This window comes from Vicia villosa, linkage group LG1, assembly GCF_029867415.1.
Source record: "Vicia villosa cultivar HV-30 ecotype Madison, WI linkage group LG1, Vvil1.0, whole genome shotgun sequence".
Taxonomy (NCBI): domain Eukaryota; kingdom Viridiplantae; phylum Streptophyta; class Magnoliopsida; order Fabales; family Fabaceae; genus Vicia; species Vicia villosa.
In genome coordinates, this window is record NC_081180.1 from 100,279,814 (window position 1) to 100,351,902 (window position 72,089).

The following is a 72,089-nucleotide window of genomic DNA, read 5'->3' on the forward strand; positions in this document are numbered from 1 at the left end:
ATTTTGATCAGTAACTCCGTATTCCCGTTAATATTCCAAATTTGTTCTCGTTAATATTTAATATTTTGATCAGTAACTTCATGTTCCCGTTAATATTCCTTATTTTAATCAGTAAGTCCGTGTTCCCGTTAATATTAATTATTTTGATCAATAACTTCGTGTTCCTGTTAATATTTCAAATTTATTCCCGTTAATATTCAAAAAAATTATCAGTAAAAGGTATCAGTAAAAGATTAAATTTGGGTTAAAATTGAAAAAGTTATAAAAAATACTAATATTAAAAAATTGAATATTGAAAATAAAAAGTAATTAAGAAAATAAAGTTTATATGTTGTTTTATTAGTATGCAATAAAAATTGGAAAGATCAATTATTTGACTTAAATTATTAATGTTTTACCAATAGTAGAACAAAATGTGACCTGCATAACGAAGAGACAACACAATATCGATTGTCCAATGCAATAAACTTATTCACATTTACTTTTAACTTACTAACAATGGTTCTCGTTAATATTGAATATTTTAATTAATAACTCCATGTTCCCGTTAATATTCAATAGTTTGATCAATATCTTCATGTTCTGGTTAATATACAATATTTTGATCAGTAACTTCATGTTCCTGTTAATGTTGAATATTTTGATCAATAAACATCATTTTCCCGTTAATAATCAATATTTCGATAAGTAACTTCATGTTTCCGTTAATATTCAATATTTTGATCACTAATTCATATTATCGTTAATATTCAATATTTTATTCAGTAACTTCATGTTCCCGTTAATATTCAATATTTTCATGTTCCCGCTAATATTCATTATTTTGATCAGTAACTTTGTATTTCCGTTAATATTCCAAATTTGTTATTGTTAATATTCAATATTTTGATCAGTAACTTCATGTTCACGTTAATATTTATTATTTTGATCAGTAACTCCGTGTTCCCGTTAATATTCATTCCTACTAATTCTCCCTTAACAACTCTTAATATGTCCATATACTTAATGCCATCTTGCCACTTAGTAGCCGTTAGATCTTATTACTTATTCTCATGCTTAGAGAAATATGGACGTTACATGAATCAACAGTATAATTATTCCTATATATAAATATTTTTGTTTTGGAATTATTTATAATTTTTTTAAATCAATAGTAAACTTATTCGCGTTATTATTCAATATTTAATTAAATGTGTTAATATCATTACCATATGTGCGTTACATATCATTACTCGTGTGTTCGCACATGTGATAATTTTTGTTTTGGAATTGTTTATAAAAATATTTAAATCAATAGTAAACTTGTTCTAGTTATTAATTAATATTTAAACCAATAGCTTAATATCAGTATTATATGCGCGTACTATATCAATACCCGTGTGTTCGCATGGGTACTGGTATGGTATGTTAAGTTCTCGTGAATTATTTACAAATTTAAAAAAATAAGGCATTGTGATGAAATAAAGAAAAATTAAATAATATATTAATTATTCATAATCAAAATAGTTTATTATTTTTAAAAGAGATAATATTTGAATCAATAAAAAATTTGTTCCTGTTTACAAAAAGGAAGAAAGTAAGATTCTCGTATTTGGATCACTCTTATTTTTTGACACAGATATTTATTCATTTATTATTATAGTTGTATACATAAAATTCAATGATTAGCCTATATTTTTTTGTATTTAGCTTAAATTTTAATATTTCAATTATTTTATATTATATATAGATAAATATGTATTAATCATTGATGAGGTTGTTCCCGTTAAAATTTTAAATTTTATAAATGACAAAAAAATTGTATGATTAATAAAAAATATCATACAATTTTGATACTATTTATTCATACATTACTTATCTTTCATTCAATTAGTATTTATATTGAAGTTCATTTCATTCATTTAGATTATATGCTTAGTTTGTACCAAAAAAATATGCGATTTTACTATCAACTTATAGATTGAAAACTCTATACACTATTTTATTTTATGTATAGTAATAAACTATCTTGTTCCCGTTCATAAATATATAATTATTTGTTATGCGATTCTCATATTTAATATTTCATTGTCCTTTCATTGTGAAAATATCTTTCTTCTTAATTTAAACCAAGTCATAATCTCATATCAAATTAAAATAAAATTATAGGCTATATTAAAACTGGAAATTAATATATTTGATTAAGATTTGTTGAATTATTTAAAGTTATTTAAAAATTTTTTTATTCTATATTTATATTTTTAAATAAAAGGATATATTGTTGAAGTAATTGATTCAACTAATGATATGAATATTTTTCTGTTTTGGTTTTTTCACTGTATCAGTAAAACATTTTCTCCCATAATATCGTAATTTTTTTTAATAATTTATAAGTCACATAAAATATTATCATATTTAAATTTATGACTGACACACACACACGCGCACACACACACACATATATATATATATATATATATATATATATATATATATATATATATATATATATATATATATATATATATATATATAAATTTTAATTAATATACATTATGACGGTATATTTTAATTTATTTGCATTAGTTATACAAAATATAGATGTTATTGCAATTAATGGTATATTTTTACTATCATTGATTTAGTTATTTGTACGACTAATATATAGTGTAGAAATTAACCTAAAAAGCATTATTTGTTAATATAATTGTAACGTAACACTAATTTTTGAAATTTAATTAAAAACTTCAAATAGGAAATGTTGAATTGTTTATATCTATTTGAATTATTTTATTTAATACTTAATAACATATAGACAATAAGAGTTATGTGATGCATGTTAAAAATAAAAAGTTATTTAACTTTATAATAAATAAATTATTACTTTTAGTATTTTTTTACAAATAAAACTATTATTTTAAAATAAATATTATTTTAAATGCATCACTTAATTTTTTTTACATAATTTAAAAAACAAGTATCAATAAATTTATTATATTTATGTTATTTATTGATATTTTAAAATATAATTAGTTCATTAAAGTTTTTATATTTTAAGAATAAATTAATAGTATTAAAAATCTAAAGTTGAGGATTTATTTATACTATTATGTCATTAAATAACATAAATTATATTTAAATTAATTTTTTAATCAATATTCATAAAGTATAGGATTTTAGTGTACTCTTCAGTCATAAAATAGCATAAATTATATTAAAAGCTCTAATTAATATTAAATTTACCAAACAATATATGTACTTCTAAAAATAAAAGAGCCAAAACGTTTTCTGCGCTTTTACTTGAGTTACAGTTATAAAAACTCTAATTAATATTAATAAATCATTTATTTAATTTTTGAAATTTAATTGAAAACTTCAAATAGAAAAATTTGAATCGTTTATATCTATTTGACTTATTCTATTTAATACTTAATAACATATAGACAATAAGAGTTATGTGATGCATGTTAAAAATAAAAAAGTTACTTAACTTTATAATAAATAAATTATTACTTTTAGTATGTTTTACTAATAAAACTATTATTTTAAATACGTCACTTAATTTTTTTTACATAAATTAAAAAAGTAAGTATCGATAAATTTATTATATTTATATTATTTATTGATATTTTAAAATATAATTAGTTTGTTAAAATTTTTATATTTTAAGAATAAATTAATAGTATTAAAAATCTAAAGTCGATGATTTATTTATACTATTTTGTCATTAAATAACATAAATTATATTTAAATTAAGTTTTTAATCAATATTCATAAAGTATAGGATTTGAGTGTACTCTTCAGTCCTAAAGTAGCATAAATTATATTAAAAACTCTAATTAATATTAAATTTACCAATCAATATATGTACTTCTATAGATAAAAGAACCAAAAGGCCACAAAAAGGAAAATGTTTTATGTGCTTTTACTTGAGTTACATTTATAAAAAATCTAATTAATATTAAATTTACCAAACAATATATGCACTTCTAAAGATAAAAGAGCCAAAAGGCCACAAAAAGGAAAATGATTTCTGTTTCTTCCAATGCTTCTACTTGAGTTACAATTACCATAAAGAAGAGTTACTCCTAAACATAAAATTTAGTAAAAACTTATCTAGTTGTTCTGCGATCAATGTATGGAACTTTAACTAATATACTAATAAGCCAAAACAACAACACTGATAAAGCTATAGTGATAAAAATAATTCAATTCCATTCAAACCATTCCATTCAACACAAAAAATAATAAAATTCAATCCAAACCATTTAATTCACAATAATAGAAACTTGAAAAGATGATTAAATCCTATAAGACTACCAACCTTGCACCATCTATTAAATCCTATAAGACTACCAACCTTGCACCATCTATTGGAGGACTTCCACATAAGAGTAATCGCGGCCCCATTATTGATAGAAAATAAACCCTAAAAGACTTGCACCATCTATTGGAGGACTTCCACATAAGAGTAATCGCGGCCCCATTATTGATAGAAAATAAATCCTAAAATAAAGATTTTATATTTGAGAAGGTTTCATAATATTAAGAAATCAGTAATACACAACGCAACATTGTAAAAGAAAAAAAAAACAAACAATAACATTAAAAAAAAAGAGATAAATCGAATGTATATAAAGAACAAACTTTCTTCATTTTCGGGAAACATGATGTGTCGGTGTCGTGTTTTTGGTGTCCTTAGTATGTAATTTTAAATTTGAAAATGCTCCTAACCTGAAATAGCTCTGAAGCAACATTAACATTCCCTTCTTTGAGTTAAGCCATTGCCAAATCATGATAACCATTCCTTTTCCTAAAACAACCAAATTCACAAAAACATCAAAAATTGATTCAAATCCTAAAACTTGAAATGAAAAATTTAAAAAAACAGAAATAAAACAAATACTTGTTCCTCTCTTTCTCAGTTGTTGATTTGCAAGGAACATTACCACCATCAAAAACAACAATCGATGTTACTTTATAGTACCGAAGCAGATTCACTTTATGCATAAAGTATTCAATGTAACACAATTCTTTTCACTATCAGAATCAAAACAAAGTTCCATAAGGCATAAATAAGCTAAAACCAAAACAAAAACAAATAAAAAAATCAATACAATGAATGAGTGAATTTTAAAACTGGATAAAAAACAGATTTTTACTCACCTCCTTTATGAAGCCATGAATATGCATTAATACCCACCTGCAGATTTCGCAATGTGAATGAGAATAAGCAATGAGAATGAAAAATTGAACACAGCCCAGATAAAATTTTGAGGAAAAATCAAAACTTTGTCAAAAAATATTAAATCTAACAAACCATTAACCATGAAGCAGTAAAACATTTCATTCAGACCGCTCATCGTCGGATCGCCGATAAAACACAACAACCATTTCGAATTCGACGTCCACCACACTCACCGCTAGAAATCCGATGTCGTTGCCACAGATCTACCACCGCAATAAAAACAATCCAATAAAAAACAAACATCAGAACACCAAATCAATTAAAAGAGAAAACTTTCAAATTTCATAGTATCAGTTATACCATTCAACAACTATATAACATCAAATACTTTCAGTAGTTTAGCAAATTTAAAAAATCAATTCAAATTAAAAGAAAATTTAAAACAGAACAGTAAATCTGCTGCGGAATTATATGAATGGTTGTTACCTTTGTTTCTAGATTTCACTGGTGAAACGGCGACGAAGCATCATCAACCTTCAAACACAAAAAAAAGAAGCTATTAGAATTAGAAAAAATGATTCAGGAACAGGTTCAGATTAAAATTCACTCTTTTAATTGTTGGTTTGTGGTTCTTGAATCAAGGGTTCTGTGATGTGATCGATTGATTTTGTTTCGGTACCCATGGTTATGGGTTTGGGGTGAATTGAGATTCTCAATGGGAAGTTAGGGATTTGGATATGGGTGAGAGATAAAATGAATTTGTGAAAAGATTTTATTTATTGTGTAACGTAATGAAATTTTTGTTTTTGGAATTGGAATAGAAACCGTTCAGTAGAAGAAAGAGAACGTGAGAAACAGTTTTTGAAATTGGAATTGGAATAAATACCGTTTTTGAAATTGGAATTGGAATAGATACGTGAAACAGAAGGTTGAGAGCATAGAAGATTGAGGCTGCTGATGTGGAATATTGTGGAGACAGCAGCTGATGTGGACAATCCCATTGATCAAAAAAGGGAGACTTTTCTTATATGATAGATATTTTCAGTCTTATAGTATTTTAAATAATTCAAATACAAAAAAAAAAGAGTGGATACATATTTTAAAATTTGTATTTTCTATTATCAAATGATTTTCTTATTACTAAAAGACTAAAATAATTATTTATTTAAGACAGCATTTAATAGTTTTTATTTTTAATTATTTGATAATTTGAATTGCATAAATTCCATTCAATATGTTTTATTATTTATTTTGTATTGAATATTTTTCAGATAATTAAATCCACCAATTTACCTGTATTTGCTTCAAGCTTTGATATCTAATTATGAAAAGTATAATTAATTTTGATATTTTAAGTGAAAATAATAAATTTTTAATAAATTTTACTTTTTTTTTATTGCAGATATTTTATGAAATGGGAAAAATGAAACTATTGATTTAAATATTGAAATATATATAACTTTACTTTGAAAAACCGCTTATAATTTACTTTAAATAAAAATATTTCTGTACTTCAAATATTTATTTTGTTCTCATCAGTGTATTTTTTATAAACAATAATTATTATTTGTGAAAATAATGCGTGTGTCTGATCAGAACCCGTGCGTATGCACGCGTTTGTTACTAATTTCATTTTGGAACTCTATCTATTGATGTTTTTAATTTTGTTTCGGAATTTCAAAGCAAGGCTAATCTACGAAAAGACATATCTTCCTCTTTTATTGCCTTGATCCCCTAAGTGGATAACCCTCAGGTGTTGGGGGATTATAGATCTATAAGTTTGGAGGGTAGTTTATACTTTATACAAAGTTATGGCAAATATATTGGCTAACAGGTTGAAGAGGGCAGTGGGGAAACTTGTTTCTAGTTCTCAAACTGCCTTTGTACCAGAAAAATTCAAGATGGAGTTGTTGTTCTTAATGAAAATGTTGACATGGCCAAAAGAGATAAGATGGACTGTTTGTTGTTGAAAGTGGATTTCGAAAATGGTGTATTTCAAATATTTCTTAACTTAAATTCACGCCGCAACAACCGCAATGCGCATCGCAACAACCGCAATGCGCATCGCAACAACCGCAACCACAACCGCATCTGCGACCGCAATTTAAAACCATGGTTACTAGTGTAAAAAAAATCATCACTCTGATGGAGAGATTTAAGATCTCTGTACTATTCAGATGATCATGGTAGCGATTGGTTTCTAAAAGGTACTCCCTCCGTTCCTTTATAATTGTCACTTTTTAAGTTTTTCCACATACCAAGACAACTAATGATTATTGTTACTTTTTAAGTAATGATTATTATTTTTCCAATAATACCCTAAACTTTTTAATACTTTATTTAACTTTTTTTCTCTCTATCATAATGATTAGGGGTAATTTTGACAAAACAACAAAAATACTTTCTTGAACTTTGAAATGTGACACTTAAAAAGAAACAAATTTTTTTTACAAAAGTAACAATTATAAAGGAACGGAGAGAGTATATCCTGTAGGTTGGGGATTGGGAATATCATTTTATTTTGGAAGAGTAATTCGATTGGTGGGACTTTTTGAAGGTGTTGTTTCCTCTTTTTTTTTTTCTCGAAATATCATCAAACCCAAATACGACAGTTGCCCAAATGGGGTGTTTCATTGGTAGCAGGTGGGATTGGCAATTCAGTGCAAATTATTTGTCAATGGTTGCAACTGTTCTGTCTCAAGTTGCAGAATTGGAGCTGTTATTGGCAGAGATTGTTCAATGTGTGGAAAGTGAATATAAGTTCATTTGGTTCATAGGTGCTGATGGAAAATACATGGTGTGCGATGGTTCATGGTTATACTGCAATATTGAGACAGTCTGAAACTATTAGTTTGAGCACATCATTGACGGATGCAAATGCCAGCATATGGAAGACGTCAGTTCCGTCGAAAATTCAGGTGTTTAGTTGGAGATGTTTCATTGGTAGAATTGCAACAAAAAATGAACTGAAGCTGTGGCTCACTTGTTGTTCTCGTGGCCGTGTTCGAATTCAGTTTGGCCGCGTTCGAAGGTAGTGAACTGAAGCTTGAATTTATGTGGTGAAATGATAAACTCAAGCATTCAATTGCTTAAGCTGTTCACATCAATTATTGAATAATTTAACACATCACAATAAGTTGATTTAACAATTATATCCTGTTTGCAATGTTAGATTCTAAGCTAATAGTATATGATTTCATACAAGAAGATTGAATCATTTATCATAAATATAAACTTAACTAAACATAGAGTGAAAGAATTGAATGTAGTCGCATGTTAGAATCATTGAGAGAACATGTTCATGTAAAATTATATTTTAAAGTTTAATGGTGAAACTATGATGGAAATAGAGAGCATGTTAAAGTTTAATGTATTGTCATTTTGGAGGAACCTTTTTCACTTCCTATTTAATGTATTGCCATTTTGTTGTTGGTGTGAAACTACAATTCACACATCATAGAAACACAATGAAAAGCTTGCATTGATAGAAGAAAGAGATAACCTTTTGTATTTCACAACTAGTTAACATCAATACTGGTGTCAAGTATATATAGCATACAGAGTTAGTTATATTCTAACTAGCCTCTATAATTAAACTATAACTACCTAACTGATTATGAATGTAACAGTAACTAGGATACAAAGAGATCTCATTCTATATGTTGCTCATCATGCTTAACATCCCCTCTCAAGCTGGAATAGATATTCAACATTCCAAGCTTGCTTTGAAGATTGTTAAAAGGTCCTACATGCAGAGATTTTGTCAACATGTCTGCCACTTGATCTTTTGAAGCAATAGGAAGTAGATGAAGAATGTCTGCCTGCACTTTATCTCTTACCACATGACAATCAATCTCGATATGTTTCGTTCTTTCATGAAACACGGGATTGGCTGCTATATGAAGAGCATATTTGTTATCACAGTAGATTACAAATGGAGCAGAATGCTTAATTTGAAAATCTAGCAGTAGGTACAATATCCATTGACCTTCGCATGTAGCTTGAGCCAATGCCCGATATTCTGCCTCAGATGACGACCTGGATACAACAACTTGTTTCTTGCTCTTCCAGCTTACCAAAGAATCTCCAAGGAAGAAGCAAAAGCCAGTTGTTGATCTTCTCGTATCGGGACATGCTCCCCAGTCAGAATCTGAGAATCCTTTAAGCGTGAGAGCTGATGATGAGCTAAAGAACAAACCATTACCAAGATTTCCTTTAAGATATCTCAACAGATGGATACCAGCTAACATATGTTCATCAGTAGGATTGCTCAAGAACTGACTCAGCTTGCTAACTGTGTATGAGATTTCAGGTCTGGAGTGTGTGAGATAGAGTAATCAACCAACCAACCTCCTGTATTCAGTGGGATCAGAGAGACATTTACCAGATCCTTGATGCAATTGGACATGAGGCTCCATAGGAGTATTGTAAGGTTTTGCTCTAGTTAGACCTGCATCTTGCAATAAATCCAATGTATATTTTCTTTGGCAAAGAGTAATTCCTTCTTTTGACCTGCTTACTTCAAAGCCAAGAAAATATTTTAGACTGCCAAGATCCTTGATGCTGAACTTGTTATGTAAGAGGGTCTTAATACTAGTTATGTCATCAATATCAGTCCCCCCTAAGACCAGATCATCCACATAAACAAGGATTCCTGTGAATCGAAGTCCATTGGATTTGGTAAACAAGGAATAGTCTGACTTGGATTGAATGTATCAAGATTGGAGAAGAGTTGTAGTAAGCTTAGTGTTCCACTGTCTGCTTGCCTGCTTCAAGCCATAGAGGTATCTTTGGAGTTTGCAAACAAGATTAGGATGAGGTAATGTCAAGCCATGTGGAGGTTGCATATACGCTTCTTCATTGAGTTCACCATGCAAGAAGGTTGTGTTAACATCAAATTGAAACACGGGCCATTGACAAGCAACAACAATAGCTAAGAACACACGTATAGTGGTCATTTTAACAACAGGACTGAAAGTGTCCATGTAATCCAAGCCTCCAGTCTGGGTGAAACCCTTGGCTACTAACCGAGCTTTGTACCTCTCTACAGAGCCATCAACATGTTGTTTAAGTTTAAAAACCCATCGACATCCAATAGCTCTTTTATGTTGAGGTAATGGAACTAATGTCCAAGTATTGGTATGTGTGAGGGCCTGTAACTCAGAATGGATAGAATCACTCCAGTGTTTATTAGTAATAGCTTCCTCATATGTGTGAGGCTCAGGAATAGAAGATAAGTAAAGAATGAATTGGTTATGTGTAGGAAAAAGATTATGATAGGAAGGAAAATGGGATAATGGATACTTACTTTGAGAAGAAAATTGAGTGGCAGCTGAATTGTGGAGTGGGACTGTATTCTCAATCAGGTTACAATGGTAATCTTAGAGGTAAGTGAGAGGCTTGCTGTTTTTGACAGACTTTCTTAATGCAGTAGCAGGATTAGGGTTAGAAATAGGTATGTTAGGATTAGATAATGTGTCAGAAACATGTAAAGGTTTAGGAATAGGTGTATCAAGAGAAATAGTATCAGAGCTGCCAGGAATAGGGGAAGAATTATGCTGATGTGTAGTAGTGTTATCAATGTAAGGAAAATAAAAAAAATCATGAGAAGGATGATGGAATTGGGTTAAAGTTGGGGATGATGAAGGTAGAGATTGTTTATAAGGAAAGATGGATTCAAAAAATATAACATCTCTGGACAGAAAAAGTTCCTTTGAATGTAAATCAAATAGTATATGACCTTTGACTCCAAGTTTAAATCCTAAATATAGGCATTTTCTGGATCTAGAGTCAAGCTTCTTTCTATGTGCTTGCAATGTTGCAGCAAAACATAGAGAACCAAATACTCTAAGAGAATCTATGTTGGGAAGGCAGTTATAGAGAATTTGAAAAGGTGATTTTTGGTGTAGAAAAGGTGTGAGAAGTCTGTTAATGATATGAATAGCATGACTTACTGGATAAGACCAAAAAAATTTGGGAAGGTGGGCTTGAAATAGCAAGGCTCTAGTGATGGCAAGAATGTGTTGGTGCTTCCTCTCAAATATTCCATTTTGTTGAGGAGTACCAACACATGAAGTGTGATGAATAATGCCATTGTTTTTATAGTAATCATTGCCATTGTCAGATCTAATACACTTAATGGCTTTATTATGTTGTGTTAGAACCATAGACACAAAGGCTTTTATCAGATTTGCAGTTTCAGACTTTTGCTTCATAAGGAAAATCCAAGTAAAACGACTCTTATCATCTATAACAGTTAGAAAGTACTTATGACCATTCATTGAAGGGATAGAAAGAGGACCCCAAATGTCCATGTGAACTAGATCAAAAGGTTCACTGGACTAATGAGCACTATCAGGAAAAGGTAGCCTCTTTTGTTTAGCATAAAAACATATGTCACACGGTTTATCAGAGGAATCAACAGTTATAAAGGGAAAAAATTTCTTTATTTCAATTAACTTGGCATTGGAAGGGTGCCCAAGTCTCAAATGCCAAATGTTACAATCAGTTTCCTGTCTAGGAAGTACATAATTAATAGCTAAAGTGGTATTATGTAATGATGATGGCATAGAATTAATGGGAGAAGGTGAGATGAGGGGAATGGCAACAGGTGGTTGATTGAGAATATACAATCTTCCTCATAACTCAGTTGCACCAATCATCTTCCTTGAGCAAGTGGTCTGTATGAAACATGTAGAGTTATCAAATGTCAATTGGCAATCCAAATTAGAAGTAAGTTTAGGTACATAAATGAGGTTAAAGGTGAAATGTGGCATATACAAAACATTGGTCAGCACAAAACTATTTCATCAAAAAGAATGGTGCCATCAAGATGTGTTGACACCAATGCGCCATTTAGTAATTTCACAGTTATTTCAGGAATTCTCTTTAGACATGAGAACAATCTTCTAGAAAAGCAAACATGATAAGTAGCCCCCGTGTCAAGTATGAAAGTCTCAATTGTGTTTTGTTTGGGAAAAGTGCAGATAATACCTGAGTTGGTCTTGGCTTGAGAGACAAGATGATTAACACTGTGAGAATTAGAAGATTGTTGCAGTAAGGCTATAAGGGCTTTGTGTTGAGCAGGTGTGAAACTAATGCTTCCGGATGCAGTCTCATTAGGCTGTTCAGTAGCAGGTTCATGTTGAGTTTCATCCTCATCCTCATGGCCAGCTGATACATTGTTAATGTGGCTTTGTTGCTGCCAGTAAGGAGGATAACCATGCTTTTTAAAGCATGTATCAATTGTGTGATTGGTCATACCACAGTGAGTGCACACTCTCATACCTCTACCAAGACCATTGTTGGACCTTCCCCCTCTTGAACCTCGACCTCGAGTAAAACTATTCCCTTTTCCTTGAGACTGATTAGCAGGAAAAACTAAAATCTTGGACTCATCAACTGGGACAATTAACTGTCTTTCTTGCTGGACCAGTAAAGAATATACTTGGCAGATATTGGGAAGAGGATCCATCAACATGATTTGGGATCTAACTGCAGAATATGTATCATTCAACCCTTTAAGGAATCGAATTACCTGATCAGAATCACGATAGCTACATATCTTATCAATAGCTAGGCAAGTGGTGGCACATTCACAAACAGGTAGTGGGCGAAAATTGTCCAATTCTTGCCACAGCATTTTCAATTTAGTGTAATAAGATGAGATTGAAGAATCACCTTGCCGAAGGGTGCAAATTTCTTCCTGAATCTCTGAGATTCTGAATACATCACCATGATAGAAGCGATCTTTGAGTTCTTTCCATATACATGAAGTTGTTTCCATCCATAAAACGCTTTGTGATATTTCAGATTCAACTGAATTGTTCAACCACGACATTATCGTTGTGTTGCATCGATCCCAAGCAATGGAATCACGATCTTCATCAGGTGGTCGAGGTAACGCACCATTGATAAAGTGTAGTTTGTTCTTGGATCTCAACGCCATCGTCATAGATCTTGACCAAGAATGGTAATTACCAGCGTTCAAGAGAGGAGAAACAAGAACAAGGGCGGGGTTTTCATTGGGATGCATGAAATAAGGATTAAGAGTATCATTTTGATACCCTTTGTTGGTATTGGAGGTCGTGTTGGATGAAGAAGAAGAAGCAGGGGAGCTATCGGTGGACATGGTGGGAACGAAAAAAGGAAGCAAAGATCGCAAGAATAGGAAGAAGAAGAAGAACTCTGAGAATGCAGCGGAAAGGAATGAGACGCTAGCCACATGCCAATGATACCATGTGAAACTACAATTCACACACCATAGAAACACAATGAAAAGCTTGCATTGATACAAGAAAGAGGATAACCTTTTGTACTTCACAACTAGTTAACATCAATACTGGTGTCAAGTATATATAGCATACAGAGTTAGTTATATTCTAACTAACCTCTATAACTAAACTGTAACTACCTAACTGATTATGAATGTAACAATAACTAAGATACAAAGAGATCTCATTCTATATGTTGCTCATCATGCTTAACAGTTGGTGTCAATGAAGAGATTTCGTGGCTGCAAAATAAACTCTTTTCCTAAACTTGCTTAATTGTGTTTGACTACATTACCGGTGAAGGATAACACATGTTTCCAAGAGAAGAAATGTGGAGGATTTTTCGAGAGAGGAGAGACACTATATATATGTTAGGGAGATGAAAAATGATAGAGGTTTCTCATAAGATGTGAGTCAAATATGCATCTTATATTTCATGTTTGTGTAACAGGACACAACAACAAGCTAGTCAACTAAGTTTCTCAACCACGTACCATTCAATTTAATTATTAAATCAAATAATCTTATATGATCTCATTTTTCATTACTACATTGGATCCTCTCTACCCTCTAATGCAATCCCCTCACCCTTTTCCTTCTAAGTAACTCCCTCTCTCATAGGCTATAGTGTGTCCATTCTAAACTCCGTTACTAAACTCAATGTTGTTTGATGCCATTCACCATGTCCCCTCCATCAATTTCTCCGACACAAACATGGTCTTTCATTCTCATCTACTACCTCATGGATTAGAAAATGAGGTTTTCCATCACCCTTACCATGTAATTTTTGCTTGAGATCTAAACCCAGTGATAAAGAAAGCATTATTGAGTTTGGATTATTTAGTTTCAACTATATTTTGATTTTAGACAATTTTCTAATTAGGTTTTTATGTGGATATTTTTCTCAAAAAAAAAAAAAAATTGGTTCTTCATTTTGAAAATAATTTGATATATTTATATATTGCTTAGAGATAAACTAAAAAAATGAACTAAAAAAATGAAAACTTGAATATAAAAAAAATTGGTTCTTGATTCTGAAAATAATTGGGTTTATTTAGAGATAAACTCCAAAAAAATAAAAACTTGAATGAGAAATGATTAAGAAAATTTCTTTAGCCACCTCCCTATGGGGGTCACCCCCAGCGAAAAACCCAAATTACCCCTGCTTCGGAAATGAACTTCCGAAGCTTTGATTTTTTTTAAAAAATTTCCACAATTCGGAAGTGCATCTCCGAAAACACCTCATGGGGGGTGTGTTCGGAGATGATCTTCCGAAAACACCTCATGGGGGTGTGTTCGGAGATGAACTTCCGAAAACACCTTTGTTCAGATTTTGAGGGGTTTCGGAAATGCACTTCCGAATTATGCAGAAACAGAGATTTCTTTTTATGTTTTTCTTAACAGTTTCGTATTTTTAATTAAAAGAAACCGGGAAATAAAATAAACGACATATAAAAGTGAAAATACTAATATGATAAAAAAAGTAATATATACAACCGATCTGAATCCAAATAATAATAATAATGTGCTAAAGATACAATCCGAAAACAAAAAATAAATAAACCCGACCACTACTGGGTGTGCCTAACCCTCTCTCCCTGGTTCTTCCTCTGCCGCCTGTATGCCGCCGCACGGCCCGCATCAGTGACGATCATCTCCATCACGGCCACAGCCTCTGGACCGCCCTGCTGAACGACACCTCGATCCAACGCGTCCCGCCCAAGCATCTCTATCCGCTGGCGGATCGGCATGAGATCAATGGCGTGGTCATCCTAGGCCTGCTGGTTCTCCAAGATCTGCTCGTGTGCTGGCCTAGGAGCGCCGGGAACATCGGGTCTAAGTAGAGGATGTGACACCCGATAGAACCATGTGACATATCCCTCCTCACTGTGCCAGTCCTTTGTGACCCGAGTGAGACGGTACTCCTGCGGTACCACATGATGCTGCCAGTCCTCCCATATGGCAGTGAGCTGCACTCGGGTCACTGTGTCGGGAGCAGCCTCAAAGGGTGACCTGGGTATCCGCTGCACGAATCCGAACTGACGCATGCACCGCTCAGGGAGATACCGGACCATGATGGTAGTCCCGCATGCCAGCCAGCCTGAATATAGAGCAATGCCGTCAAAGGGGACAATTTGAACGTAGTCGCTGAACGGCCTCCAGGCGACGTCGTCGTGCATCGTGCGGTCCAGGTATCCACGGTATGGTCCCATCGCATCGTTCCCCCTCTGGAGAACGTATCTGGCGGCCCTGGGCATGGCGTCCACGTACGCAGGATCGATGTGAAAGCCGTGGATGCGGGAGAAGTAGGAGATGATCCAGCTCTGAAACAGAAACACGATAATGTATTAAAAATAAATACGAAACATAAATAAATAAATAAATAAATACGATAATGTATTAAAATAAAACGTACCGTAAGTAGTGTGCAGGATCCGACCAACTGCCTCGTCCTCCAGTTGGAGGACTCATTCAGCTTCTGGTAGAGGTATGCCAGAGTAGCTGCCCCCCAGTTCCACTGGTGAACGGTATCCAGGTCCATGAAGTATCGGAGGTAGGTCACGTCGACGTACCTTGCACTCTTATCCACAAAGCATGCAGCGCCTACCACATGCATGTACCAACACCGGAGAGCGCAACCGCGGTGATAGTGTGTGAATAGCTCGTCACCCGCCTCCCTAGCCTTGGCCGCCGCGTCCAGGTGGTGCTCAAAATAGCAGCTCAGTGTGGTGAACCGAACATGAGGCCCAGATGTCGTGACGTACTCAAAGTGAGCAACCTCGTGCTCCATGCCCAAATAGAGCGTCATCCACTCAATGGCCTCGACCCTCTGGATCCGGGAGTGGTGCAACAGCGGCCCCCTAATCGGCAGGTGGAGAAGACACTGCACGTCATGCAAGGTGATCGTCATCTCCCCAACCGGCAAGTGGAAAGAGGACGTCTCCTCGTGCCAGCGCTCCACAAATGCCCCCTGCATGCCGGTGCTGATGGTGGTGTACCCCGTCATGCAGAGCCCGCTAAGCCCTGAACCTCGCACATGGTCGTTAAACTACTCAGCTGCTGGTTTAAACAGACTGAAAATCTTCCGGGCGTGGTTCACCATTTTCAACGGCTCTCTCTCCTGTTACAAAAAAAACAAATAAGCGACATATATTAAATAAGCGACAAATAAACGGTTAAATTATAAAAAATGGTGACAAATAAACGATTAAATTATAAAAAATACCTCTTCCTCCCAGATACGCCGAGCGACGTGATCGTGGTAGTGAATCAGCACGGAAGTGTCAAAGGACCCTCCCGGATAGCTGTCCTCCTGCTCATCCTCCTCCCCGGCTGGAGGGTCAACATCCGGTATCCCCTCCGGCTCGTGGTAGGGCATTGCCGCCACCTCCTCCTCATCCTCCTCCTCCTCCTCTCTCTGGCGGGAAGAAGATACCCGAGCCAGCCGACTCCTAGATCCTGAAGCAGATGTACCCTCTCCCTCGCCCACAGGAACTCGCACACGTCGTCCCCGGCCCTGTCCCCGTCCCTGTGTCGACGCCAGCTGCGCCGCCGCCCGCTCGCGTCTAGCCGACGCAGTCTGGGTCTCCCTACCTTGTCTGATGCGTGCTAGTTGGTTGCCTGACATGTTCCTGTAAACAATTGAAATCGATTAATATGCGAGACAAAAGAAAAAAACTAAAAAAATTGAACTTCTGATACAATTCGGAAGTTCATTTCCGAAACTGGGATGGAGGTGTTTTCGGAAATGAACTTCCGAAACACCCCTGCGAGGAAGTTTTCTGCAACTTCCATGGCAGACCCCTAAACCAAACATCAAACCTATGTCTACACATTCTAAACATCCTAAATATCAATATAAACCTAACCTAATACATTTTTTGCTATTTGTAAACAGCCTAATATACATTTTAATCATAGATCTTAAAATCAAAATGCTTACCGATTGAATAGATTGGAGGACTTTTGAATGTAATAGAGCAAGTAGATGAAGCCTTTGAGGTAGCTTGGAACTGGTTTGCACAAAAATCTCTTGGGGTTGAGTTTGGAAGAAGATTAGGGTAGATGATTAGGGGGAGGGAGCTGTTTTGCTTAATCTGCAAAACGCGCAGTATTTCGGAAATGAACTTCCGAAATGCTGTTTTCGGAAATGAACTTCCAAAATAAGATAATTTTTTCAAAAAAAAAAGGCGCTTTCGGAGATGCATCTCCGAAAACACCTTTTTCTTGCATTTCGGAAATGCATTTCCGAAGTTAGGGGTAGTTTGGGTTTTTCACCAGAGGTGACCAAGAAGACATGGGGATTGATAAAGAAATTTTCATGATTAATTTCAATGTCATAGTCAAAAAATTAAGAACTACAAAAATACCCAATAATCTTAAAGATTCTGAACCTTTTTTTTCCCAAAAACTTTGGTGTTTGTTTGGTGAGAAACTATTGGCTTTGTCTTTGAAAGACTAATAGATGTGCACATTGCTTGACAGTAGTTAGGAGTTTATAAAATTTAAGTGTCAAGCACCATGAAAATGATATGACATAATGGGTAAGGTTGTGTCTGAGAGTGGGTCGTTGGAAAACTAACAAGTGAAATCAAGAAATATTGGAAATAAAAGCAAATTAGTATGTACAGATAGAATATAATAAGATCAAGTGGAATTGTTATATGAAATGGTGTTTAATAATGGTGCACCGTGAAAGACCTAATAGCCAGTTCACCCTAAACTTCACCATATTATTTAAAAATTGAAATTTATTTAAAAAATTTTTGTTTTTTAAAATAATTATTTTTGTTTTGATAATCACACAAATATGGGATAGGGGAGTTGAAAAAATAAGATGAATATAAGGAGAGATAAGAAAATTAGAGAGAATGGACTCTTATACCCCAATTTTAATCCTAAGATCCCACATCATTTATAAATTTGTCTTCGTATCTTTTCAAAGTAAAAAATAACCAAAAACCGCATTTCATGCATTTTTAGCGCCTCAAGCGTCTTTTTAAATTATTTTACTGTCTTCGAAAAAAATTTGATTCTACAGGTAGACCGATAAAAAAAAGATTCGACACTGCAAAAATTAGAAAGCAAAATATTGAGTTCTGATATTTAATTGTCTGCTTTATGAATCTACGTTTCACGTAGATCATGTTTGTGTGCTCGCTTTATTTTTGGGTGCAGTTTGAAGTCGCTTTTTTTATCGTCAGTGTCTGTTTAATCAGGTATTTTAATATTTGATTTTGATCATTTGCAGTCTTTTTTATTAATCTTTGTTGCATGTAGTTTATTTTAATATATTCATTTTCTTTTTTCCGATTAATTAGGAGTCTATTTTTTTTTTATCATTTTTTGTTATTTTCGGCCCGTTTTTATTCAGAAAAAATTAAAATAAGATGTTTTCTTCTTGATTATATTTTATTCTTTTAGTTTGTATTATTTTTATCATTTATATTAACTTTTTTTAATTATTAGTTGTATTTGTCATTATAGAATAAATGTTGTTTTATGTCCAACTTTGAGGTCATTTTCCATGGAGTTCCTTTGAAATTTTGAGAAAATACCAAACACCAAAGTTGTAGAGGATGTTTAGGGTTTTCCAAAAAGTACAAGAACTCCTCTATAGAATTTGTGAGCTAGGAGATATGAATTTATGAAGATGACACCATGAAGTTATTTTTTCCATGATCAACCAAGTTGCAAAACTCAAACCATTTCTCTACAAATCTTTTTTTAGCCTATATTGCTTTTAAATATCTTCATAATTTAATCTTTACACCATTAATTGAAGCATTATCCAAGTGGTTAAGTGTTTATCCCTTAAATCATTTCATGTTTGCACTAAAGGCACCATTGTCATTTTGGAAAAGCCACTTTAATCACAAAACTTTATGCATTGAGCCCATTATTCTTGTTTGCTTCTAACTTTGAAACATTACAAAACCAACAAGCAACCATCTAATAGTATAGGAGTCACCCTATTGTTCTTGATAAAAGCTTGCCAAAGTTCATGGGAACAATAACTTCCACTTTTCAGCACAAAAAGCAACCTAACACCATTTGAATTTGGTACACTTTTTTTATTATATTTTTTCCTCCACAAACCACAAATCTTCCCTATAAATAGAGGCCCCTATCTCTTGTTTCAAACACACAAAAAAAATCTTCAAACTCACTCCCTCACTTGAAAGCTCCAAAATTCCACTTTGCATAAACTTGTGATTTTTGAGTTCCAAGCAATTTCTATGTAAACTAGGCCAAAACTCTTCATTTTTCCTATTGATTATTTTATTTCAAGTTATTAAATAAGTAGACTCTTATGCTTATTCTTTATTTAATTTTATTGCATTTTTACTCTTGTTATATTTATTTAGTACCTTAATCATCACCATTTTTTATGAAAAATTCAATTGATTTTAAATCAAGAGTTGAAAAGTGTTCTTGAACCTCCATCTTCCTCTTTTTTTTCCGATCAATTGGACTTTGATGATTCATCTTGTTTAATTAAGTATGGATTAAGACTTGATGAACTTTCATAATTTCAAATCTACTTTAAGGTGATCATGAGATTACTTTGAGTACTTAGCGATGATGATAAGTTTGTCCTAAGGTCTTAAGAAATACTTGATTGATGTAATGATCTCATAAACTTCTTTGACTTAGGTCTTGATCCACCCATATTTTCACTTGTATCATATGATCTCACATATTGATTATTAACACTAACCTTATTTTGTACTAACTTTTACTTTTAACACAATATATATCTCCGCAATTTATATTTTTGTTCTTTATATATCCATACTTTATAATTTCGCAATTTATATTTCCGCTCTTAATATTTCCGCATTTTATATTATGCTATTTATTTTATGCTCTTTACATTTTATTGCATTTTATCTTTATGCCATTTGTCTTTTGAGCTCTTAGTTTTTTTCTATTTCTTTTTTCCTTTTTATATTTTTTTTTGGTTTACTTTATTTATTTATTTATCATTTATGATTTCGTTTAATTTTAATACAATAAAATGTCCAAAAATATTTTATTTATTGAATCAAGTCTTGGCTTTATTTTATCTTATGTATTAAATAAAAAACCAAAAATATGTTTGTTGTTCAAATCATTTAGGTCTTGTTGAAATTTTGTGTGGCCAAATTTCTTGATAAACTCTTGATGTCATGATACCATAATTAACTTGCTTTCTTGAGCATGACTTTAGTTTCTTTAGGGTTTATACCATGCTTAAGTAAAAATTAATACCATGAACATGTTTGATTCAAATTGTTTTATGTTTAGTAAATGATTAATATTTATACATTTATATTTAATATATTCAAAAATCATTAAAAATAAGTTTTCTTTAATTTAATTTGTATAGATTTTAATACTTGTTTAATATAATCTTTTGATGAAATATTGATATTAATGTCATGCCATTTAGATGCCTTTGTATTTTGTTGTTCATACCATGAATTAATTAGACTTTATTCTTTTTCAAATGACTAAAGCATGATTAGAATGTGAAACTTTTGTCTTGTAAACCCTAATTTCATAAACCCTAATCCATGTAATATTTTATTGACTTGATATCATGCCTTGATGTTTGCACTTGTTCATCTTTGAGTTTATACCATGATAATCCTTTGGGGTTCCTCATTTGATATTGCCACATTTTTTTTTGTGATTAACCTTGTATGCTTAAGGTGATTACCTTGAGTAATGTTTGTCTTGATCTTACCATGTTTATATGTTTGATATGATCCTTTTGCTTGATGATTATCCATACTTGTTGTTCGATGTTCATACCTTGATTGTGTCCATAATACACATATCATGTCTCACACACCACTTGATATATTCACCTTTAATGCTTGCTTGAGATGTATGATTTCTCATTGATGCTTAAACTCCAAAGGAATGAGAATGGTATTGACTAAAATTGTCAAGGTACTCAGTCTCTTTTCCAATCTCTTTTACTTTTTGCTTAGTATTGTTAAAGCTTTGCACTTCTTTTAAAAATGGGTTTGTATTATTAAAGCTCAACGTTTTTAAAATCAACCCTGGGTTTTGTATTGTTAAAGCTCAACCAACCCCCTTCTTTAAAACCTTGGTACTAAGAGGAGAATAATTTTCGGTGAAACTACTCTTAGCCCGTTGATCTTGTATTGATAAAACCTGGTCCCTTTCTATTTAAAAATTGTTAAGTATTGTTAAAGCTTAACATTTTGAAAATCCGTTGAGTATTGTTAAAGCTCAACACCCAAAAAGATTTTGGCCACTTGGCCTTTTTATTTTCCTTTTAAGAGGAACCACAAAAGCTCTGACTTCCCTATTGTTAAAGGGGTATGTAGGCCTAAGATGCAATGTCTTATCGATCTCACTTTTAAAACTCTTTTCTCATCTCCCCACTCTATTTAAACAAAACACATAAGCATTTTCAAAATAACAGTAACAATAATAACAATATTTTCAAAGAGGTTCCTATGGAGTATCATAGATGTGAGGGGTGCTTAAAACCTTCCTCTTGCATAACAAACCCCCCGTACCTAAATCTCTGTTTATTTTATTAGTTTTGATTTTAAAAACTTCTTTGGATTTTATTCGCTTTTTCTCCCATTTCCTTTGGAAACAATAAAGCGCAGTGGCGACTCTGTTTTAAAACAAATGAGCTAAGTCCATTCAATGGCTTTAGTCTCACAAATTTCACCGCTACAGGGACAAATAAAATGCACTAAAAATTTATAAATGTTCGTCCTAATCATTTGGTCTATCTGTATCCCTAAGAGTTTTCTTTTGAGAGTTTCACCAAGCACACTTGAACTTTTTTACAGGATTTTCCCACGAATCTTCAACAACACACAAATAGTGCTTTTACACTCGGTAAGCTCAAGAACCAACATGGAGAGCTTTTATAGGAGCTTAACTAGAATCTTCAAACAAAGCTTTTACACAATTCAAATGCAAGAACCTTCAAATAGAGATTTTATATTGGTTAAGTTCAAAAACCTACAAACATAGCTTTTACACATGTCAAGCTCAAGAACCTACAATCAAGATTTTATCAGGTTTAACTTGAAATCTTTTAACTCCTTTACAAAAGAATTTCATAAGAGAATTACACTCTTAGATACAATAAATTAAAGCACAACATTGATTATAACAAAACTTTCTTAGGGATTTTTTTTTCCTTTTTGCACTATGACAATTCTCGTGAACGAGTAAGTTCAAAATTAGAGAGAGTATGAGAAGGATAAAGATATTTATATTTAGAAATTAAGTAAATTGAAATGAGGAGAAATCTCCTTAATATATGTAAAGTTTTGGCTAAAAAAAGAAATGATTCATGAGCCAATTTATTGATTTAATCGATTAAACCTAGCTGATAATCAATTTGAATATTTCAAAACGTGACAATCCTAATCCAAAAAAAAAGTAAAACCTAAAATAGATACATGGTATAATCGATTAAAATCTTTTCTATTCAATTAAGACATCAATTACCTTACATTAATCAATTGGATTAAGTCCTTAGTCGATTAGGCAGTGTAAAAATTTCCCTAATTGATTAGAAATACTTCTTAATCAATTTCATAGAAACCTTAATAGGTTTCCAAGAAATTTTATGAAATCATAAAAGGGTTTAGTACTTCAAGACTTACTCTTGATCTTTTACGTTTTGAATGATCACTCTAAGACGCTAAGCGCAATATTCAACGAGCTTTCACACTTTTTATCTTTCAGAATTCAAGATCCTCTAATTGATTAAAAAAAATTATTACTTCAATTGTATTCTTGAATTGTCTGACTGATGAGACTTGAGATATCTTATCGATCAGGTGCCATCATAAAAATCTTGACAAGATCAAGTGTCATCATCAAAATCTTTACTTAATAGTTAAAATCACGTCTCATTTCATAAAGAACTTTCAACATCCAAAATCCGTTTGACTTATGGAGTTGTTATCTTCAAAGTTATCGTTTCATCAGTTGTCATCATTAAAATCAACTTACGGATAAATCTGTAAGCATATAGATCCACATTCTCCCCATTTAAGATGATGACAGCGCATCTCTCAGGAATGTGGTAAACAAAAAAAACAACAAGTATATATTTCGAGTAGTTAAACTCCCTCTCACAGATAAAGAGAGTATACTCTCCTGATAAAAGCAAAAAATTTAATAAAAAAACAAACAAAAAATAAAACATAAAGCCTAGACAATTACTCGTTGTCGCCATTATGATCAACATGAGGCATTCCATTCTTAACCTCAAACATTGTTAGAGCGATGACTTGCTTGATTAATCTTCAAAGAGCTTTGGTGCTCTTTAGAGCTTGAGAGGATGGAGAAAAGTCTTGCTTCAGCTGACGAATCTTGAAAAAATTCTTGATCATTGAATGGCTTATGTTCTAAGTCTCCATTAACAATTCACTTCTTTATCTGACTTAGAAAATCTCTCCCTATAAGAGTGGGATTCGGGTTTGGATTTCTTCTTCCAAGTTAACACCAACATTAGACATGGTTTTGGTGATCAATTATCCATACGATAACCATTCTGATTTACTCATTTTGTACTCCATCATGTGACACATTATTTTATATGTCCTATTAGTTTGAATATTCTGTATAAGCAGCCACATAACCATCACATCTTCCTTCAAAAGCTCTTCACAATTGGTCTTTATGAAAAGAAACACACAAGTCACTACATGGTATATGAAGCAATAAAATACCTTTAAATTTTTTATTGAGAATAGAGAAAACTTAGAAGGTGAGATATTAGTGTTTCTCATTTTCGTAGGCCTGATTGGAAGTTTGGCTTGTGTAAAATACCTGCAGCTGAGACTAGCATCACACTTTTCCCAAATAAGTAAGATATTTTAGTTATTGTTTCATTTGTCTCACGCTACTCTCTTGTTTGTTGTTTTGGATTTAGGTAAATTCTTATTTATCCAACTCAAAAATTTGGACAAGGTTACCTTCAATATAAATTACTTTGAAAACAACAAATAATTATACTATTTAATAAATAATTAAATATATTAAAATTAAATGGTATCATATGATTGATTGAATGTACACTATCCAATTTTTTTGTGATGGATAGAGAAGTTGTCTCCTTAAATTTAGAGAATTTCTCAACCAACCTCATACCCTTCTTACGCACCACCGAATTGACCATTTTGCCCTTGTGCTTCCGTAGATGCATCTCCGGAAGCAACTTTTTTTTTTGGTTTAACGTTGTTCTGTTCTGTAGATGCACTTACGGAAGACCTCCGTAGATGCATCTATGGAATCAGTCCAGACCTAAAAATTAAGAGTAGAAGCATTTTTAACCATAAAAGACATTGTATTGATTCATTGATTAATCGACATTACAGAGAAAACTAAGAGATCTAAGAAATTACAACGGTTAAGACAATGTCATTTGTTCCATGCATCATTTGAATGAAATCAATGCCGTATTTAACTTCATCCCACTAATGTTCCGTTTTTCCGATTTCAAACGAGGTCCTTGTTATAAGCCTCTGGATCCTTTTGATTTCTTTTCCGGGTTTGTACTCTCCCTCTAAAAAAAAACATGATAGTCCTCTTGAGTTGGTCGAAGGAATGGATATTCTCAAACTTCACCGGCACGGGGATTTGACGGGAGAGAAAATGACATGTCCTTCTCTTATGCGATATTCCGGTTCAGGATCGAGACGTTTCATTGATGTTCGGTGACATCCATCTGGTCTAATGCGAGACATTTTTGTGTTTGTGTTTAGGGTTTGTGCTTGTGTGTAATGCAAACCTAGAAACCCCAAATTTATAGAAGCCTTTGGAGACTATGGACCACACAATGTCTGTCACAGAATGTTCTGTAGATATATCCATGGAAGGGAGGTATATCCTTTGCGTCGATGCATCTAAGGTAAAGACCTATAATTTTCAATGTAACACCCTTTCATAGATGCATCTACAGAAGTTTCCCTACTATTTTTTTAGTAGAACAGAAAGCAGTAAGCAACAGTTATGGTAAGAAATTAAAGAAACAAAAAACGTAAACAATTTGAAACACATAGACACAAACACACAAACACACAAACACAAAAAAGGATTATATTGCAATGTTATAGAGTGCATATATTACACTTTGAAACTAGATAAATACATGAAAAGAACTGTCGCCGGCTAAATCTATTGGTGGTTCCAATTTTAATTTTTCCGCATTCGAGATTTTATCGATATTCATCAATCTTTCGAATTTATGCATCTTATCAACAAATATATTCGGCCACGTCTCGGCAAGTTCGGTATGATGAAGATTCCATTCCGGTGATGTAGGTGGTATGGGGCATTTTGGTTTCAAGTAAACTTGTCCAAAAATGACGAGATTTGGCGAGCCATCCAACACATATAATACGAAAAACCATAACGCATCAAGTCAATGCATACCATGTCATATGCGCTTGTCATAAGATGTCCCATTTCTAGGAATCTCATCCAATGCGAAACCGGTGCGTAGGCGCCCCCCAAGGGACAAGAGCTTCATTTACCGTTTCAAATTTGTTTTCGTCTCCAAAGACCCGCGTGTACGAGTCTTTATGGTTCACCAACTCTTCGATAAGATCATGACGGACAAGCTAATGGGCATCCTCTCTCTTACCAAGCAAAGCCGATCAGTACGCCAAAAAGTCATTTAATAGCGCTTTTATGCTTTAATAGCGCTTTTAAGCGCTATTAAACCCTCCGCTATTAAAAGTCCACCACTTATAATAGCGCTTTATAAACGCTATTAAATGAATATTTTAATAGCGTTTTTTAAAAGCGCTAACATAGTCCGTTATTATACTTGATATTATTCCAAATTTTAATAACTTTTTTTTACCAAGCGCTATCTTCACTTTTTTAAAATGTTATGTTAGATGCATAAGTATAATAGCGTTTCATTATAAAATGCTATTGTAGATAGATACATTTAATATCGCTTATTTAAAAAGTGTTATTATATGTAAACTTTTTTTTAATTTATTTTAAAAAAATTTATACCTACTTTTTGAGTAATTCAATATACTAAAAAGACATTACAACCAATAAAAAATATTATTTAGTCACAAATTAATTATATCAATAAAAAGACATTACATATATATAATTATATCAATAAAAAAATATTATTTAGTCAAAAATTAATCATATATATATATATATATATATATATATATATATATATATATATATATATATATATATATATATATATATATATATATATATATATATATATATATATAATCAAAAGACATTACAGTCAACTTAAAAGAAGTATATGGCAGCATAAATGCAAGGCTTGCACTTTATAAAAGCAAGCGTAGAACCACCAAAAAACACTTAGTCAGAAAAACTCATAAGTTATCCAACATCGAGGGCATGAAATGTTTTCCCACTCGTTTTCCTGTGGCACAAAAGAGAAAATCAATTATGTATTGTACAACAAACATATATGCTAGTCATATTCTAGCTATAATTAAGTAGACAAATTCTAGACATCTAATCAATCATCAACAAAAGTATTTGCCAATTTTAACTATATTGCCTGCCAACCATATCTCTTCTCTCATATTTGATATTTTCTCAAAAATGTCACCTGAGCTCCTGTTAACCTTACTTGTGCAAATGAGTCTGCTCACTACCACTAACTCGCTTACTACATCCATGAACAATAGTAACGTATTCCTACAATCCCTAAACACTTATATCCTCTAACAAGACACTCAATGAGTCAAAAGATACCTACTTAGAATACTACCATTGTTGGAAAAAAACAACATATACATAGATATTCAAGAATCATTCCGGAAAATAAAACATCTTATATAAATATGGTTGTTAGATATGGTAAATAGGAGCATATTGATGTCCATACAAACACTTAATCATCCTTCATTATTGGTTGGTGTTGTCTTTAGAAACCGATCTCATACTCAATACAAAACAAGATCTTTTAATTCAAGTATATCTTAAGTTTTTCTTACCGATGAAATGTGTTAAATAATTTAGTTGGACTCAGGATGCAACATGCAACCAACACAAGCATCACATTCCAGTGGCGGATCCAGAATTATTTTATAATGGGGGCAAGAAAATATTTTATATATTTGATTAAAGATTTTTTTATGATTTCTAAAAATATAGGAAAAAATTATATAAATTATATTTTTTTTACTGCGAACAACATTAATTATCAAATATATTAGTTTCATATTATTTTATGATTTTTTTTCATTGTCAACAACACCTGCTAAATATATTAATTTATATATATAAATAACTCGATAATCATTAAAAAATTCATCTTTTATACGATTGTGCATTTTATTTTTCACAAAATTCGTAATAAATGCTTTTTTTTCCAACTATAACCATAGTACCAATAAATAATTTTAAATATAATGTACAACAAAAGAAACAAAAAAAATTCTTCCAAACTTACTTTTGTAGAAGAAATACAAGACTAAAATAAATTGGATTAAAATAAAATTATGGAAGAAATAAAAAATTAAACTATAATTTTACACATTAAAAATCCAAATTTTAAATATTAAAGTAAAACTAATAGAAAGTGAAAGGAGCAAATGCGTAAAAATTAAGGAGAATAAGTGTAGAGGTTTTAATTAATAATTAAAGATACCAATAAACAAATTTAAGAAAGTAAAATAGAATAGAAAAAACTGAAAAGTTAAAATATTATTTTATTTTGTAATTAAATAAGTGTAATTTATTGAATTTAATTAAATTTAATGGGGGCTAAATAAATAATAATATGATAGTGTAAATGAAATTGAAATTTTTTTATGGGGGCTTGAGCCCCCATTCCAATATACATGAATCCGCCCCTGTCACATTCTACTACACATAATAAAAAATTTAAAGCATAAGGCAAATGAAACTCATTAATAACATCCTCTTGTTGGAAATTATTAATATTTAATAATATTTAATCACCATAGGTGTGTTCCAAAATGACAAGAAAATATCTATGTGAAGTTTGTATTTTGAATATGAAAATAGGCAACACTTTGTGAAGTGTTGCAATAGGCTGTTTGTAGTTTGAATCAGAAATATGTAACACTTCGTGAAGTGTTGCAGAATGAAAACATGCAACTCTTGGTAAATGTTACAATAGGCCAAACATTGTAACTTTTGGAAAAGGAACTGTTTCACGAAGGGTCGCTACCTTATGAAACAATACTAAAGTGGCCTATAAAAACCTCATTCTTGATTCAGAAATCAATAACAAAAATTGTACATCTGATAAGCCTATTATCTTCACTAAAATTCTAGACACTCTTTGCTATACATCCGAGTTTTCGTCGGTCTTACGCAAACTCGATAAAGGCTGAATTATCCTGGGTATTCCTGCGTTCCAACTCTAAGACATATTGAGAGTGCTTGAAATACTTATAAGGAAAGTGATTTCGTTCACGATTCTAGCCTCAATTTCATTCGGTCTAAATTAATTTTCTAACACCTCTAACATATAGGAAGCTCAATCCTCTTTGATTGCAGCTAAGTTATTTTCAGAATAAGTAACACATTTGCGTGCGGGAAAGTACTTCAAATATTAAAACAACACAAATTTGAGTTAGAATTGAATTAGTTTTATTCCATGTCTATATGACTATTTAATAATAATAATAATAATATTTAATATTGAAATCACTTACATTCAAAGGAATTTTATTTTGATTTTCCATGATGACCTCCTTCATAAATCGCATGACAAAATATCCATAGTCAGTACTGTTAGTTTGACAAGCACACTGTAAAAAAAAATTACATCAATGACCTCTACTATACATCATTATTAAAAATAACAATAATTAGAAAATACCTTTATTTTTGTCCATGTGATTTTATTTGATTTGGACTTGGACACTTTAACTTTATTAGAGGCACGATAAATGTGTAAAGCACTAACAAAATTAAATAAAACTTCAAATAAATAATTATTATAATGATTCTAACCATATAAACATTAAATTGAAAGAACCGATGCTTACTTTTAAAATTTCATTTTTAAATCATGATAGTTATCGTGCTCAGTACATTCACCGAAATCATATAATATATAATCTCAACATTGAGATTGATAACAAGCAACACCCAATGATTCCTACATCCAAAATTAAAATATTTCAATAATTTTCATAATCAAAAGTAATTAAAGATAACATATTGAATATATATCTTACCCAAAATTATAAGGGGCAAGAATCATCCTTTCCTTGAACTCTTTATTTATCAAGAGTAATTTTGCTATGTTTTTCCCTTCTTTATCATCACTTGAGACATATGGAGATATGAATGAGAACTTATTCACTAATCCGTTCGGAGTAATGAACTTGTCATACAAGTACCTTGAAATGAAAAATAACAATTTTAGATATCAGTAATCATATAAGTCAAGATACAAAATTAAAATGACAAAGAAACATTTTCATTTATACACATAAACAATTACATCAATGTACTTTTACCAAGAATTTTCAAGATGAAGATGTATTTGACATATATTGTAATAATAGTGGCACTTAACCACTTGTGATCAATAATTTCTTTTATATTCTCCACATGTACGTGCTCTTGAAATTCCTCACCAAATATATTTTTCAATACGGCCCGAAAACCGCAATTACCGTCCCCCGCCACATTGACGATCCAGTCGATGTATTTATGCATAAAAATTGACATCTCGTCAATGAATGGAATTTTTGGAGCAATTTGTACCTCTTTGATTGATGGAGCAATAGGTGTTGGAATAGGAACTTTTGGATCAATAGTTGTTGGAATCGGAGTCGAAACTTGCGGAACTTGCGGTGGAATAGGTGTCGAAGGCGGTTTGCTTAAGCGAGCTGCCTTGTTTGAACTATTTTGAGATTTTTGCGATTTCGAAGTAGGTGAGTCGGGAAAGCATTTGTCGACGTGCTCACAATATGAAAGAGACCGTGTTGTCGAGTTGTCATTTGGCGTAGACTTCACTTTCTTCGGAGCACCCTTTGTCTTAACGGGTTGAGATGGTGGTTTCATGTCAGTTGTTTCGGGAAATCCAATCCTCCGCAATTGTTCTTTGATGTATAATTTCATGTCGTCACCGGCCTTCGAAAACCTCTCTTGTATCGCCTCCAATTTGGAAATAATAGATATTCGAATCTTCTTCGACACAACCATCGTCATCAAAAGTAAGTATCTTCCAATGAGGAGTGATTTTATTCATTGTTGTTGGATCACATAATCTCACTTTTTTAGCAATAGCACAAGCACACGGGAGACCATACGTGATAGTAATAGTTCAATCACACTTTGTGCTATCGCCACCAATTGTTTCACCTCGTTTTGCCTCGTGAAAGATATAATTCAATTCGGCCCAAGACACATTACCGATTAATTGAGAGTAAAGGATGTTGTTCTTAAATTGATGCTCCAAAACCATAATGCTCCTACCGAACGAGGTTTGTATTTCATTGTGTTAGTTCGAAATCATGTGATTTTTGGTGTCCCATGCTTTACACAAATCACCTTTTCTATCACACAACCACTTTTCAAAGTAGCATGTGTCGACTCAACTATATTGGTGGTTGTATTTCCAAGGTGTCAGACCTTATCACTCCACGCACAAACAAACTTCTCCTTCACTTTGTCAAGAATTGTGCTTTCAATGTATTTCAATAAATCAAGATATTTTTCACATAATTTCTGAAATTGCAATACGGCATCGGCATACATTTCTTTTGTCGACGAACTTGCAATACGAGCCCATGCATTCATTATTTGGTCAACAATTACTCAGGGCTTCACCATTTCCCCACCTTCGGTCGCTATTTGTTTTGTCCCCACAGCAGGTTTAACTTTACTTCTCACATTACATGATATGTGATATCGACAAAGTAATGCATCGGAAGAAGGAAGTACCTTTGCAACCCCAATCATCAAAGCGGGGCCGCGGTCTGTAACAATGGTCTTAGGCATCTCGACTTGTTTTTTCAAAAGTGAGCGACACACCTCCAAGGCCCACTTAAACTTATCCTCATTTTCACACTCCAAAAAAGAAAAACCAACGGCAAATGTCTTCTCGGTGTATGTAACACTGACCATCTTGAATAATGGGAGTCAATACTTGTTGGTCTTGTAGGTAGAATCGAGAAGGAGCACTGTCGAGAAAGTGTTGAACAACTTTATGGAATCCGGATGAGTCCAAAAAATATCTTGGACCGTAACCTCGTCATCGCAATTTATGTACTGCACCACGTATTTGTTATCATCCAACATTTTCAACAAATGTTACATCTCGCTCCTATCTCCCCTACTCGCCTTTTTATTGCGGCACCGTTTATTATACTTTCCTTATATTTGATATGTTATCAGGTTCCTTCATTTTCATTGTGGCAAGTATAGTTTTTGGTTGGACAAAATTCAAGGACATGTCTCTAATAGATGCCTTCTATACCGGATTGAGCCGACAAGCAATATGATGGCCTTGTAATTTTGCGCAAAAATCATTGTTATGCAAACCACAAACAACAGAGCATCTCCACTTTATGCTAGCCAACATGTAACAACGGATTTTAAATGGACACTCGCATTTTCTAGTACCTGTGTCGTCTCTTTTAAAATTCTTTAGAGGAGAATGGTATTTCCCACTTCTTTCGCACAATATTGTTACAAACGGGTTTCTTCTTGTCGTACCATTATCCGATCTTCCTATCACTACACTAAAACCAAGGTTAGTTGCGTTCCTACGAATCCATGTTAGCATGATTTCACGATCATCAAAGTCTTGCTTGCTACGAAATTCACCTTTGACATCTACCACATTTGCAACTACCCCATCGATACTCGTACAAACATCGACTAAAGTATCTAATTCTCTTGAAATATTATCGGGGGTGCACCATACCTATTTGCAAACAATTGCCAAAATAACACAGAACTACATAAGTGCTGGAAAAAAACAACTCAGTGATTGTTCCGTAGATGCACCTACGGAAGTGTTCATCTTCAACACGTTCCGTAGATGCATCTACGGAAGCAGCGTAATTTTTTCCAAAAAAATTAGATGCATAATATGAACAATGTAGTGGTTGAAGATGGATATTTACCTGAAATTCAGACTCCTCTTGCTCCCTTGATTTGTTACACCAAATAGTTTGAGTGTTGGAGTGAAATAGGGTATTGATGATGTAGGATTTTTAGGGTGTGGAGTATGAAAAGTTTGAAGAAATAAAACAATGGGAGGGGGAGTGATCATTCTGGTTCAAACTATATCAGACACTTCCGTAGATGCATCTACGGAACAATGTGACACTGAGGTTTTCCGTAGATGCATCTACGGAAGCTTCCCTTAACTAATTTTTATGTGTATTTTTTCCCAATATACACTAGTTTATACGCTTCCGTACATGCATCTAAGGAAGGAATCAAAATATGGGATGCTTCCGGATGTACATTTACGGAAGTTGGGGACAAAATTGAAATTTCACATGGTGTGTAAGATAAACATGGGTGGATTGAGAAATAGTCAATTTAGATAAGAAACATTATGATTTTTCATTAAATTTAAGTGTTTACTTACAATTATAAATAATCATGAAATTAAAGCTTTGGCGTTCTTTGTATACATAAATTTGAAACTATTATGCATTATTGAAATTAAACTCAAAATTTTGATTAATTACTTATTGTTGTACAATGACAATGAAAGAAACAATAAAAAAGTTTGAAAAAAATTTGGGAAGAAAGGCACTACAAAAAATCTGCTCTTCAGCAACGTGGAAGACACGTCGCAACACCTAAAATGACGTCACAATCAAAATATAATTAAATATATGTTTGATTCAACAGATGGAAGGGGAGGGGAATGGAGGGGAAGAGAGAGGAGGAAATTTAACTAAATATATGTTTGGTTCAAAGAAGGGGAGAAAAGAAATTTTTAACAATAAGTATGTTTGGTTCACAAGGGGAAGGGAGGGATTTTAAAATCAATTTACCTTTTTATCCTTATAAATATTATTATTTGTACTTATTAAAAATAATTCTAAATAACAATAGTATTGAGTAAATTTCACCAAATAAAAATTTGTTCATTCATAAACCATAATATAACTGTAAACAACCACACACATTAGTTGAACTATATATCTTCAACTATTTTTATAAGTGAGTCTATGAGGGATTTTGCTCCTCTTCTCTCCCCTTATAAAAAATGAACCAAACACGTATTTTTATAAATATCCCTCCCCTCCATCTACTCCCAACCAAACAGACTCTTAGGATTTAAGAAAAATAAGAGGAGGAAGAAAAATATTTTCTGTAGAGTTTCTCTCTGCCTATAAAATGTGAAGATTTATTTACTTTCCAAATGCAAAATTGTGTGAATGTAAGTGCATACAAAATAGAAGTTACTCTTTCTATTTATAGTTTTACGTTACTTTCTCCTTAAGACAAAGGCTAAAATATAAAAATCCAAAATACTAAATTTTGTAAGACTAGAAAATTAGGCATAAATCAAAATATCTATGGAAGCAACTCGTTTGACATTTTTACACATTTGACATTTTTACACATATTAGACTAGATTATTTTGACACATCCTTTCCTCTATCTAATAACCTGCTTTAACACAAGAGATTACAATATGAATATGAATGTGACGGTTAATTATATAATCACTATTTTTTTTTTCAATTTGGATCCTCTCCAATTTTTATGGTTCAGCCCTCTCTCCTTTTTTAATCCAATGGTTGATAGATCCACACTATAAAAGCAATAGTTCATAAAAGACAAATAAATTAAATTAATTAATGGTTGAGATTTTGAGCATGATGGAAGCATGAGAGAATGGGAAGGAGAGGATCCATATCCAATTTTTTTTTTGGTTTAATTTTAGTAGTGTTATCATGTAATTTTTTCAATTGCAGCCAAGGCAACTTTAGGGCTACATTAGGGGAGAGTAGTTCTCCGCCGCCTTTAAATATAAGAGTTAAGGTTTTTCAAATTTATTATGTCATTATGATTTTTGAATTTTCTTTAGAGTGTGTTTGGATGGAGCATTTTAATGAGGGAAAGTAATGTTTTGAGGGAATTTAAAATGATTTGACCAAAATCCATTGTTTGGATACAAAAATGAAGAATTTTTAAAATGATGGAAATTTATGGAGTATTTCATCTAAGTTAAATTTAATCATTTTGAAATGACACCAAAAACCAAAGAATTTGAAATTCCTCTCATGTTCCATAGAATGTATTTGTTATTATTATTTTTTCAAATTTTACAAATTGGTCCTCATATTTTCCAAAATTATAAAATTGACCCCAAAATTTTTTAAAAAATTGCAAATTGGTCCTTAATAATTTTTAAAATTTACAATTTGGTCCTTCAAATTTTTAAAAATTGCAATTTGGTCCCTACTTTTCAATTTTTTAATTTGGTCCAAAAAAATTATATTTTATAAAAAAATGACCCAAAAAATCTAACAATGAATTACCTTAATACTTCATCCAAACAAAATAATTTAAAATGAATGGATTTCAATTGAATCATTTGAATTGATTTGAATTTTAAATTCCCTTAAAATTTCTAATTACCTCATCCAAACACACTCTTAGAGTGTGTTTGGATGAAGCATTTTAATGAGGTAATGTAATGTTTTGAGGGAATTTAAAATGATTTGCACAAAATTTATTGTTTGGATAAAAAAATGAAGAATTGTTAAAATGATGGAAATTTATGGAGTATTTTATCTAAGTTAAACTTAATCATTTTGAAATGACACCAAAAATTAAAAAATTTGAAATTCCTCTCATACTTCATAAAATGTATTTGTCACTATTATTTCTTCAAATTTTATAAATTAGTCTTCATATTTTCCAAAATTATAAAATTGACCCTAAAAATTTTCAAAAAATTACAAATAGGTCCTTGGTAATTTTTAAAATTTATAATTTGGTCCAATTTTTAAAAATTACAAATTAGTCCCTACTTTTCAATTTTTATTTTGGTCCAAATTTTTTAAATTTTATAAAAAAAAGACCCCAAAAATCTAACAATGAATTATCTTAATACTTCATTCAAACAAAATAATTTAAAAATGAATGAATTTCAATTGAATCATTTGAATTCTTTGAATTTTAAATTCCTTTAAAGTGTGTTTGGATGAGGTAATTAGAAATTTTAAGGGAATTTAAAATTCAAAGCAATTCAAATGATTCAATTGAAATCTATTTATTTTAAATTATTTTGTTTGGATGAAGTATTAAGGTAATTCATTGTTAGATTTTTTGGGTCATTTTTTTATAAAATATAAAATTTTCGGACCAAATAAAAAAATTGAAAAGTAGGGGCCAAATTGCAATTTTTAAAAATTTGAAGGACCAAATTGTAAATTTTAAAAAGTATTAAGGACCAATTTGCAATTTTTAAAAAAAATTTGGGGTCAATTTTATAATTTTGGAAAATATGAGGACCAATTTGTAAAATTTGAAGAAATAATAATAACAAATACATTCTATGGAACATGAGAGGAATTTCAATTTCTTTGATTTTTGGTGTCATTTCAAAATGATTAAATTTAACTTAGATGAAATACTCCATAAATTTCTATCATTTTAACAATTCTTCATTTTTGCATCCAAACAATGGATTTTGGTCAAATCATTTTAAATTCCCTCAAAACATTACTTTCCCTTATTAAAATACTCCATCCAAACACACTCTTAAAATTTCTAATTACCCCATCCAAACACACTATTAAAGTATTTTAAGCAATCCTCTTTGACAACCCTTGTTTTTATTAATTAAAAACGTGGTCAGTGATTATAATGGCTTTAGTACTTTTACATATATATCGGGATTTTGAAATAAGCTGTTCCTTTTTCAAGATGTATTTGTACTATTTTTTGTATTTAATTTTTTTGGAGTATATTTCTATTTTCTTCTATCTAATAGGTGCATGTATGTCATGGCTCTTGAATGACCTTGGCTTCTGGGTACCATGACCTATCTGCTCATATTTTACAACTTCATCATTTGCATATGATTTAACATTTCTTATATCACCCGTTCATTTGCGGCAATACGATTTAAGAATAGAGTTTCAGCTTCAAAATTTCTATTATTTTAAATTTTAAACAAATAGGAGTTTGGAGAGGAGGGAAAGCTTCCGAAAACGAATTTTAAAAAAATATGAAAAAATATTTGATATTTTTTTAAAAATTGATTTTGTTTATAATGATAAAAGAGTCATTATTATTATAAAATTTTTAATTTTTAAAATAATATAACAAAATAAAATGTATTTAGAAAATTTACATAAGCCCTCTAAAACCTTCATTCATTATAACTTTTGAGTTCCCCATTTTATGGGGTTTTTGGTGTTATGAATAATATCAAACCCTCCAAAACCTCGTACCCAAAATCGTTTTATTCTTTTCACCCAATTCTTTATATTTTCTAAAGCCCTCCCCTCTCCTCCAAACTCCCAAACATAGCCTTAAGTATCTCATGGAGGGTTTTAGCTTTAAAAAAAATGGTTTTTCTCTTTGTTTTTTTTAAAATAGATTTTATAAAATCGTTTTTCAAAATATTACAAGTTTTTTTAAATTCGTTTTTTCTAAAATGAAACAATAATTTTGACATCCTATAACATAAACATACATTATTGAAGATCATTTAGTCAAAATTGTAATTTTTTTCAAAAAGTTGTATTTCAAAAATGATTTTTATGAAAATTTATTTAAAATAGCTTCAAAATTAAGTGATTTTTTGAAATTTTGATATTCAAATTTTTTTCCATAAATAGATGAAATACCTAAAATTACATTTTAAGAATAACTATTCAAACAAAATTTTCATTTGAAATTTTTATAAAAAATTTTGTAAATTTTTTTTTCATAAAATTATATAACACTGTAAAAATCGTTTTTAAAAAAAGTCAAAACAAACGGGCCTTAAATACATTGATAATTAAGTTTGCGATTTAATGGTATCGAGACGGAAATGTAAGAAAATTATTTAAAGTATTGTACTTCTACTATTTATAAGTAAGTATAAAAGATATATATATATATATATATATATATTTATAAATTATAAAAAAAAAACATCAACTTTATTTTAAAATAAAAAAAACTTAGATATAATTTTCTAATAAAAATATGATACATGTATAATTTTCTCCTAAACATATTAATTTTATCGTATTTTCACTATTTACATAAGATTTAAATACACTTTTCATTTTTAAAGAAAATTATATAAATAATATTTAATTTACTTTCATTTTTATATTTTCATAAACAACTATTAATTAAAATTGTTTAAACCACAAATAAACTTTAAAAAATGAAAAATAAATAAATAAATAAATAAGTAAAACTACACTAAAAATAATCTTGGAAATGATTGAAAAATCAAATCTTTTGCATGCCATCAAATGATAAAATAAAATTAAGGGTTAAATATACAAACACCCCATGTAATGTTAACGAGTTATTTTTAACTTCCGATAAAGTTTTTTTTTAAACACCTCATGACAGCCCCCAAGTGGGGTTTTTAATCTTTTAATTATTTTTTTAATCCACGTATATTTTCTTTATTTATTATTTTTTAAATTTATTTATATATATTTTTGGTTTACTTAAATTATTTTAATTAGTATTTTATTTTATTTTTTTAATTATAAAAACATTCATTTGGGCCAATACCAATTTTTGTTATAAGAATAGCTTATTTTACAAAGTTTGATTTAAATTAATATATCTATATGTGTAATTGGCTTATAAACACTAAAGTTTTCTCTAAAACATTCGAGGTGGGGTTTTCTTCTCATGCTTTCTATCAAAATTGTGTCCATAAAAATAGATGTTTTCTACATCTGAACTCCTCATTGTCTTTCTTTGGCACTCTTCTAATTTCAACAACACACTTGTTAGCACTTACGATAAAAATGTTTTTTCAAGGTCATCCTCATTGTCCAAAGAGAACCTATATAGCATGCATGACCATATACTTAAAAGAGAGAAAGAGAAACTTGTAGAGAGCATAATAACAAATTAAAGCTTTAAATTCTATAAATTTAATGCTATAAAGATCAACACAAGATGGAGGAGAAATTAACTATGTAGAAATCAACAAAGCAAAACAAAGGCCAAGAACGTGTATAGCCAACACAGACAAAACAAGCTAGATAACATTGGTTACTTAGAATAATAATACACTAACATTGCTCAACCGGGAACAAATTTTGACCCACGGCTAACTCCAATTCAGCCATATCCTAGCCATTCTCATGACAATAGAGGCATGCCGAGTTAATGGGTGATAAGAATGCCCCACCGAACAAAACTGAGTGCAATTTCAAGAAAATGTGTTTAAATTTCCAAGTGGAGACAATTCTCACATCGAAAGTATTACTCCAGTCGAAACAATTTATATAACTCTTTTACACTATTCATTGAAAGAAATGATCTAATGGACTACAAAAAAAGATACGGGACATTAAGCCCTAATGTAATGTTTCAATGAGGACTAAAAATTTATATGTATAACCCTAACATTAATATAGATGATATGAAATATGTTATTTCAATTTCAAAAACTTTTTTTTAGAAACATTATATTTAATTTCTAACCAATGAAATCAAACTAACTACTTCTTTTCTTGTATTTGTATTTTGATGTATTTTTAACTTTGTTAAAAAAATGGTTTATGGATATCAAGAACAAAAAGTTGAAAAAATTTATTGGTTAACATTATTTTCATATTGACAAAATTAAGTCAATCTCACCCATTGAAAAATATAAATTGGAAATGAAACATCTTCCATAAATCTGTTCTAGATGCTCATCTAAATGTTCCTTTTTTAATAGGAAATTTCAACCGTTCTTTAGAATTTAAATGTCTGTAAATCTTCTAAATTCTTGATAAGGTTGTTTATCATGTAGTCAAATTATTTCAATTATTTTTTGTTTAATACTGGTTTTGCAATTATTCTGTTACAGTTTTATAGTTATATTTTTTTTATATTTAATTTTGAAATTAAGAGATTGATTTTAGATTTATTTTTACATTTATATGATATCTGCTCAACCTCATAAATATAATAATCTTCATCATCTTGAAGCTCCTCATTTGATTCTGCTGAATTTATTTCTTCCTACAAAAGCATTATATTTTTATATTATAATTGTAACTAACTAATGAATTACTACTTCCCTATAAGTCCTTTTAGACTTTTCATATATATTAAAAAAAATAATAATTATTGTATGAAAATGAGAAATTATGAAAGCTTTTACAAAATTATCCTTCATTAATGACGTGTGTAAGATAAATTTACATAATTTAAAGGTGAGAGAATAATAAATATTTATGGATATAATAGAAAAAATATCATTAATTATTCATTGAAATTGTAAAACGACTTATATTTAAATATAATTTTTTTTTTTCAAAAGGACTTATAATAAAAAATGAGGGAGTAATAGCTAAATGAAGTAAAATGAAGAGAATGATTAAGTAGACATATCATTCTGGTACTCCTAAAGACAATCGTTTAATATCAATCTAGTCTATTACTTTTCTACAAAAACGTAAATTAATTATTTCCTACACAATTTATTAATATCTGTATGTTTTACTTTTAAAAAAATACACTTTTTTATATTTTAAATATAATTTTAATTTTTTTATTAAATATTGAAAATATTAAAATTCAATTTTTATAAATTGAAAGAATAATTTTGACTTCATGTAACATAAATATACATTATCAACTACCAACCTAAAAAAATAGAATGTCCCAATTATTCCTTACATGCCCTTTTATCATTTTACAAATGTGTGATTAACAATATCATAGTGTACTTTCTACTCATTTTCACCTCTTCTCCATCACATGTCAAATTTCAATTGGTCTATATCATTAATTCATTTTAAACCATGTTCATTTCTGTTGTACCCCAATTTTTGACTCAGGGATCCCACATCATTTTGTGCATAGTGTAATCATCATCATTATTATTTATATTTCATTTACTAACAAAATATACAAAAATAGAGGTTGTGCTTTGCTTGTTACTTGTCTCCCAAGGTAGGTGGCTAATCAAAATACTCAGGCAAGATTAGGGTTTTGAGACCCATAAAGAAACTCAAGCATTCTCATATGCTCAAATGATTATCCCTATCAAAATCCAAGTCCAAGAGTGGCTCAATACAAGATCAACAACTTCCAATTTCATCTGATGCACAAATTAGGGTTTTTGACCTAATTCATCTGGGGAGTTGACTTTTAATCAGGAAATGGCTCCATGGCTCAAATTATGATCAAGGATCTCCAATACAACCTTATAATCCACTCATGTCATTCATTTGAAGAGGAGAGCTTGATTCAATAGAAAGTCAGAAAACACAATTCATTTAGAAAAAGTCAATTGTTTAAGATCATCTTTGACTTTTATGGAATTTGGTCAACCATGGACTTTTGAAGATCAAAATCACTAACATATGATTATTGAAGTCATTTGATCAAGAAAATCAATCAAGAATCAAAAAGTCAACAAAAGTCAAAGTTGGAAAGTTCAAAGATTTAGAAAAATTCTAAGTATTTTCAAGTGTTTTAGTCATAAATGGGAAAGTAACTTCAAATTTCAAGTATGCAAATGAAAAATCTTCCAACATGAAAGTTATAGATTTTGATCCAATTAACAACTTTGTCACACATAACTTTTTCCCAAACAATGAATCATTTAAGAGTTATGGGATCATGAAGTTTCCTACAAAAGACTTAGAAAAATTCTAAGTGTTTTAACCTACTTTTTTTCTCAACTTTATGGATTCTTTTCACCAAGATCCAAGATGAATTTGAAGGAGAACCAAAGACCAAAGTTGAAGAGTGTTGCAAGGGCTTTCCAAAGATACCATTAGCACAAGATTTTAATGCTTGAGCCAAGAGATATGAATTTTTGAAACACCATAACCAGAAGATTACACACTCTTTTGAGCTATAATCCAAGTGTCTTATGCATTATCCAAGTAATCTTTCCATTAATGATACAAAGGCACCACTTCCATTTTAGAAAAGCAATGCTTTATGCAAAGTCCACTCCTTGAATCACTGCAATGTTTCTTCTACGACAATAGTTATACAAACTCAACAAGCAAGCCTCTAATGTGTAGAGAAAGTCACCACAAGCATGCTTGAACTTGTACCTTGCTTTTGAAACCATAATCTTCTCATTTATTCACCAAGAAGCAATATGGTACAACTCTCAATCCACACATCCAAATGGTCTGATTCTTTCACTCATAAACCCTAATTTTGACCTATAAATAGAGGGCCTTGCCTCTGAAACAAGACACACCAAAATTCTCCAATTCACCCCTCACTTGAAAGTCCAAATTTTGGTCATTTGCATTTTGAGAGCCATTTTGAGTTCTAAGAGTTCGGAGTGTCAAACAACCTTTCAAACAACTTCTAAACATCATTTAGAAGCTGTCCACCTTACTCACCACCTTCAGAAATATTCCAAAATCAAAATAATCATCATACCTCCATTAGACAGCATCTTTGAACCTTAAACACCAATCTTCCATTTTGCTCAAACATTATCCAAACTACCAATCCAGATACCTTCTATATAACATATAAAAGCTATCCAAAACATTAACCAACTTTTGTAACACCTGGAACCAACCTTTCCATTTTAAATTTTTCTGTTTTGTAGGTGCTATCGGGTTGATACTTCCAGGCTTGCTCATGCTCAAGTTAGCATTCCAAAAGCTTCACTAGGTTGGCAGGAAGCTATCCAGATCACTAACACAGTTCTGTAACACCTTCAAATTTAGTTTCGATCCCTAGTTTTAGAGGTAAAACTTTAAACTTGAACTCATTAATAGAGGTACCAATTTGATTAAAACTCGATACCATTGTGTTTAGAATTGTTTAAGTATCAAAAGCCCTCTAGTTTCATTCATTTATTCACAATGTAGATCATTTAATTTTAGTTTGAAATTTTAGGGTTCATAACTGTTTTCCAGAAGTTCTTGAGTTACAAGTTGAATAAATTTGCAAATGATACATAGTTGAACTCGTGGTTGAATGTTGAACATATTTGTTATTTACATTTTTGAAAATGATTGAGGTTTAGAGAAGTTTGATTTTTCTAAAACTTAGGATCGTGAGGTTGAAGATGAAGTCTGAAAATTGATTTTCGAAACCAATTTATTTTTTTTTATTGACATGCGTATGTTTAATGACTAATTGAATTGGCTCAGTTGGCAAACATGCGTGTTATAAGGCTTTACTATACTAGGGTGTGGGTTCGATCCACCCTTTTTGCAACTTTGTGGGTTATTTTCATTCTTAAGCATTTAGTACTTGTTCTCACATATTATGAAGTGTTTGGGCCTTATGATTAGAGGCAAGCGCTTGGCCATGTGGCTAAGATTTTGAATTGCTCGCGTGAGGGCATGGGTTCAAACCCCATAGGGACCAAAACCTTTCTTTTTATCACTTGTTTTATTCACTTTTTTATTAAACATTGATAAATCATTAAAAATAGAAAAATTAATTATTTTAATCTGATTTTTTTGTATTACTCATTTAACTTGCCTATTTTACTATTATTTTTTAAAAATACAAAAATATTATTTATTTATTCATTTTAAAAATTAAAACAAAAACAAGCTTTTTTTATGTTTTAAAACCTTTAAAAATCATTTCTTTTTTAATATTCTCACCAAGTAAACTCCTAATATTTTTGTGTGAACTATTTTAGGGCTAGGTTAAAGTCTCCTTGACGATACCATTTACCATTAAACCAACTCTCCTTTAGGGTTTGGTCTTTTAAATCCATTTAAAAATCAATTATGTTTAGGTGTGTTTCAAAAACCTAATTCAAAATGCTAATTTGAAACATCTTCTTTAATCCTTAGCTTTATCATGTTAATATAACTTGTTTGCTTTGATCTCTCCTTGTTTGTGTACTTGTATATACTTGTTGATATTTCTATCATTGTACATTTGTGCTTTATTTATGGTATGGTCATTGTATATATATACTTTGTTTACTAACCACATGCATGAGATATCCATCTGTCATCCATCATATTCATTCATATATGAAATGATTCAAAGGTATAAACATCCTTTTATCCATCATCATTTGAGTTTTGCAATGATCTCTTTATTATACTCACTTGTTTACCTTTATGACACATGTTATCGCACACACACTTGAGGTATTCATGATTTGATTGCTTAAGTTATTGAAATATCCAAAGGAATGTGAATGGTATTGACTAAAATTATCAATGTATTCAATCTCTCTCTTCCATTCTCTTTTATCTTTGTGCTTAGTATTGTTAAAGCTTTGCACCCCACTTGTTTTGAAAATGTTTTTTTATTCTTAAAGCTCAACCCTTTTTTAAATTAACCTTTGATTTTGTATTGTTAAAACTCAACTAACCCCTTTTAAACCCTAGTCTTGTATTGTTAAAGATTGGCTCCTTTTATTAAAACTTGTTAAGTATTGTTAAAGCTTCACATTTAAAAAAAAAATTGCGTATTGTTAAAGCTCAAGACCCAAAAAGATTTTCGCTACTTGGCCCTTTTAATTTCCTTTTAAGATAAACTACAAAAGCTTTGACTTCCCTACTGCACTTAAGGGGTATATAGGTCTGAGACACAATGTCTTACCGAGCTTACTTTTAAAACCTTTTTTCTCATCCTCCCACTCTATTTAAAAAAAAAACACAAAAGGCATTTTATAACAACAACAATAATAGTATTTTCAAAGAAGTTCTTATGGAGTATCATAGATGTGAGGGGTGCCTAAAACCCTCCCCTTGCATAACCAACCCTCGTGCCCAAATCTCCCATTTTCTTTGGTAACAATAAAGCGCAGTGGGGACTCTCTTAATACATATGAGCTAAGTCAATTCAATGGTTTTACTGTCACAAATTTCACCGCTGCAGAAACTCCTTTCCTCTCGTTTGGTTTAGCTACGACATTAAAATCCCCAGCTAGGATCCAATCCGCATCCGAAAATTTTATCCTCAACTTCAAAATCTCATTCCACAAGCGCCTTTTCTGTTCAAAATTACAAGGGGAATAGACATTGACAATGTAAAATTCTGTACCCCTATCTCTCAACTTAACTCCCAAGAATCAGTCACCTTTGAAACTCAGAATTTCGTCAAAAACTCCTTCCTTCCACATAGTAATTAAACTGACCTTGCTGCCACTGGCTCCGGCAAAGGACCAGCTGATATTCTCCTTCTGCCACAAAGAACTCACCATCCTGCTATCCACCACTTCTAGCTTTGATTCTTGGATTAAAAAAATCTCAGCCTTGCCTCTTGTTATAATACTACTAATTCTTGTGCGCTTCAGTAAGCTACCCCCTCCTCTGATGTTTAAAGTCCCTACAATCATAACAACACATTGTTAACCGCCTTCTTGCTTACCGTTCTAGCCTTGTCAATTTTCTCCATCTCATCAAACTTCTTTTGATAATCTATTACATTATCCTTATTAACCACCCCAAGTTTGGAAATAGCCAGCCAAGTTTTAGAACCAATGTTATAATCTACATTCTCCCAGAACCTATAATTATAGTTAGCCATATCTCCATCTGATATTGGGTCACTACACAACACTGCCCCTGCTGAAAACTCCTCTTCTGCATCCACTTTTGAGTCACTGCTCCTGCCCGCTTGTGTCTCTAAAGCCTCAGACCCGACCACCTCTAACACAGGTTCAGCTTCCGGAAAAGTACCCAGGCATCTCTTTTTTACTCTCTTCTTTTTCACCGAAATGGGCCCAACAAGATCAATCAAACGCCTACATTTAGTTTTCACCACTGTGATTTCCTCCTTAGATTTGCAACTCACCTCCCCATGCTCAATTATGTTAGCATCATGTTTGAAAAGGGTGTCTAAGGAGCAACTAACCTTAGTTTCCGTCGAAACAGATTGACAAGCCACCAGTCGGTTGCCGGCATGCTGCACGATATTTCCAAGTTTAGATTTAACAATTTCCCCCACTGCCTCATCAAAACTGCCAGAAAAATTCTTGAAGACTTCCACTGCTGCCGAGGAGGGAGTATCGCAAAGGGTCTCAGGCTCCTTGTAAACATTCTGCAAATCTGCAAAATCCCCGCCTACAGTTGGGGCAAACAACGCCTTGTTGTCCTCCCCTATATCAGCTTCCGCCATATGCCCAGTGGAAGAATTCTCAGAATGACCATCAACAGACTCTTCGCTCCCTTTAAGATTCCAGTCCGCCTCTGAGTCGGATCCAGACGAATCCACGACCGCCGGAACCAAGCCAGGATTATGTAAGTTAATTCTAAGAGGCCCTTGAAGATCTTCCATGATTTTTATCGCGAAAGAAATGCCATCAATCTGAACGTTCAGCTCCTCGTTCAAAACTTTCGCACAATGAGTTCTGACCATGAACCTCGCTACATCCAAATTTATTGCTTTCAGTGTGTTATCGTCAGAGCAAATGTAAGTCCCTGCCCTGTTGGCCAGAAATTCGAAGAAATGGAAACCCCACACATGACAAGGAATGCCAAACACTCTTAACCACATAACCCGTTCTTCATCGACAACATCCTTCTTCCACTTCCTAATCTCAGAAAACCATTGTTTCCACCAACTCTCACCTTCTCCAATCAGATCTCAATCTCTCCTTCCTCCACTTCTTCCAAAAGGCAAAAATTAGCACCCAACGGGGTGACTTTAATGGATAAATATCCATCGGCTTCGAAACAGGTTTGGATATTGTAAGACATACCTGGATTCACAACCTTCTCGACGTATGCCTTAGAGAATCTAACCACATCCTCCGGAGATGATACAAACTCAATGGGACATACCGGCTCCTCAACACCCCTAGACACATCCTTGTCGCTTAAAACATCTGCAAAAGTCCTGGAACCAATCACCGCATCTCTCTTCTGCGGATTGCGAACTGGGTCGACGAAACAGGCCCCAACTGGTTTCCGTGGCACTTCTACTCTAGCCCCCTCGCTTCTGGAATTCCTCCCGAACCTCGGAGGATTCGCGTGAATCTTCGCCCCATCTATCACCACATTATCCAATTTGACTGCCAAAAGCCTAACATCTTCCACCCCTTTGAACCTAGCAAACCCAAACCTTTTTCCAACCTTGTTCCTTTTTGGCGGAATCACCACTTCAAATACCTCCCCAATGCAGCCAAACAGATCGAAGATATCCCTAGCGTTCACCCTATCGGAAAATTCCGAGAAGAAGATAGAACAGCACCTTGAGGCCTCCTCCCCAACAACCTTCGGCCCCCCCAAAAGGAAAGACATCCCAGCGAGGGGAGACATGCCTAAAACCCTTCCAACCCTTGCTCCTTTGCCACTCCATCAAAAGCACAAACCGAACCAGATATAGAAAGAACAAAAAACGCAGAACCACAAAACAAACGGAACAATCCTGAAACCCTAAATCAGACTCAGAAGCACCCCCTCAATAAGGTCCCTGAACCCTAAAGCCAAGAATTTAAACCAAAATCAAGGGGATGGCTGAATCCTCTCTAGAGTCTCTGCGGATATCACCGTAGAAAACACAGGGAAGCCCAGCGTGGACTAGCCGGAGCCGTCGCGTTTCATGTTCGTTATCCAATATGTCTCTTCAACCGCCCAGCGTGGACTTATCTGCCTCTGTTGATTCTTTCCATTAACTGTTATATGTGCAAAACAAGAGTTTTTCTTCTTCTATAAAATAAAAGGTGGAGAGATTGTTTGTATGTAGGAGTTAGTGAATATACAAAACTAGACAAAAAAAAAGTGGTTTATTGGGTGAGAATGAAGTTTATTTTTAAGGAAAATATTGGTGAATTTGGGAGTGGAACTTTAAGTTTTGTACGTATGTTAATGTATGAGTGGCCTCCTTTTCAGTGTTAGTTTTGGTCTTGATTTATACTCATAAAAATTAGGTTACAATTAAGTAGCTTTAAAGGTGATAAATAATACGGATTATAAAAAATAACATATTAACTTCAACGATTTTTTTCTTTAAAAACAAAATATTATTTTGATACTATACTTATGAAGAAAACTTAAATAGAGTGATAATAAAAAGGTTTTTTTTTAATTTATTCATTATTTTTAAGAAAGATAACAAGATGAATCTATATTAAAATTAAAACTAATATATACAAAACAAAAAGCAATAACAAGTAATTAAGAAGAAAGTGAGATTTGAACTCGGAACCTGGTATTTACAGACTTTATCTCTTACCAAATATGCCACCACTTTTATCTATAATAGAGAGGTGTTGCGAATATATGAGGGCAAATTTTGGGTATAACAAATAGGCTTGGATTTGATGAGAGTCTTTCCATGGAAAATCAAGGTTTTTAAAGGTGGGATAGTTGTTACTTGGAAGAAGAATTGTTTGAATGTGCAACTGTTATTGAGAATCAAGTGTGAGTATGGATAATAATCCCACATTCGAAATGCATGTGGTGAATTGAGCATATATATAAGTGGGAGAACCCACTCACCTATCACCTTAAGGTTTTAGGTGGAGAAGTGGTATCTCTCCCACAAAGGTGTGTTTCTCAAAGGAATGTCCCGGAAATTAACAATGCTCCCGAACTCGACCCTCCCTTGATTGTGGCCATTCTTTGGGGGTGCCGAGCGAGGAGCATACTATGGGGAAATTCTTTGAGCAACACGCTTTTGTGGGAGAGACACCACTTCTCCACCTAAAACCTTAAGGTTTTAGGTGGAGAAGTGGTGTCTCTCCCACAAAAGCGTGTTGCTCAAAGGAATGTCCCGGAAATTAACAATACTCCCAACTCGACCCTCCCCTGATTGTTGCGCTAACAAATGGTATCAGAGCCTGGTTCGAGAAAAAGGGACCGGGTAAAACTTGTAGTTGAAAGTCAACGGATACATGCAGTTGAATAGAATCAACAGATACATGTAGTTGAAGTCAACGGATACAAGTGTATGTCGAAGAGAGAGCTTCCACATGAGGGGGAGTATTGTGTAAGACTCACACTTGAGGGGGAGTGTTGAGAATCAAGTGTGAGTGTGGATAATAGTCCCACATTCAAAATGCATATGGTTGTTGAATGCAATATAGGGCAAGCAACAAACAAGATTTGGAAATACTGATCCGGGAATTATCGTCCTCAGAGATGGAGAGATGCCATTCAACAGTTTCTATGGTTTCGAGCTCGGGATTGAATAAGAAAAAAGTAAACAAAGATATAGACAGTAAAAGAATAAACACATTCTTAGAAGAGAAATAACTTATCAGGAATGTAAATATATTCACTCTTCACAAACATACACTTACCAACCCGTTATACTCAACCTACGATACTCATCTATGTCATCACGTATCTCTCACATAAGCGTCCATCTCTGGAGCACAAACGAGATCATCTCACAACTAAGGTTATCTCTAACACGAAGTCGCGAGAACATCCGTGTTCTCGTGTCGGCGATCTCTCACGCGCCGCTCAAACACGAAAGCATTAAGAACAGATACAAACAGTGAATGCTAGCTCTAAATCCATCTCTAGAGTTCAGAGCCAACAGATTATCATCCTAGATAAGGATTCAAGAAGTTTATCTCTAAAGCACCCCAAATCCCCAACATAGAGCAAAAATCCAGGATAACATCAACACAGATTCGTAAAGCAAGTTAAATATAACATTATAATCGGTAAATATACATAAGATTCAAGTAAATATACAAACAAACCCAACCAAAGAGAAATACACAAAGAAGATGAGAAATGAACCGAAGATCTCCCGGTTTGTCAGCTCCGTTCGACGCTCAATCCACCCCGATCATCCTTATGCAACCTCTGAAGTTGTTTTCTAAGCTAATCTACCCTAAGAATGAAGGTTTGATGATTTGGGAATAATTACCCCAAAACATAACCTAAAAATGTGATTTTTACCCCTATTTAACGAGCTGATATCTGTCATGGTCGCTCAGCGGAGGTACTCCCGCTTAGCGGCTGACAGAAAAAGTGAAATTTTGTTTTCGCCATAAGTTGAGAACCGTAACTCCGAATTGTGCCCAGTTCGAAGCGTTGGAAAGCTTATTCAATGCTCTATCCAATAATGAATGAGTGGAAACCAAAATGATGATTTTGGTCATCCTTATTTTGAGCCTAATTCTTTGATGAATTGGTAGAATTTGTATTCTTGAAGCTTAGCCTTTGGTCTTTATTACTCAATGCTCCAAAGATGCATGAATACCTATAAAATGAATGGAAAACTATTAATTGGTATAAAAATGAATCAAAAACACAAGTATGCACATATTTACACAAAGTTAGGATTTTATTACAAAAATCATAAGAATAGAATCAATAAGTGCCACAAATATATACTCAAAATATCGACATTTTGACACTTATCAAACTCTCCCCAACTTGAAATTTTGTTTGTCCTCAAACAATGTCAAATAAATCAAAGAATCAAAAGCAATAAACCAAAGAATTGTGAATCAACAAGTTTTGAAAACCAAAAACAAATGTATGGCTTAATACAAAAACGTATAAACAAAGTAAATACTTACCACTATCCTACAACGACAACATGTAAACGAAACGAATCCTAAGCACAAAAAGCATGCAAAATATTCTAACACAATACGTGCTCACATCATGAATCACACCTAGCAAAAATTCATCAATGGATGAAGAACACACAAAGGTGAGGGACTTTTAACACTCATCCAACAATCTTGCAAACAAAAGATTAAATTATGCATTCATCCAAAAATCTCATTGAAGATACAAAAGCAAGAATCACAAGGACTTTTCAAGGTTGTAATGTGGCTTGGTTAACAAACAAGGGATATGTCCTAAGGCTAATCGAAACAAAAACTTGCCTAAACCTAAAGGAGTGATCAATCCACCAAAGATTCAAACAACAAAACCTCGATTAAACTTCTTTCTTATTCCAAGTTGTCACAACCAAAATACCATACTTATTAACACAATTATTCGCTTTTCATTTCTTTTTGTTTTTCAAAACTTTTTCATTTTTTTCTTTCTTTTCACATTTCTTTCTTTTTTCTTTCTTTTCAACCTCATAGAAACAACCAAATAAGTAGCAACCATCTCTCTCCCCAACTTGAATTCAACCACATCATCATGTGAATACTCCCTACTTTCTAAGGCAAGGTAAAAATTCATACCAAAAATCATGGTTGGGGGTTCAAGAAAACAAATAATCAATCATCCATGCAAAAATGAGAACTAAACACTCAAAGATAAGCATTTAGCAAAAACAACATGGACATTGACAAAAAGGCTCAAAAAGGTTAACAAATGATCACACACACACAAGGTGAATTGACTATTTAGTTATGGTGGTTGTGCTCAAAATGAAACAAAATGCCTTGATCCTTTTCATGCTTTCATAAAATCAACATAAACAAAAGATTAAGCATAATAAAATCCAGTTAAAACAAAGATTGTGGCCTCCAGCATATGTAAACAATGGAAAGATTCCTCACATTTATGATTTGGGAACTAAAGTGATTCAATCAACAAGCAAGTAATGCAAAAGAATGAATGGTATGGTAATTTGATAACACGATTTTATATCGTATATTTAGCCTAAAATCCATAGATATTTATAGCATTTTCCGTTTATTATGTTAATTTATTATGATATTACGCGTGTATTTGCTTTGTTTCAGGTTTTACACTTCAATTACGACTATTTGCGAAAAGGAAAGAAAATCGAGCTTAAATGACCAATATTTATGCTTAAAAGACGAAAAGGGGTGCTGAAACGAAAGAGGGGTGCAATTAGGACCCAAAAGGCCCAAAAGAGCGAACCAGCCCACAAAGGAACAAAATTTCGTGGCCCAAACCTGCCCAGCAAGTGGAGACGCACGTCTCCACATCCTCTATGCCACGTCAGCAAAGGGAGACGCACGTCTCCATGTTCCTACATCTTCTCCACTTGAGACGCACGTCTCAAGTCACGTACCCAGTCTCCCTGAAGAATCGGAGACACACGTCTCCAAGTCCTGGTCTGCAAAAAGCTCCGTTTCTCACGCAAAGCAACTGCAAAAGCCTCACCTATAAATAGAGGCAGTCACTTCAGTCCAAAGGGGTCCGATTTCCTGCCAACGAAGTGCTGCCGAAATTGTACCGCGAACTGCTTTTCCTTATTCTGCTTTCATTTAACCGTCTATTTTCTCACAACGATTTCTACACTGGAAATTGTTGTGAACTTTTCATAGATCTAGCCTTACGTTAGGTTTATCGCTTTATTTTCCTTGTTTTTATTTTCTGCCATTTAAATTCCGAAGAACGATCCAGCCAACCTGTGGTGGAAGTTCGAGTACTTCAAGATTCAATTCAATCCAGATTTATTTTAATTCAGGTTTTTTTATTTACCGCCTTATTTATATTATTTATTTGCATGATATATTATATGCCATTTAATATGCTTATTATTATGAACCGAACCGATTTATGCATGTTTAATCGTATTAATATGTCTGGCTAAAATACTAAAGGTGTCGGTATGTAAAGTAAGTTAACCGTAGGGGTCCGAAATAAATTGGCTTAAATTATGTTTTATTAATTATCACTTATTTTTGGTTTATATGTCTAGTTTGATTAGTAAGTCTTAAAACCAATAGAGCGAAAGTTTGAGGGATTAGGACGGTCAAAGGTTAAAATCAATAGAGCGAAAGTTTGAGATCTTTAACTGGATAGTAGACATAGGACATTAGTTTTAAGGATGGCGAAAGCGTATTAAAACTAATTGGAACTTATTTATTTTCAAAAATTGTTTTTACACTCGAGCGGGATGGCGAAAGCGTACGTTAGGGATATTAGCATGTTCCGAGTCAACAGAGCGAAAGTTTGAGATTAGGAGATTTAAATAGATAACAACCTCGTAAAATAGGCATTTTATTAATTACATTGTTTCCAAAAAGCTCTTCTAAAATCTAATGGGATGGCGAAAGCGTACATTAGGATTAGGATAGTAGTCTGACTCAACAGAGCGAAAGTTTGAGACGAGGATTTTTAACCAATTGCAATTAGTAAAGATTTTTAATTTAATTATGCAAAAGCCAATGGACCTTCGGATTACCTTTAGTTAAACGAAATACATACTGATACCTGTCTTTTATTATTATTCTTTATTCTCTCACAATCACTTTCCCTTAGGAACAATCGAAATTTTAGTACTCCTAGCTTTACATAGTAACCTTAGATAACGGTAGATCGATTCATAGTCCCTGTGGATTCGATATCTTTTAAAACTACACGACACGACTGTGCACTTGCAGTTATCAGATTTATAGACACGTAAAGTGTTCGATCAAGTTTTTGGCGCCGTTGCCGGGGACTATTTAAGTCGATATCGTAACTCACTGTTACACCGTAGAGACTAGGAAAATTCTTCCCTTTCTTTTTGAACGATTGTATGCCAAATACTCGTTCACAAGGAGGAGACTTAATACAACGAATTAACGAGATCGAACGTTTCATTAACGTTAAACGTCGAGCTCGCAACCTTCCCGAAGTAGCAGAAATCCCGATTAATCAGGAATTGATTTTTACTGATCAAATCAATCAAATCACCCCGAAGTTAGAGATGGCTGCTATTCGTCCTCTTAGAGACTATGCCGCTCCTTCGCGCGCTGAACCGCACTCAAGTATCGCACCACCTGCGATTGAAGCGAACAATTTCGAGCTGAAACCTTCACTGGTCCAAGCTGTTCAACAGAATCAATTCTCTGGAAGCCCTGTAGACGACCCCAATCTCCATTTATCTGTGTTCGTGCAATACGCCGACACTATCAAAGCCAACAACGTTAGTTCCGAAGCTATTCGATTACGCCTTTTTCCTTTCTCCTTGAGAGATAGAGCGAGAGCGTGGCTTCAATCCCTGCCTTCCAATTCCATAACTACGTGGGACGAATTGAAGAGAGTATTCTTAGCAAGATACTTTCCGCCTAGCAAAACTGCTATGCTTAGAGGTCAAATCAACGGATTTACCCAGAAAGATAACGAATCGCTTTTCGAAGCTTGGGAACGTTACAAGGACATGCTTAGAATATGCCCTCATCATGGACTCGAACCATGGCTGATCATCCATACCTTTTATGGTGGTCTCTTATATAACACTAAAATGACTATAGATGCCGCTGCTGGCGGAGCATTAATGGACAAACCCCATGATGAAGCATACAAACTCATAGAGAACATGGCACAAAACCATTACCAATGGGGAGGAGAACGCGCCGCTCTAGAGAAAGCCCAAACCAAAGGAGGAATGTACGAAATTAGTGGTATAGACCGCGTTAACGCTAAAGTAGACGCTTTAACTCAAAAGATCGAGAATTTGACCATCACTCCTTCAGCCACCGCTGCCGCTGTAGCATCTAACTGCGAGATTTGTGGATTGACTGGGCATGTAGTTGCTGAATGCCAACTCTTGACTGGAGTCCCATCTGATCAAGTAAATTACGCTCAAGGAAACCCTTATTCTAACACGTACAACCCTGGATGGAAAAACCACCCGAACTTTTCTTATAAGAACAACAATGCGTTGTACGCGCCTGGACAAGCACCTGCTGTACCACCTGGCTACCAAAAAGCGCCTGTAGCTGCTCAAAACACCCCTAGGAAGTCAAACCTAGAAATCATGATGGAGAACTTCATAGCTTCCCAACAACAAACCAATAAAGACTTCCTGAATCAAAACATCCACAATAGCGAGCAACTAAAACAACTATCGAACAAAGTAGATGCTTTAGCTGCGCATAACAAAATGTTAGAAACTCAAATCTCACAAGTAGCTCAACAACAAGCACCTACTGCTGCCCCTGCTGGCACGTTTCCTGCTCAACCACAACCTAATCCTAAAGGACATGCGAACGCGATAACACTACGAAGTGGAACTAATTACGATGGACCCATAGATCCTAGAACCCAAAACGTACCCATGTCACAACAAGAGCCAAAGGAAACCCAAAAGAAAACAACCGACGAACAAACTGCTAAGACTGATGAGAACAATAACGAAGTGGAACCCGAAAAAGAGAAACCTTATGTTCCACCACCACCTTACAAGCCACCAATTCCTTACCCTCAAAGATTAGCCAAATCAAAAACCGAAGCGCAATTTAAAAGATTTGTAGAACTTCTGAAGCAATTAAACATAACCATACCATTCACAGAAGCCATAACTGAGATGCCTTCGTACGCTAAGTTCTTAAAAGAAATCTTATCAAACAAAAAGAAACTCGAGGATAACGAAACTATAACGCTTACCGCTGAATGTAGCGCTATCATCCAAAACAACATGCCTCCAAAACTGAAAGACCCTGGTAGTTTCTCTATACCCTGCGTAATTGGAAAAACCATCATAGAGAAAGCCTTGTGCGATTTAGGAGCTAGTGTTAGTTTGATGCCTCTTTCGACCTGTAAGAAACTCAATCTAGGTGAGCTTAAAGCAACAAGAATGTCTCTTCAACTAGCAGACCGTTCAGTCAAATATCCTGTAGGAATGTTAGAGAATATCCCTGTTCGTGTAGGTCAATTCTACATCCCGACTGACTTCATCATTATGGATATCCAAGAAGATTCTAACATCCCGATCATTTTAGGAAGACCATTTTTAGCGACCGCTGGTGCAATTATAGATGTAAAGCGAGGAAAGCTTACTTTCGAAGTAGGAGAAGAGAAAATAGAATTTATCCTTTCCCAATTCCTAAAAGCACCTTCTATAATTGACACATGCTGTTCTGCTGACATAATCGACGAGTGTGTCAAGGAAATAAAATCCGAACCAAATAAGGAAACCGAAACCCTAAGAATTCCTATGCCGCCAATTTTTGAAGATGACAACTGGCGTGAGGAATATCAAGATAACCACCTGAGTGAATGCTTAGCTTTAACCCCTGATCCTATACCTGGACCAAAGAAACCTGCTATAGAGCTGAAGACACTTCCTACCGATCTTAGATACGAATTTCTAGACGAAGAACTAAACCGACCAGTTATAGTGAACGCCAACTTGGGACGAACCGAGACTGAAAAATTACTTAATGTCCTAAGAAAATACCCTACCGCTTTAGGATACAACATATCAGATCTGAAAGGTATAAGCCCTTCTCTGTGTATGCACCGCATTATGCTCGAAGACGATAGTAAAACCTCTAGGGAACATCAAAGGCGAATAAATCCTATTATGAGCGATGTGGTTAAAAAGGAAATCCAAAAACTGCTAGAAGCTGGAATAATATATCCTATATCTGATAGTAAATGGGTTAGCCCTGTTCACGTCGTACCAAAGAAAGGAGGAGTCACTGTAATCACTAACGCAAAAGGAGAATCTGTAGCACAACGTACCCAAACTGGATGGAGGATGTGCATTGACTATAGGAAGCTAAATAAAGCTACCCGAAAAGACCATTTCCCTTTACCTTTCATAGATCAAATGCTCGAACGCCTAGCTAAACACTCACATTTTTGTTATCTGGATGGATACTCCGGATTTTTCCAAATTCCTATCCACCCTGACGACCAAGAGAAGACCACATTCACCTGTCCTTATGGTACATTCGCCTATAGACGAATGCCTTTTGGACTCTGCAATGCACCCGCGACCTTCCAAAGATGCATGATGGCAATATTTGCCGACTTCCTAGATGGAATAATGGAGGTCTTTATGGACGACTTCTCTGTCTGTGGAGGAAGTTTTGAAACATGTTTAGAAAACCTTGAAATGGTGCTTAAACGATGCGTAAGCGTAAACCTAGTCCTTAATTGGGAAAAATGCCATTTCATGGTTCGACAAGGAATTGTACTTGGACACATCGTATCCGATAGAGGAATCGAAGTTGATAAAGCAAAAATCGAAATTATCGAAAACCTTCAACTTCCCAAAACCGTTAGAGAAATAAGAAGTTTTCTGGGACATGCTGGTTTTTACCGACGCTTCATTAAGGATTTCTCTAAAATAACCAAACCCTTAACTGAACTACTCATGAAAGACGCCGAATTTGTTTTCACCGATAAATGCACTGAAGCATTTCAAACGCTTAAACAAGCATTGATCTCTGCGCCAATTATGCAACCTCCCGACTGGAATGAGCCTTTCGAAATAATGTGTGACGCAAGTGATTATGCTGTAGGAGCCGTTCTAGGACAAAGAAAGGATAAGAAACTACATGTCATATATTATGCGAGTAGAACCCTAGACGAAGCTCAGATGAATTATGCCACGACAGAAAAAGAACTATTAGCTGTCGTATTCGCATTAGACAAATTCCGTTCTTACCTGGTAGGAGCCAAAATAATCATATACACTGACCACGCCGCCATTAGGTACCTCCTAACCAAAAAGGACGCTAAACCAAGACTTTTGAGATGGATCTTGTTACTACAAGAATTCGACCTGGAAATTAAAGATAAGAAAGGCACTGAAAATGTCGTAGCAGATCACCTCTCTCGATTGGAAAATCTGAAACCCGAACAAGTACCAATTGACGATGATTTCCCTTATGAAAGACTCATCGCCCAATTAGAAGCAAATGAATTCGAACCATACCATCCAAACTCTGAAACCGAGAAATTAGCTGAAATAGCTTTAGCCCGATCTGACGCACCTTGGTATGCAGATTTCGTAAATTACCTAGCTGCTGGTGTGCTTCCTCCTGATCTAAGCTACCAACAGAAAAAGAAATTCTTCCATGACCTAAAACATTACTATTGGGACGACCCACTCCTTTTCAAAAGAGGCCCCGATGGAATCTTTAGACGTTGTGTACCCGAGGAAGAGATAAGAAGCATAATAACACACTGTCATTCTGCACCGTGTGGAGGACACCATAGCACATCTAGAACCTGCGCCAAAATCCTTCAATCTGGACTTTTCTGGCCCAACCTGTGGAAAGACGTCTATTTTGCTGTACTAAGCTGTGATAGATGCCAACGAACTGGAAACATTTCAAGACGCGATGAAATGCCTCAAAAAGGCATTCTAGAAGTAGAAATATTTGACGTCTGGGGAATAGACTTCATGGGACCGTTTCCGTCATCGTTTGGAAATCAATATATACTCGTAGCCGTCGACTATGTTTCAAAATGGATAGAAGCTATCGCCTCTCCTACAAACGATACACGAGTAGTTATTAAACTTTTCAAAAACGTCATCTTTCCTAGGTTCGGTGTGCCAAGATTGGTAATTAGCGATGGTGGTTCCCATTTCATTTCAAGAATACTTGAGAAACTCCTTCGAAAATATGGAGTAAATCATCGAATAGCCACACCATATCATCCACAAACAAGCGGTCAAGTAGAAGTATCTAACCGTGAAATAAAACAAATATTAGAGAAAACTGTTGCTATATCGAGGAAAGATTGGTCAACCAAGCTAAATGAAGCTTTATGGGCTTATAGAACAGCTTTCAAAACTCCAATAGGAACTACCCCATTCAAACTCGTTTATGGAAAATCATGCCACCTACCAGTAGAGCTAGAACATAAAGCCTATTGGGCCATTAAGAACTTAAACCTAAACTACACTGCCGCTGGTGAGAAACGACTTCTAGACATAAACGAATTAGAAGAACTTAGACAAGACGCTTACGAAAACGCCAAAATCTATAAAGAGCGAACGAAAAAATGGCACGACAAGCGTATATCTAGGAAAAATTTTAGCATAGGCGATAAAGTGCTCTTATTTAATTCTAGGCTAAAATTATTTCCTGGTAAGTTACGATCTAGATGGTCTGGCCCTTTCGAAGTAACTAACATATTTCCGAGTGGAGCGATAGAAATCAAAGGCGAAACCGTCAAACCTTTTGTCGTAAATGGGCAACGTCTTAAGTATTACCATCATCTCGAATACGATGAAAACATCGAAGTTTTTAAACTTGACGAACTGCCCGTTTTTTCGAAAAAATAGTTTTCTATTTTTAAATCGTCGAGCTTACGACATTAAACAAAGCGCTTGGTGGGAGACAACCCACATTTATTTATTCTTCTATTTTATTTTATTAGAACTTTAATTTTTCTATATTTTTTATTTTATTTTTATTTTTCATTTTTAAAACTTTATTCTATTTTTAATTTTAATTTTAATCATTTTTGATTTTTCATACATCTTATAATAATTATTATAATTATAACTACTATCTTGATTTGAGAAAATATTTCCGTTATAATTATATCTATTATTATAACTTGTTACCTAAGCTTAATTTTAATTTTTTTTTTATTTTAAATTAACACTAGCCTAATTCTAACTTATCCTAATATTTTCAACTTCTAGGTTTTTCATTTAATTACTAACTACGATGCAAGAAGTTGACAATATGGAAGTTGTGTTCCGTGGTAGAGGACAAGAAGCAAGATTTAACAAGCTGGCTGAAAGACACATGGAATTGACTTGCTATCCTCACCAACCAACTATGGTGAAGCTTGGTATCGAAGAAAGCATCCTACACCTGCTTAACCAAATCGGTTGGACTGGTTCTCACTTGTTCCGCAAGTTTAGCACTTATCGGAAGCTCACTCTGGAATTCCTGAGCTCCCTGACCTATCTTCCAAACTGTGGACAAGGGCTGAAAAAAGGAGTTATTCTCTTTAGACTCTTTGGTATGGAGTTTAATTTCTGCATCCGAGATCTTGCTGAAATGTTAGAACTACCTCATGGACCTGATGCATACGCCCAAGTAGCTGAAGAAAATCTTCCATACTGGGAGTTGGAAAAATACTGGGGCAAGATCACTGGAAACGACAACCCTGAAGAGAATGAATTTCAATCTGAGAATATCCACAATCCTGCTTTCCGCTACTTTCACAAAATCCTTGCTCACTATATTTTTGGCAAACCAGATAATGTCACTGAAGTAACTAGAGAAGAGTTGTTCATCATGTTTTGTACATCTCAGAATCGTCCGGTCAATGCCATCGCATTCATGCTAACAAACTTCGAGCGCATCACGCAAGACGAAGTTTCACCCATTAGGATTGGCGGATTTGTCACTATGATCGCTAATGCCATAGGAATGAGAGTGCCTTTGCTTAGATTGACACCTTTTGGTACCCATACCTCTATGGACATCAATTTCTGCTTTAATCGAGGTATCATCGGTAATCTTGGACCTGATCGTTTTGAATTGCTCATTGATAACAAAGTTTGGTATCAGTTCACCTTACCGAATCCTAGGACAAGTGTGCACAACCCTACCAACTGGCTTTACTATGGTCAGATTCCTGAGAGAGAGCCATCACCTGAGACTCCTCAAGCTTATGAACATTTTGATGAGGAAATGCCTGCATCTGAATCTGAACCTGAAACACCTCCTGGTTATTATGAACCTCTTCCTGTTGATGAACCCATTCCTGATTATGAACCTCTTCCTATTGACGAGCCTGTATCTGAGTATGAGCCTGAAACTCGTTCTGAAGATTCCGTTGAAGATCACACTGTTGATATGACTGATGTCGAGGTCGAGCAACAACAACCCGCTACATCCACCGCATCGGTGAATCAAAGAATGCCTAATCTGAATACGCACGAACAAGCAATCAATGCGCTACAACAAGATGTACAACATGTGCGCAACGAGCTTCACACTTTGCAAATGCATTTCTTCGATTTCATCGACACCGTCAATGCTCAGTTCGGCGAAGTTTTCAAACACATTCAGTCTAATCAGAACAACAATAGACGTGGCTAGATGTTACCGTATTAGATTATTAGATTTTTATTTCTAGTTTTAGTAATTTCTATTTCTAGTTTAGATTTTCATTTTTTCTGCACTTTTCCATTCTGCTATTGTTAACACTCAGTACTGATTTAATTTTAAAATGCAATATTTTATTCACTACTGCTGTTGTGTTATATTACACTGCTATTAACTGCTATATATATTTGCCTGGCTATCACTTTTTGCTGTTAATGGTATTGAAATTCGACACTGTTCTGAACTGATGGACACCTTTTTGCTATTAATGGTATCAGTCAGCACTGTCTGGTCACCTGCATGCGTGACCCACTTGCATGTCACAGGAGACGCCCGTCTCCACCTCTGTGGGACCAGACCTCAGCATGCAAGGACAGGAGACGCACGTCTCCATGCTCTGCCCCAGCAGACTGACTGCCTGAGACGCACGTCTCCCAAGGCTAGCAGTCTGCATTTGACCACGCAGACCATTCCTCTCTCCCTCTTGAATTTTGAATTTGAATTTCAAAATTCATTCTCCTCATTCTTCCCCTATTTATTCCATTTAAACTCCATTAACCTCATTCATCCTCCATCATTCACCTCTTAAACTCCATTCATTTCCCATTTCTCTATTCTATTCAAAATTCAAACACCACCATTAATCCATATTTAATTCTCCATTTACCACACCATTTTCAAACCTCACTATAAAACCACACCACCACCACCACTCTTATTCTTCACAACCTTCATACCATTTCTTTTCTACCATTCTAATACCATCTTTATTTTTCATCTTCAAACTCATCATGCCTCCACGTTCAATCATCCGTAGTGTGCGTCCTGAGAGACCACCCCCTAACCTTAACAATATTATATTCCGCGAAGACGACAATGATGCTCAAAGAACCAAATACCTCGCTTTCTACGAACGTTCGGTTGTTCCCACAAAATTTGTGAACACCGAATGTCTAGAAACTCTAGGCCTCATTGATGGTGTTACCCGTTTACTCACTAAATCTAGCCTACACCATCTCTGTACCGAACTCGTACCCACTTATGAGCCGCTCGTCTTAGAATTCTTGAGTTCTTTCAGTTACGACACTCCTTCTGATCAACCACTCTCAACCGGTAGCATCCAATTTAGGATGTTCAACCGTGAATATACACTGGATCAAGAAGTTGTGGCTACGTACTTGAATTTCAATACATCACCGAATGCTCTCCGCAATATCTTTCAAGAACTCAATGGTCGTTCATGGGAACAACATGCCTTCGACCTATGGTTTCACCTCACTGGCGAAGTTCAAACTGGTTGGAGGGCCCTACATGCTTCTCACATTCAAAACCCCGCTATACGTTATTTTCAACGTGTTTTGGGGCATACTATTTTTGCGCGATCCAACAACCACAAGGTAAATCAACATGAACTATTCTTCCTTTACTGTGCGCTAAACAACATCCGTTTTAATGCCGCACCGTTTATGCTCCAACACATCCAAGGCTGTGTCAACGCCCCCGCTACAAATCCCTTTTTGTTTGGCGGAATTATTACTTCCTTGGCCTGTGCTTTAGGTCTTGGTGACGAGCTCCTTTCACTCTCTCATCTCATGATGCCTGCTCAATCACTTGACCTCACCTATTGCCGTGACTCCCACTTGGTTTCGCCACGCCATGATGGCCGATACACCTTGGTCGTCAACAAAGTTCTGATTCCTTATGTCATCCTTCCATGTCCTGAAAGAATCAACATCCGTTATGTTCAGCGTTGGAGGCTTATTGAAGACAATCCTCAAGATAACCAACCTGATCATCCTAATGAACCTGTGGATGCAAATGAAGAAGAGCTCAACCAAGGACAAGCTGATGTCAACCAACCTCCTCCAAACAACCCTCCGCCTATCACTCTTGAAGCCATGTATGCTGCTATTCAACGCCAAGATCAACTCGTTCAAGCTATGCAGACAAACCAAACTGAAACAATTAGGCTCATCCGAGAGATGCAACAGGAGCACCGTGACTATGCTATTAGGAACGAAAGTCAATACGCTGAAATTGCCACATATTTGCATGATCTTGACATTCGTGTTAATGACTCTCCTGATAGACATCGCCGTGTTCGTACAAGAGGCGCGAGCAGTTCTCGAAACCGCAACAATGAGGAGTAGTTCTTATGCACTGAGGACATTGCATCATCTAAGTCTGGGGGAGTCGTATTATTTATATTTCCTTTAGTTTTATTTCCCTTCAGTTTATTTCCCTTCCTTGTAATGTTTTTCTAATTCAATAAAAGAATATTTATGGAATTTAAGTCTTATATGTATAATTCCGTAGTTATTTCAATTTCTTCCATTTTCTTGAGCCATAACAAAAATTTTTGCTCCTAAACGATAAACGCAAACCCCACACGTTCAAGAAATACGAAGCTACTCAATCACTCAACGAACCGAAACTGAATTAGTCAATATCCTTATTATCGCAACACTCTAAAACCCCCGAGTATACATAACCGATTTGAATACCCGTTATACCAAAACCATCGACTTTAAGTTTTGAAATAACCCTTAGTAGTTTATTCTAGCAGTCGGCACCGTCTTAGATACAAACTACGCAGAGAGTCGATGAATATAAGTGTATGATCCTCATAATAATTATGTGTTCAGCTATAAGAAGAAATGTGCCTACTAAGTAAGGTGATCCTCACAAGATCATTTAACCTAACGGTCGCAAATCTCGTATACAAAGAATCTAAAAACTCACTGTCGATTGGTTCAGAAGTCATCTGGTAATGAACTTGGTAGGAAGGACTATTGTCCGATTCCCCACAATCTACAAGTGAATGCTAAGGAGTATACCACATATTGTGCCAGAACTCCATGAGAAGGATCATAGTCACTAACCGACTACTCTGCTATGTGCGTGTCAAGATAATGGGCTTAATGTGATTGCGCGCGAATGAAAAGGGTGAAACATGATGACAAGTCAAATAGGTCGAGCTATAATGGCATGATTCGGATTGGTATGCATACTGGGAGTTGTTTAGTGTTGTTACTATAGGTTTATCGCTAAGATTCGTTATTTCCGAATAAGAACACTATGTAGCTAAGTATGACTGAACGACGTGGTGGAAGTGTGTTTCATTTATCTTTATCTTCTTATTTTGCTTGAGGACAAGCAAAGGTTCAAGTCTGGGGGAATTTGATAACACGATTTTATATCGTATATTTAGCCTAAAATCCATAGATATTTATAGCATTTTCCGTTTATTATGTTAATTTATTATGATATTACGCGTGTATTTGCTTTGTTTCAGGTTTTACACTTCAATTACGACTATTTGCGAAAAGGAAAGAAAATCGAGCTTAAATGACCAATATTTATGCTTAAAAGACGAAAAGGGGTGCTGAAACGAAAGAGGGGTGCAATTAGGACCCAAAAGGCCCAAAAGAGCGAACCAGCCCACAAAGGAACAAAATTTCGTGGCCCAAACCTGCCCAGCAAGTGGAGACGCACGTCTCCACATCCTCTATGCCACGTCAGCAAAGGGAGACGCACGTCTCCATGTTCCTACATCTTCTCCACTTGAGACGCACGTCTCAAGTCACGTACCCAGTCTCCCTGAAGAATCGGAGACGCACGTCTCCAAGTCCTGGTCTGCAAAAAGCTCCGTTTCTCACGCAAAGCAACTGCAAAAGCCTCACCTATAAATAGAGGCAGTCACTTCAGTCCAAAGGGGTCCGATTTCCTGCCAACGAAGTGCTGCCGAAATTGTACCGCGAACTGCTTTTCCTTATTCTGCTTTCATTTAACCGTCTATTTTCTCACAACGATTTCTACACTGGAAATTGTTGTGAACTTTTCATAGATCTAGCCTTACGTTAGGTTTATCGCTTTATTTTCCTTGTTTTTATTTTCTGCCATTTAAATTCCGAAGAACGATCCAGCCAACCTGTGGTGGAAGTTCGAGTACTTCAAGATTCAATTCAATCCAGATTTATTTTAATTCAGGTTTTTTTATTTACCGCCTTATTTATATTATTTATTTGCATGATATATTATATGCCATTTAATATGCTTATTATTATGAACCGAACCGATTTATGCATGTTTAATCGTATTAATATGTCTGGCTAAAATACTAAAGGTGTCGGTATGTAAAGTAAGTTAACCGTAGGGGTCCGAAATAAATTGGCTTAAATTATGTTTTATTAATTATCACTTATTTTTGGTTTATATGTCTAGTTTGATTAGTAAGTCTTAAAACCAATAGAGCGAAAGTTTGAGGGATTAGGACGGTCAAAGGTTAAAATCAATAGAGCGAAAGTTTGAGATCTTTAACTGGATAGTAGACATAGGACATTAGTTTTAAGGATGGCGAAAGCGTATTAAAACTAATTGGAACTTATTTATTTTCAAAAATTGTTTTTACACTCGAGCGGGATGGCGAAAGCGTACGTTAGGGATATTAGCATGTTCTGAGTCAACAGAGCGAAAGTTTGAGATTAGGAGATTTAAATAGATAACGACCTCGTAAAATAGGCATTTTATTAATTACATTGTTTCCAAAAAGCTCTTCTAAAATCTAATGGGATGGCGAAAGCGTACATTAGGATTAGGATAGTAGTCTGACTCAACAGAGCGAAAGTTTGAGACGAGGATTTTTAACCAATTGCAATTAGTAAAGATTTTTAATTTAATTATGCAAAAGCCAATGGACCTTCGGATTACCTTTAGTTAAACGAAATACATACTGATACCTGTCTTTTATTATTATTCTTTATTCTCTCACAATCACTTTCCCTTAGGAACAATCGAAATTTTAGTACTCCTAGCTTTACATAGTAACCTTAGATAACGGTAGATCGATTCATAGTCCCTGTGGATTCGATATCTTTTAAAACTACACGACACGACTGTGCACTTGCAGTTATCAGATTTATAGACACGTAAAGTGTTCGATCATAATTGTACAAATGAAAAGTTTCATAAACATGCTATGCTATAGAAAGCGATAAATGAGTACCTTGAATGATACAACTTCAGAAAAAATATCCTACCATACATCCGCAAGTTGAAACACTCAAGCTTTAGAAAATCACCTCAAAAATCTTCGAATCACCGGACAAAATTTGAGTACAAACAACCAACAAAAGAATTAGAAAAACAAAACTATTATCTACTATTAATTAGCCTTGGTGAGAGTGGGAAAAATGAGTGAACCACGTGGAATAGGAACCCCACTGGTACAGAGCAGAAAAACAAAATTCTACTGTCATCGCTTAGCGGAGCTAGGCTCACTTAGCGGATGACAGAAAAATCAGAACAGAATCTGGTGTTCCAGCTCTCTCCACTTCACCTAAATACCTCAAATATTTAAATATAGACAAAAATTTACAACCGTTGGGGTGCCTCCCAACAAGCGCTTGTTTTACGTCATTATCTCGACGCCTTTATTATTTAGGTGTTTGGAAAGTAGCTTCCTCCAATCATGCCATGGTGACGTCTCACCGCACAAGCCTAGATAAAGTGTCCTAACCAACCACTCAACAAACGTTACGGGTACAAATATATACAACAATTATACAAACATAAAAGAAAACACAAGTATACAATTATGTACACAAACCTACACATATGCACAAGTATGGAACACAAAAAACTATTTGTTTGAAAATGTGTTTCAATCGAGAGAACCGAGGCTGGAATCGTGAACGGAATCACTTTCCTTAAAGTATTTCAAGCACTCCCGAAATGTCTTAGAGTTTTTATGCAGGAATACCCAGGATAATTCAGCCTTATCGAGTTTGCGCAAGACCGGCGAAAACTCGAATGCAGCGAAGAACGATCTGGAATTATTCAGAGGATTTTCGGAATTTGTGATGTGATTTTCTGAATGCGGAATCATCTTTATATAGGCCACGAAAATGTTAGTTTCAAAGGTTGCGACCCTTAATGAAACAATATATTTTCAAAAGTTATGACTGTTGCACCTAGACATATTCATGCACCATTTGCATGGTTTCAATTCTGCATGGTTTCGTGAACAGTTGCCTCCTTTCCGATTCAAAATTCAAATCACGTACACTGAGCAAAAGATAGCACCCGGCCGAAGGCCGGCCGTCGCCCGCCGGAGCCGCCTCATTAACGCTGCGAATAGCCCGATCGCTCCGATGCGACGTGCCTAAGTGCTCAAGTGCCGTCTACAAGCCGCCACTAGCGCCTCTACGCCCACGTCCCCGGACCCGGACCCGGACCCGGACCCGGACCCGGAGTCGGAGTCGGAGTCGGAGTCGGAGCCGGTGTCGCCGGTGGCGACACCGGCGAGTGGTTGTAGGATTGGGACAAGTGGCAATAATGCTTGGGACCACCACATTTATCAATGTGGCACTTTATCCTCTTTTGTCCTTTTGTTGAGTTAATGTCATTAATTCTTTTATAAGGACTTTGAAAATGAGTGAATCTTTCAATGTGGGACTTTATTTCATGCATTTATTAGCATTTACTCATTTTCACCATTTGTCATTTTAGAACACACTTGTAATCATTATACCATTAATAATTACAACAATCCCCCACTTGTTCTAATAATGAAAATTCCAATTCCAGAATATAGAAGATAAAAGTGTTAATACAGTTAGGTATCTTTCGATTTGAACTTAACCTTAGTAAAGACAACGCAAAGTCTAATCGGAACGTTAGGTAGCTATGCTTTGAACCATTATCCCATGTGATCAGACCGGCATTGCTATACACACACTTTTAAGGTTTTCTTCGCCTACATATCTCGCCTAGCACTATTTATGGCCATGTGCTTTTCCTGTTTTCATGAATTTTTCATGAGAGAAACTCCAACTCTCACTTTGAGACGGCACCATCTCGAAATTCACATAGGTGAAGTTTTATCTCTATATCCTCGATATAGTACTTCATTAAGAGTTTCCTTAAAACACAACCCTCAATTATGTAATAGTCAACATTATCACGAAATGTTGCACCAACTTCCAAATCAACGACTTGTTGTTACCCATTGAATCTTAGGTTAAGATGTATTAACTTCAGATTGGGTTGCTATCATTGTCGGAACCCTTATTCAAGGAGCTTTAATCCCATACCTTTCGAGGTAGACTTTACTAAATCTCTGGCCAGTGGTTTAGTAAAAGGATCAGCCAAATTGTAGCTTGTTTGTATATATGTCACTGAAATGATCCCATCCTTTATCATTTTTCTCACGAGAGAATGTCTAAGACCTATGTGTCTAGACTTTCCATTGTATACTTCACTGAAAGCTCTAGCCAGGGTGGCTTGACTGTCACAATGTATCAACACCTTTGAAACATTTTCTTTAGCTAATGGAACCTCTAATAAGAGATCCCTCAACCATTCTGCTTCTTGCCCAGCAGATGCAAGAGCCACAAACTCTGATTCCATGGTTGAGAGAGTAATGCATGTTTGTTTCTTGCTCTTCCAAGAAATCGCACCTCCAGCCAATGTGAATATCCACCCAGTTGTAGATTTATAATCACCAACACTTGATATCCAACTTGCGTCGGTATATCCTTCTAGTATGGCAGGAAACTTACCATAATGAAGGCCAAGGTTTTTAGTTTTTGACAAATATCCAAAAATCCTTGTTATTGCCTTCCAATGTTCATCATTTGGATTGCTAGTAAATCTACTCATTTTACTAACAGCAAATGCTATGTCTGGTCTAGTACATTGCATTAAGTACATTAGACATCCAATTGCACTTGCATATTCCAATTGTGCCATCGATCTACCATTGTTCTTTTGAAGTTTGATACTAGGATCGAACGGAGTGTGTACTTCCCTGAAGTTAAGGTGTTTGAACTTTTCCAACATTTTTTCAATGTAATGTGTTTGATTAAGTTCATAACCCCCACTATTTCGTCTTACTTTGATCCCTAATATAGTGTCAACTAATCCAAGATCTTTCATCTTGAATGTGGAAGTTAGAAAACCTTTTGTTTCTAAGATTCCATTCATCTCATTGCTAATAATCAACATGTCATCAACATATAGACATAGAAAGATAATAGCATTTCCACACACCTTTGTGTATAAGCATTTGTCACAAGAGTTTGGAATGAACCCATTTGAAAGTATGGCAGTGTCAAATTTTTGGTGCCATTGTTTTGGTGCCTGTTTTAAACCATATAAAGATTTGACAAGTTTACATACCTTTTGTTCATTTCCATGAAGTGTGTAGCCTTCTGGTTGCTCCATATAAATTTCCTCGTCGAGATCACCATTTAGGAATGCTGTTTTAACGTCCATTTGATGTACAATAAGGTTGTTCAAGGAGGCTAGTGCAAACAGAATTCTAATCGTCGTAGTTTTTGCTACTGGTGCATATGTATCAAAATAATCAATACCTTCCTTTTGTCTAAAACCTTTTGCAACTAGTCTGGCCTTGTAGGTGTTTAATGTACCATCGCTGTGATACTTCTTCCTAAACACCCATTTGCATCCAATGGGTCTTGATCCCTTCGGAAGATCGACTAGTTCCCAAGTGTGATTTGACATAATTGAATCCATTTCATCTTGGATAGCATCCTTCCAAAAAGAAGCGTCTCTAGAAGTCATTGCTTCTTTATATGTTTTAGGATCATCTTCAATTTGAAGAATAATAGGAATTTTATGGACATCATTCTTATTATTTCCTTCAATTAGATAAACGGAAATAAGTTGAGAATCGATTTCATCTGGTCCTAGACCTTTATTCCTACGTGCCCTTTTGCTTCTTCTTGGTTCGGGTTGTGTTTCAACAATCCGCGTCGAATCATTGTTACCAGATTCTTTGATCGTGGGATTCTCTGGTTCCTTATTCTTTGTGATAAGATTTTCGAAGAATTCCACATCTCTAGATTCGACAATTACATTAGACTCCAAATTTAGTAGTCTATATGCTTTGCTATTTTGTGCATATCCTATGAAAGCACATCTGATCCCTCGAGGACCTAGTTTTGATCTTTTGGGGTCCATATTTTTATAATATGCCACGCACCCCCACACTCTAAAGTAATCAATATTTGGTGACCTTCCTTTCCATTTTTCATATGGAGAAATTCCAGTTGTTTTTAATGGAATTCTATTCATTATGTGACATGCGGATAATAATGCTTCGCCCCACAAATTAAATGGCAACTCTGAATGCATCAACATAGCATTAATCATTTCTTGATATGTTCTATTTTTTCTTTCGGCCATGCCATTTTGTTGTGGTGTGCGAGGCGCAGAACATTCATGTATAATGCCATATTCTTCACAATATGCATCAAATTCTGCCGAGAAGTATTCACCGCCTCTATCACTTCTAAGTACTTTTATGGTAGTACTTAATTGATTTTCGACTTCCGCTTTATATGTTTTAAAAGCATTAAAGGCATCGTCTTTATGCTTTAAGAGGTATACATGTGTGAATCTAGAACAATCATCAATGAATGTTATAAAATAACGATTTCCCCCACGGGTTAACATTCCATTGAATTCACACAAGTCAGAGTGCACAAGATCAAGAACATTTGTTTTTCTTTCAACACTTTTGAAAGGTTTCTTAATCATTTTAGACTTAACACATATTTCGCATTTTCCGAAATCATGAATGTTACATGATATCAATCCAGATTTAATTAGTCTATTCATAGTACTAATACCAATATGTGCTAATCTAGAGTGCCATAATGAAATAGATTCAAGCATATAAGCAGAATTAGAAATTTCATTAATAATATTATCAGTAGTACATAGTTTGATCATTCCCTCAGCGGAATATCCTTTTCCTACAAATATACCATTACGGGTCAATATTAACTTGCCCGATTCATACACAGATTTAATGCCAGGTTTTCCCAACAAGTCCCCACTAACGAGGTTCCTATTCATATCGGGAACATGAAGAACATTGATAAGAGTGACTTTCTTTCCAGAGGTGAAGTTGAGTTCGACAGATCCTGTTCCAACGACTCTTGATCGGACCTCATTGCCCATTTGCACCTCCTGTCCATCATTGACTTCGGTATAGGTTTTGAATGCCGCTTTATCATAAGACACATGTACAGTTGCACATGTATCATACCACCATCCTTGGACTTTTCCTTTGATGGCCATAATTTCGCTTACAGTAGCGATTATGTCGTCATTTGTATGAACAACATTAACCTCATTTTTGGGCCTGTTGTGCCTGCAATCTCGAGCATAATGTCCGGGTTTGCCACATGCATAGCATCCATTTTTAGTACCCCTTTGTCCGCCAGAGTTTTTGAACCTGTTATGATCTTTCTTTGGACCAAGATGATTTTTTGTACCATCATATTTTTTCTTTCCTTTTGCAGCAACAGCATTTGCCTTTGCAAATCTGGAGGACTCGGTCTTTTCACGATCCTTCGTTTCTTCCTCGATTCGAAGGTGTTTCTGGAGTTTCTCCAACGAGAGATCCTCGGAATTATGCAGCAATTTCTTTCTGTATCCTTTCCATGAAGGTGGCAATTTTGCTATGATTGCACCGACTTGGAAAGCCTCGGGGACATCAATTTTTACGGCCTTAATTTTATTCACGAGAACCTGTAACTCGTGTACTTGTGCAAGAATAGGCTTTGAATCCAACATTTTAAAGTCAAAGTATTTAGATATTAAGAACTTTTTCGTACCTTCTTCTTCGGCTTTAAATTTGAATTCAAGTGCCTTCCAAATTTCCTTTGCAGATGCGGTATCAGTGTAGAGATCATAGAGACGATCGGTTAATGTGTTCAGAATGTGTCCACGGCACAACAATTCATCTTCCTTACGTTTCTTTCTCTCCTTCTTTATTTCATCGGTGTCATCTGGAGTGGGTTCTGGAATTTCCTCCAAGTCAGGATCCAAGACATATTGAATTTTCAGAGTAGTCAGGAGAAAAGTCATTTTGTCTGCCCAACGGGTATAGTTTGTTCCATCAAAGCGATCTAGTTTCACAAGATCCTGGTTCATGAGTTTGATGCTTGAAACAGAAGCGTCGGTAGCCATGGTTTGATAATACTTTAAGATTGTTTGAAAATGTGTTTCAATCGAGAGAACCGAGGCTGGAATCGTGAACGGAATCACTTTCCTTAAAGTATTTCAAGCACTCCTGAAATGTCTTAGAGTTTTTATGCAGGAATACCCAGGATAATTCAGCCTTATCGAGTTTGCGCAAGACCGGCGAAAACTCGAATGCAACGAAGAACGATCTGGAATTATTCAGAGGATTTTCGGAATTTGTGATGTGATTTTCTGAATGCGGAATCATCTTTATATAGGCCACGAAAATGTTAGTTTCAAAGGTTGCGACCCTTAATGAAACAATATATTTTCAAAAGTTATGACTGTTGCACCTAGACATATTCATGCACCATTTGCATGGTTTCAATTCTGCATGGTTTCGTGAACAGTTGCCTCCTTTCCGATTCAAAATTCAAATCACGTACACTGAGCAAAAGATAGCACCCGGCCGAAGGCCGGCCGTCGCCCGCCGGAGCCGCCTCATTAACGCCGCGAATAGCCCGATCGCTCCGATGCGACGTGCCTAAGTGCTCAAGTGCCGTCTTTAAGCCGCCACTAGCGCCTCTACGCCCACGTCCCCGGACCCGGACCCGGAGTCGGAGTCAGAGTCGGAGCCGGTGTCGCCGGTGGCGACACCGGCGAGTGGTTGTAGGATTGGGACAAGTGGCAATAATGCTTGGGACCACCACATTTGTCAATGTGGCACTTTATCCTCTTTTGTCCTTTTGTTGAGTTAATGTCATTAATTCTTTTATAAGGACTTTGAAAATGAGTGAATCTTTCAATGTGGGACTTTATTTCATGCATTTATTAGCATTTACTCATTTTCACCATTTGTCATTTTAGAACA

General features: G+C 34.3%; 1 non-coding gene and 1 pseudogene across 1 annotated transcript; both read right to left on the reverse strand.

The window, feature by feature from the left end:
* Positions 1-11,508: 11,508 nt before the first annotated feature.
* LOC131650193 (uncharacterized) lies at positions 11,509-13,298 on the reverse strand (annotated as a pseudogene).
* A 40,189-nt stretch (positions 13,299-53,487) lies between these two features.
* LOC131645363 (small nucleolar RNA R71) lies at positions 53,488-53,594 on the reverse strand. The gene has a single exon (XR_009296991.1). It is a non-coding gene; the product is annotated as a small nucleolar RNA R71 (small nucleolar RNA).
* Between the last annotated feature and the right edge of the window lie 18,495 nt (positions 53,595-72,089).